Source organism: Lampris incognitus, chromosome 3, assembly GCF_029633865.1.
Source record: "Lampris incognitus isolate fLamInc1 chromosome 3, fLamInc1.hap2, whole genome shotgun sequence".
In the NCBI taxonomy this organism is placed as follows: Eukaryota; Metazoa; Chordata; class Actinopteri; order Lampriformes; family Lampridae; genus Lampris; species Lampris incognitus.
Window position 1 is genome coordinate 112035766 of NC_079213.1, and position 72089 is coordinate 112107854.

Consider the following 72089-nt stretch of genomic DNA (forward strand, 5'->3'; position numbering starts at 1 on the left):
CATCTCGCCGACTGCTGGCAGAAAGACAGACAGACAGACAACCGAGCCGATATGTTTCCTATGGTACATTTGGCACTAGTATTTGCCCTTGGTCCAGCAATAGGCAAATAAATGTCTTGTGTGTTCCCCTCCGAGCTGACAGGGTGGCTCATTTTCAGTTCCACGAGCCTCCGGCCGAGCGGGGTCGGGGGGTGGGGTGGGGTGGGGCGGGGCGGGGTGGATGAGAAGAGAATAACATTGGTGTGTTTGTTTGTTAGAAAACGAAATGTTAGCGTGTGCTGCTGTCTCTCAGAACCACCAAGTCCACCGTCCGCTGGAAACTCTTCAGCAGAGAGACGGCTGTCTCATGCTCCATGTGTAAAAAACTATGTCCGTTAGCCTGCAAGGCAAACACGCAGCACAGTCAACAGCATGTGTGTGTGTGTGTGTGCGTGCTTGTTCTCAAGCAGTGTGTGTGTGTGTGCGTGTGTGTGTGTGCTTGTGAGTAGGTGGTTGTTTCCATGGTTCCATGCATGCACGTGTATGTGTGGTTTGAGGAGGGATGGCGGAGACACTGGGAGCAGCCCTAGCTCAGAAACACATCACTGTTGGGGAAAAGAGAGAGACAAAGAAAAAGAGAGAGAGGAGTGAGAGAGGGAGGAATACACACAGGAGAAGGTCATGCTGTGGGAAACTTAGCAGGGAGGGAGAGAGAAGTCTTTATAAAAAAAGGAGTCATTCTGCTAAATTGCACATCTGTGGAGAGAGAGGGAGAGGGGGAGGAGAGGGGGAGGGAAACGAGAATTGGAAGGGCCGGGAACTAGATCTTTCAGATGATGAGGGGTGAGATGGTGCGAGCTGTGGCCTGGGTTACAAGCCGAGAGACACCTGTCTGACCTCGAGTCCATCCCACAGGTGGCAACGACGTGAGCGTTACCGCAAAGCTGAACTCTCAGAGGCACTACTGACACTTCTCCTCTGGCGGCGGCCTCACATTTACGGCGACACCTCTGCGGCGAGCGTTACTCGCTCGTTTCCCGGCTCCGTTCTAACAGGTATCTTGGCATCGCCTGCCTCTTAGCGATGAAGAGCCGCAGGAGTCATGGTCAGCTCCGCTCTAGCTTCTCCTTATTCTATGCGAGTTTAGGGTTCAAGTTCTGGCTGCCATCGGCTGCGAATTACAGTTTCCCGTACTCGGCACAAGTGTAAGCTGCATCGGGTGACACAAAACGGTATTCTCTATCTGCTTGGTGTGAGAGGATGTAGGCAGACGCCGCGGTGTTCAGGAAGTTAGAGGCCTAGGAAGAGTCTGCAGACACCTTCTAGTTTGGTTTTTTTGGGGGGAGGGGGGATTCCCCCCCCCCTTTTTCGCCCCAATTGTACTTGGCCAATTACCCCACTCTTCCCGAGCCGTCCCGGGTCGCTGCTCCGCCCCCTGCAGACGACCACATGCCTCCTTTGACAGTGAGGAGTTTCGCCAGGAGGACGTAGCATGTGGGAGGATCATGCTATTTCTCCCAGTTCTCCCTTCCCCCCTGAACAGGCACTCCGACCAACCAGAGGAGGCGCTAGTGCAGCGACCAGGACACACCCACATCCGGCTTCCCACCCGCAGACACGGCCAATTGTGTCTGTAGGGACGCCCGACCAAGCCGGAGGTAACACGGGGATTCAAACCAGGATCCCCATGTTGGTAGGCCACAGAATAGACCGCTATGCTACCCGGACGCCCCCTAGGTTCTAGTTTTAATTTCAGTTATAGTTCTGCTTTTGATTTCTAATTTACCTGCGCCTGGGGAGGGGTGGCAATGATATGGTATCATGTTAATAAGGATTCCATAGTAATTACTATTTACATTACATTGCACATTTTAAAGCTGAAACCTGTGACTTTTCTCTCTTAATCAATCATTTTATCCATCTGGATAAAATCATTATTCATAAAATCATTGATAAAATCATTATTTTATCAATCATTATTTTTATCCATCCGCAGCCCGTCTGTAACTTGTACCCTTACCGTTGTTGGAGACCCTCTCCGGTCTCTGGATACCGCTGCTGAACTGTTTTTTGGTCAGGGTCACACCAACTGTGTGCCCCTGCACCAGTTAGAAGACAGATCGAAACGTGAAGGCGATGTGGCGACGCTTCTGTTGGACAATCAGTATCACTGTGGCTACGATATAGTTTGATGAAGATTGTCATCCATTAGACTTGGGTCTGAGGATCCCACTTTTACAAGGGTGAGGACTATTTACTGGTGAGCTGATGGCACACAAGCCACAGTGGCTGCCACGCCTCGTTTGCAGCCCGAGTAATCAGTTGCAATAGGTCTATAGCTCTCTGCCTCCTGCATCGAGCTATACTGCGAGATTTATTTATTTATTTTACTACTTATTGATCCCTGTGGGGAAATTCTTCCTCTGCATTTAACCCGTCCTAGCTGTGTAGCTAGGAGCAGTGGGCAGCTGCCGTGCAGCGCCCGGGGACCAACTCCAGTTCTTCTTGCCATGCCTCGGTCAGGGGCACAGACAGGAGTATTAACCCTAACATGCATGTCTTTTTGATGCTGGGGGAAACCGGAGCACCTGGAGAAAACCCACGCAAACACGGGGAAAACATGCAAACTCCACATAGAAAGGACCTGGGATGATCTCCCAAGGTTGGACAACCCCGGGGTTCGAACCTCGGACCTTCTTGCTGTGAGGCGACAGCGCTAACCACTGCGCCACCGTGCCGGCCGCCGTTGTTCTGCTGTAACTGTGATTGTCTGTCCAGCAGAATTGCCACATCATCACATTTCAAATGGATAAAATAGTGAGGAAAAATCAGATTGCAGCTTTAAAGTTTCGTACTTAACTAAGGAGCTAAAAAGAATGCTGGGGCAAATAGAGAATAGCATTTTAGTATGGTCTTCGACAAGGAAGCTGATGTCTGGTCTATCCCCGACCAATGATAATGGAGAGGAAGGGGCATGCCACATCTTGACCAATAGAAACACACAGAGAGGCAGATCTAGGTGGGAGAAATAACAGAGGTCTTATGGCCTGCTCACAGATGTCCATCAAGATGACCTCAGGGTCAAGTTGGGTTTTGACCAATGGTGCATTTAATAGGTGATTTGCATCTTTCGTGCCCAGACCCCCATGTTTCAAATGTCCAGCTATAACTAGCTAATATCATTGGTTGTCATCATGGAGTGCTGACGGCAGCCACGGTCTATTTGTTTTCCTGCCAGATAACCTGCCCCTCTGGTGTTGTTTCAAATGGAAAATAGGATGGGGGAGAGGGGCATGGCTGCTTCTCACCAAAAGTCTTTGAGGATGAGCGAGTGAGTGTTACCTGCAGTATCTTGTCTCCAGGCAGCAGGGCGGAGGCGGCGGGCCCATCATGCTGTACCCTAGTAACAAAGATACCCTATAAGTCAAAATGATACACCGTTAGGACAACACAGGGACACGATGGTTTAGAATCTTTGCCTTTCTCATTCTCATAATACCCCACCCCCCACCCAAAATACTCTGCCAAATAAAGTTCTGAAATGCATTCTCATTCGTCTGGATTTAAATCTGGTGTGCAAGCACAATACACAGTAAAATTGTGGATAATATATTATACATCATTTGAATTGTAAATGTACAATGACTGGCATTAGCCCCCCCCCCTTTTTTTTTTTTGCCTGAATTGTACTTGGCCAATCACCCCACTCTTCCGAGCAATCCCGGTCTCTGCTCCACCCCCTCTGCCGATCCAGGAGGGCTGCAGACTACCACATGCCTCCTCCCATACATGTGGAGTCACCAGCCGCTTCTTTTCACCTGACAGTGAGGAGTTTCCCCAGGGGGACGTAGCGTGTAGGAGGATCATGCTATTCCCCCCAGTTCCCCCTCCCCCCTGAACAGGTGCCCCGACCGGCCAGAGGAGGCGCTGGTGCAGCGACCAGGACACATACCCACATCCGGCTTCCCACCCGCAGACACGGCCAATTGTGTCTGTAGGGACGCCCGACCAAGCCGGAGGTAACATGGGGATTCGAACAGGAGATCCCTGTGTTGGTCGGCAACGGAATAGACCGCCACGCCACCCAGACGCTGACTGGCATTAGTTACATGAAACAAATTAGGATTATTTAACAAGCATGCAACTGTAGGACCTTTTTGGCCTTCTCAGTGCTTGAGAATATATGTATATTACAGAAAATATGCAAAGTAACATTTTTGAAAATGCTACGGAAAGAGACACAGCACACATATGAAAATATCTTTCGGCATTTCCAAAGGTAGAAAATGTATCGGGGAGGAAGGGACAGGGCTAAGGACCACATAAAACGTATAGCAAAACGCAGCACAATTTATCCGACACTAACTAATGAGGAGAAGCCGGTACCCGGTAAGGAGGTCAGGCAGATAATATTTCCCACCAATTCATCCAAGGCAGAGATTGTAAATACACCAACATCTTTGCATTAAGCGCTGAAAGACGTTTGCTTCGTTGTGACAGAACAGCGGACAACGTGGCTGTACCAGCTGAACACGGCTCAGCAGTGTGCACGTGTTGAACGCTGGAACTCAGCAGCGACAGATGTGTACAGATGTGGCATATATGAGTGACGCCAGGTTACGACACGATGCAAATGGTGCTTTAGTAGTCACATACTACAGTTTACTCACACACACACACACACACACACACACACACACACACACACACACACACACACACACACACACACAGTATGTCCAGTGATTTTAAAGCTATCAGTCCAGCAGTCACTGTGTACAACACGGATGCAGTGACGGCATCCAGTGTTTGGAACTAAACTTGGTTTCACAAACAACAACAATTGCTGAATATGGGTCGACTCAACAACCTGTACAAAAAAAAAAAGAAAGCGTGTAGTTCTTGAGTTGTTTAGCCAATTCGGATGATGACATGGTAACATCATACCGTCAAACATCAAATAGTGAGAGGATGAACGCTCGTAAAAACATGTCCCAATCAAACACTTCCCAATCCGAACACTTCCAGAGTATGACGTTCATCATGACAGGGTTAGCGGCTAAAAAAGTGTGGGATGTTGGTAACAGTAGTTTATATCTATATCTATATATATATGTATAACAAAAACAACAGTAAACTCCCCATTTAAACTCCCAAACTGAGGTACCTTTTCGAAAACTGAGATTTTCCCATGAGCACCCGATATTCTGATATAGGTTAACTTTAGTGATTTAATTGGTTCCCGGGTTAATGACGTTTTCTACACGACAGACAACGTGGTGTATTATTCGCAGTAAAAAACAGCGAGGATGAGGGTGAATGGGGGGATACCAGCTGATCCCAGCGTCATTTGTTCCATCAGTTGTGTGCGTTTGTTTGTCAACATGTAAACACAAGAGGGTTCAGTAAAGCCTTCTCGGCCATCTGGTATGAATTTCGATTCATTCCAGTTGATAATCTAGCATCATCACAAATCTGACCCATATTTGTCTGGAGAACTATTTTTTTCCCTTCCAGATCCCCAAAAATGTAAGAACGTTTCATCTTTTTGGTCCTTAAATCAAGTCTCACAAATTTATATGTCCACGTGCTGCGACAGCGACCTGGGTCTGGCGATGCAGAAATTTCATTGATTTTAACTCCCTGAGTCCTATTGATTGGGTGAGAAGTGTACATTTGACCGAGAAGCTATCGAGGAGCGTCTCACCCTGGGCTATCCGTGGCCTGCCATGGAAATCAGTGAAACTATCTTTTCCTGTCTTCACCGTGGTTACGGTGTCGGGAATCCTCTGTGGTGTGGGTGACAAAACCCTCGCTCACCACCAGGGCCAGGCTGACTGACTTGACGCGGCACAGTGCTCAGCCCAGTGGGAGTACCAGCATGTAAAGGCTGCCACAGTGCTGATAAGCTGAGCTAGTTTATCCTGCAATCTTTACAATTATGAAACAAAAGACGGAAAAATAACACAAAATCCATTACCCTATTTTACAACTTGAGGTTGTGTAGTATAAAAAAAAAAAGAAAAAAAAAAAGAGCTCTCTTGGCATCCAGGTAGTGTAGCGGTCTATTCCATTGCCTACCAACACGGGGATCGCCTGTTCGAATCCCCGTGTTACCTTCGGCTTGGTCAGACATCCCTACAGACACAATTGGCCGTGTCTGCGGGAAGGGAGCTGGATGTGGGTATGTGTCCTGGTCACTGCACTAGCACCTCCTCTGGTCGGTCAGGGCGCCTGTTCAGGGTGGGAGGAGGAACTGGGGGGAATAGCATGATCCTCCCACATGCTACGTCCCCCTGGTGAAACTCCTCACTGTCAGGTGAAAACAAGCGGCTGGTGACTGCACATGTATGGGAGGAGGCATGTGGTAGTCTGCAGCCCTCCCCGGATCAGCGGAGGGGGTGGAGCAGCGACCGGGACGGCTCCGAGGAGTGGCTGGAAACAATTGGGGAGGGGGAAAAAAAAGGGGGGGGGACTCTTGCTGCAACTAATCTTTCATGTGCATAGTGTAAATTGCCAGCAATGCATTTTTCCCATGTCGTAAGATTTTATTTTTAAATTGTGAATGTGTAGTCAGGGTCTGACTGAAGGGCTAGGCTGCCAGTTCAATCATCCATGGACTCTTCATTGTCCAGAGTACAGATGAGCAGCCTCTTAAAAGATATCAGCAATGTTTTTTTCCATTTTTATTTCCACGTTACTATTGATCGGCACTAATAATCGATGGGTACCTATGAAGTTTCCTCATAAAAACGAGAAGGTGCTTCTCCTCCCCACACGGCTGATCTCAACACTGCCATACTTGCTAATGTGTTCTGTGCACTATGTTGTCAGTGCAGTTTATTATTGTGGGGGGAGGGGGGGGAGTTAAAGTAATACATTTGTAAGAAATATAGCAATAACTGTAGCTACATTATGGAGAACAAACTGGGCTGAAAATGATCAATCAAGCCACGACAGCACAAAATGAGCTGCATATGCGAGCAACAGGAGTAACTCGTCTTCATCACAGCTTGTTAACCTACAGCAGAACGAAGAAGACTCCACTGGGTATACTGAGGCAAGTTATTTTGATCTGGGGAAAATAAAAGAATAAAATCTAAACTGTGATCCATCGTCACATGGATTAACCTATTTGACTAGGGCTTTACGACAAATAGCCAATAGTGCAAAGACAACAGGCCTGAGGGAACGTTGTACGGTAAGAAATAGTATGAAATCATACTTCTGTGGTGACTTCCTGATATCTACACTGCTCCTCCTTTAGACCACCACGTAGACGAGGGAGGAGCTGCAAGAAACTGTGGTTCAGCAAGACAGTCTGTGTACGTCCATAATCCACAAGCGAAGGTGCTGAAATACTCGCCGAGCTGGGGCGTCGTGTCAGACAGGGAAACGTGGGGTACATTACCGTAGCAGGAATACCCTCTTGTCTGCTCTGAATAAGGATAATCCGGGGCAAATGAATAAAAAGGCAAGTTTTGGGCGAGACTCAAACACAAAGGGACGACCAAAGAAAATGAAACTCATCACACTCCCCACAGTAATTACATTCAAAGCTCGGCAACAAAGGCTTACTTTTTCTTCTTCTTTTGTTATATGAATCAAATGGTTCATTCATTAAACATGATTGTATTTAATTTCCTTTCAGGACAGTCATTCATCGTGACTCAAAACTGATCGTGGACTTTTTATGAACTGTATCATTAACCACTCAACTAAACTGTTCTGGGTTAGGTTGTGTTGTTGTGATCATTTTTTTGCAGACAACAAAATGAAAAGGGGAAATTCTCGGACAACCTGAGGTGCGGCACTTTTCGGCCTATTTCTAGACTAGCTAGAAGCACAAGCTAAATTCTTTTCTTGGACATTTTCCTGTCGGCTCAGACCGAGCCGCTCCCGTGACGGATATCCTAAAACCCTGTGACCAGCACCAGTCTGGCTGGAGGTGACGTGAGATGCACACCCACCAGAAAAAGGACGCCCGCCGTAACAGGGGGCTTTACATCTGCATGGATCGCGGCTTTAAAGGTCAAGTAAACCCATGGTAAAACCACGATTAGAAGACACATACTGATATAAATTAACGATTCACGCTAATAACTGAAATTAAAGAGGTCGTCGCCATCTCTGAAAGTCTGTGCTGAGGCAGAATTGACAATCTCACACGTGCAACCATTGAAGCTTTTTTAATCACACGAAAGTCTTGTAAGTGCTGTGAGCCTTCTGTATTCAGCACTGACACCAGTCAGAATATGGCGCCCCAGGTGGCAGAAAACCAGCAATTATAGAATGGCTCACTTTTTTCATAAATGGTCAAACACGCCTAAAACTTTTCTCAGGGGGTCTTAGTGTAACAAGTTACTAGTCCAGCATGTATTTACTTCACATTTATTATCCCTTTAAAGCCATGTAATGTCCATTCATTCATTCTCTCTCTATACCCATGTATTCCAAGTCAGGGTTGTAGGAGGCGGGAGTCTATCCCTGCAGCCATTGGGCAGACAGAATGGAAATAAAATGGACGGGTAACTTGGTATATTTTTTTTAAAATACCCATCTATCAAAAATTTGCTGAACTCATATGTGAAGTATTACTCTGGCTTGTTTTTCTTCTGCACATTGTAGGTTGAAAAACCATCAGGCTCGTACCAGACTGGGAAAACACGTTCATCACTTGATTTAACTTACTAATTTACCAGACACTTGAATAGGGTCCATGGTGTATAACTCAGGTTAAAGACACAAAATCTAACATATCTTTTGTTTTGTTGTGCTTTTTCAAATACCATGAAACCACGATCGCCGTTTTTCTCAAGTATATAGCAGAGTATGGCCTTCTTCAGACTCAGAGTTAACCAAGTTAACTGCTGCCCCACAGACAGACAGACTGACAGACAAACTCAGAGACACTGACAGACAGACACACAGACAGCAGGAAAACTGCGGTGGCTAGCAGCAGTTCCCATGGCAACTCAGAGGTAAAGCCAGGGAGGCAGCGATTGGCTGCTGGGTCGGGTCGTACCATGTCAGAGGGTTTGAAGGGGTTCCCCTGGCCACTGATGCCCCCGGAGATACTGAAACCAAGACCAGGGTTCTTCTCTATCCTCACACAAAGCTAGAGAAAGACAGGGAGTGAGAGTTACACAAGGAAAGAAAGAAAGAACAAAGCATCAAAACAACGAAAGAAACAAAAAGACAAAGAAAGAAAGACTTCTTTTTTTCAAATATGTGGTAACAATGTACACTGGAATGCATCATAAAAACTGAACACAGGACGAGGAGAACAGACAGACAGACAGAAACATAGATAACTAGACAGACAGACAGACACCTAGATAAGCAGACAGACAGATAGACATATAGATATAGATACCTGTTCCTGGAACCCATCCATGCTCTTTTGCCCTTTGGTCTGCAGGAGGCAACGAGCGCTCTGAGGCCGTGGATTGGTATGGGTTGTCATGCCAACCTGGTTGCTATGGACCATCCCCTGGTTGCTGTGGTACTGGGGGTTGGTGGCAGGGAGGGAGGGCTGGTGGGAGGTGTACTGGGGTTGGGTTCCAGAGGGAGAGAGGGACATGGGCACGCCGCTGCCGGGGTACGGCTGGCTGGGAGCGGGCAGCGCCAGCGGCAGGGCTGGACAGGAGAACAACCAAGGAATGCTTGCATGTCGTTATCCCAGTTTATTAAACGATGGGTAAATGACAGTCGGTTAATGGACCGTTCATGTCTGACGTGTGTCTGGCAGACTAAGCAGAGTCATCTGCTCTCGAGAACTGAAAAAATGTGAAGATGTTTGTATTTATCTAAAGTGGTCATATTAAAAGAAACAAGTAACTTTTTTATTTTTTTTACACATTCAAAGCATTATAGTGCAATATTTTAATGTAGGCTGTCTGATCCACATCTTGGACAATACTACACCACAGTCATCTACATCTCAGTTATCACTGATTCACTTCCAAAGTTGAAATGTTATTCAAACATACTATGAAGGATGATTAAGATGAGATAATATCAGATATTGAAAATAAAATAACACACACACACATGCGTGCACGTGTGTGTGCACACATGCACACACACCAATTACCTTGACTCAGGGCGCCTTGATATTGACCTGTCCCCCCAGAGGGAGAGACAGACAGGGCCATGCCTTGCTGGTATTGCCCCCCCTTATTCATCATTCCACTCTCATAGCCCTGCTGCCCAACCACACGGTGAGGGGCCGTGACCGAGGAGGAAGAGGACGTTACAATCATGGTGTTGTGTGACTGGTGAGAGGGATTGTGGGAGTGGCCACTCTGTGGGGGAAAATGTAAGGGGTAAAGAGAGAACATACATGTGAACATGGAGCCCAAGTATTCTTGTGTAATGTTTTTTTATTTACCAATTTTTTTCATCTGTTTTTACACAGGAAAAGTACAAAGCCAACGCTAAGTCTGTAATGCCAGGCCTGCACTGCAACATATTCCTGCAGTTTTGCCAAAAATCAGATATAGTGCATAACACTATATCACTAACACTGTCATTAGTCAGCGACACCGACACGTATGAACCTCTGAGACGCGATCCTACTAGTGGTTACAAGAGGAGAATAATAGAGTACCTACAGAAACTACAGAAAGGAGGAACCATTGATCGGATACAATACCACCGTCTCTACCCACAAGATAACATTCCATGCATATATGGACTCCCTAAGATCCATAAAGATGGAACCCCCCTCAGGCCCATCGTCAGCAGCATAAACTCAGTCACGTACAACATTGCCAAACATATTGCCAACATCTTGACCCCTTTAGTGGGCGAAACACCTCACCATATCCAAAACTCCATTGACTTCGTGGACAAGGTCTGAGGCGTAAAACTGGAACCGGATGAAACCATGGTATCCTACGACATGACCTCGTGATTCACCTGCATCCCAACCATGGAGGCTTTGGAAACTGTGAGGCAACGTTTGCTACGGGACGACGACACCCTCCACAATAGGACCAACCTCAGCCCAGACCAGATTTGCCAACTACTGGACCTTTGCCTGAACACTACATATTTCCAATTCAGGGGCCAGTTTTTAGACAGAAACACGGCTGTGCAATGGGCTCACCAGTATCGTCCATTGTGGCCAACTTATATATGGAAGAGGTAGAACACAGGGCCCTGAACTCCTTCAGAGGAACACCTCCGAGCCACTGCTTCAGATATGTGGACGACACATGGGTCAAAATCCAAACACAAGAGGTGCAAGCATTTACCAAACACATCAACTCAGTGGACAAGAACACGTTCACAAGGGAAGACGTAAAGAACAACAGTTTGCCCTTCTTGGACTGTGACGTCCACATTGGGGAAGACAGGAGCCTCCACATTGGGGTTTACAGGAAACCTACACACACAGACCAATATCTACTTTTCAACTTACACCACCAGCTGGATCACAAACTGGGCGTCATCAGAACTCTGCAACACAGAGCTGACAATGTGCCCAGCAGCACTCAGGCCCAAGGAGAAGAACACAAACACCTGAGGGGAGCTTTAAAAACCTGCGGCTACCCCAGTTGGACCTTTGTGAAAACTGCAACACGTTCCACAAAGACCAACCAGGTGAGCGATGAGGAGAAAAGGAACAGAAGGAATAACACAGTCATCCCGTATGTTTCTGGGGTCTCCGAGAAACTCAGGACAATTTTCAACAAACACCGCATCTCGGTATACTTCAAACCCAGCAACACACTCCGACAAAGACTGGTTCATCCCAAAGACCATGTACCACACACCCGGAAAAGCAATCTGGTGTATGCTGTACAATGCAATGAGGATTGCACTGACCTATACATAGGAGAAACCAAACAACCACTACACAAACAGATGGCCCAACACAGAAGGCCAAACTCCTCAGGACAAGACTCAGCAGTCTATCTACACCTAAAGGAGAAGACACACTCCTTCGAGGACAGCAACGTACACATTTTGGACAGAGAAGATAGATGGTTTGAAAGAGGGGTGAAGGAAGCCATCTATGCCAAACTGGAAAAACCATCCCTCAACAGAGGAGGAGGTCTGCGACACCACCTATCTCCCACTTACAATGCCGTCCTTTCATCTCTACCCAGGAGACTAGAGAAGCCTAGCCTCCAAGAACAACAGTCGCTCACTAACGGCTCCAACGACTCTCATGACCACTGAATAATGAAGTCGAAACTAACCCCCCCAATGACCGTCGCTGCTAAACAAATGCAAATCAATAGCTCCGATAATGACGGGCGCGGCCAAACATCGGTACATAAAAGAGCCACTCATATCTATGGCTCTGTTAGCGACGGGCGTTGGTAAACATCAGAACACAAAGAGCCATGCATATCAATAGCTCTGACAACGACTCCTAGAGGATCAATTCTGAGTTTCATCACCAGCCAGTCAGACTAGCTTGGTCTAGTCAGAAAGGCACAAACTGAGGAAGCCTCTTGGATGAGAGGTGAAACGTCTTCACGGATATATACCAAGTCCAGTTGCACTTGATTCAACTCCTTTGGATAACCATGACCCGGAGGAATGAGAACATTCACAGACAGTGCATAACACCCCTTCTCAGGTGAGGGTTCACTTCTCTACTCCCTCCGATGTCTCCAAGCTGATGGCGTGTAAGGCTGCAAAGGAATCTGCAACATCAAACCTTCAGAGAGGGATGCAACCATGCACACAATTTCCCACCGTCCATCCACTGCCGGCTAGAAGCTCATTTCTTTAAAAGAGGAGCCACTTCTCCCCATGACATGATACCCCCTTTCAAATGTCTGTTTCTTTGCATCATTACTGTGGATCTCTCCTAGTCTAAAATCGTCTATGGACCAGATTTATCTGACTGACTAAACCTCCTGTGAGGTATCTCTGTCATGTATTATGTCCGTTCCAGAATGACCTGTCAGCCAGAGCTCTTGGAAGGAGGCAAACCTCATCATTTCTTCTTACAAACACACGCACCCAAACCACAGCTTGGGTACCAATCATTGAATTAGATAAGCTCTATCTAATTCAAATGAATTACAATTAAAATTCAACCATTGCAAAACGGTTTTAAGAATGGGTCTGGACCTCAACAGTGACATTTTACTCCATGTTGAAAACACGTCCCCCAAAGGCAAGGATCAAGCAATGTAGGCTGAATAACAAACTTAATGCAACAAATTAAATGAGCCAGCAGTGAATGATATGTGTATGTCATGTGTGTACAATAGTGTGGTCTACCACACTGGTAAGAATTTCAGGTAGGCCGGATAGAAAATTAAATACCATCTGGTCCACAGATGGAGTGTTTGGATCAGGTGTGCTTCTTTGTGCAATTTTCCTTTGAGTGCTCTGCCACAAACTTGAGAAGGTTGAGCACGATCCACGAATGTCAAGGAACGGAGGCTAGTTGGTTTGTAGTATGATGGCAGGACAGACAGGATCAATGAGATAAACAGACGAACAGACAAGGGACTTACCTTCTTCATGATGTTGTCAGGAGGGACATCTCTCCTACCCAAAGAGTAAGGAGCCCACTGACTGCTTACTGGCATCCCCTCCAGGTCATTATCCAGCATGGTGCCCTGCTGAGAGGGGGTCTGACGGTCAGAGGAAAGGAGAGAAAGTAGCGAAACGGTGGAGGCAGTGATGGAGACACAGACAAGAAAAAGATGGAGACATAGAGCCCATCACATCGGAATGATCATTTATCATTCATAATGGACCAGAGAGCTCAGATTATCTATCAACCTTTGACAAGATGAGTAAAATCTCAGTTTCTACTCTAGCTACTGACAGTAATATAATCATACTTTAAATTCAAGTCTATATAGACTAACAGATAAAATTGTAGATATGGGGGGCTGGGGAAATAGCTTGTTGTTTTGACACAAACAAGCTACTTGGCAAAGACTGAAAAGCCACAGATCAAGACAAAACTCGTTTTGAAATTGAGATAATTTCAAAACATGCCACAACAACCAGCCTGTGTTGATTATGGTGAAAACTTCCAGAAACCTGCAGCTCAGCCTTCACATACAGCAGTACAGAAACACTGCGGTTACTGCTGCCACCCATATGATGTCAATAAACGGAGTGTGCTTTGCTTTGAGTAGGTGTGATATCTTTCCTGTGGTACAGATACCATGCCACAGACAGCTCTATTCGTCATCCAACAATGATATATACAGACAGACAAAACACACTTCACAATTGGAAGGACAACTTTGTACCTGTTGAGAAACTTTCATCTCTGCTATTATTATCAGCGTGGTAGGCTGTTCATATTTCACTTGGCAGGCAGGTGGTCTACGTCACGTTTCCTTTGACAAACAGCACCTCATGCCCAATTTAGAATAGAAAATGGGTCCTTTTCAGTCGCTCACTATGAAAGTGTTGTCAAAGCGTCCATAAATGTGTCAAAAGAAATCTCCTGACTAGCCCATCGTTTCACAGGATTGAAAGCTGCACATGTGTGGAAATGCAGCTTGGAAGCCCATAATTACAGTGAGATCAGTAGCTCCAGAGTAGCTGCAGCAGTGGTGACTGAAGTAATGTGATTGTATATTGTAGTTTTGGTTCCTTCTCAATTTGAAGCAGCCGTAGTTAGGGTGCGAGGTACTGTATATGGTGTTGCAAATGACCAATCCTTAGCTCCACCAATTTTTCCCGCTGCTCCACTCACAGCTGAGCTGAGTAACCACTGCCGGCAACCAGGAGATCGGCCCACTTTCCTGAGCAGCGTGGCAAATGGACTTGGCAACGAGGGCACAGTAAATCTAAGATGGTTAAAAAATGTGCCTAGGGAACATGTACAGGTGACACCCCCGTACCCTTATCAGATGAATACTATCATTTTTTGTTTACTCATTCATTTCCATAACAGAAAAAACATTTGATAAAATCTATGATGGAATAGGTGACGACTATCACAGCTATGGCTCATAATTTGTTGAAAAGTGAAGAATAATGCAAAGTTTGACTAATGTTTGCGGGAATTCGACTGGCCGGCTGCATCTTAAATACTTGTCTAGTGCTGGGAATAATGGCGCTCTGGTGCAGGCCTGTACTAGGTTTTGTACTGGTGCAGGCCAGATTATGAATGGCACCAGACACGGAGTAAGGTGCTTCTCCAAATGAACTTTTCAATATCAAATTAGCATTTGGCGGTAATTACATTTACACAGTAGTGCATTGGTGACGTTAATGTCTTCGGCCTTAACTGACAACTGATGGGGCTTTTCCTGTTTTGTTTTGTTTTTTGCCAGTGGAATCACTTAGCCTAAGTTTTTTTTTAAATTTGGCCACTGTAAATTAGATATTTATATCTTCTCACATCATGAAAGTATCCTTCAAGAGCATACTGAAATGCATCTAGCGGTCGGCTTTTTTAAGATGTTTTCTGACCTTCCGAAACTCTCAATTATAATTTGAAATAGCTAGCTAACTGGCGTGGGCATCAACAGATTGGAGAATTGCAAAATGACTGAGACAGCAACGGTGAAAAAGGGTGGGCAGAGTTTAGGATTAGTCAGTTATATGCAGTCAAAGGAAAACATAATCTACTTCGTGTGATGGATTAAGGTAGTAGCAGGCAAAGCAGTAATAGTTTTCTCTTCGGTCACTGCAGAAGTAATGGGTTTAGCACCATTAGTGGAATACTCACAGCATTAGAAGACGGAGGTGGAGGTAGTGGCAGCCAGTGGCCAGCAGGGGGCTCATGCTTAGTGTTATTGTAAAGGTTAAAGTTCAAAGTGCTGCTGCGCCCCTGGCCGTGACCCCCGCCCTGGCAGAGTATGCCCAGGGTGAGCGTGTTGTGCTTTAGGACACCACTCTGATTGGAGGAGACAACATCACATGACATGGGTGAATATGGGGGCGTGGCCTACACAGCGGGCTGCAGCGTTGCGACAACACACTGTGAGCTCCACAAACAAATAACACCAATAATAATAACAACAACAACCACAACAACAACAACAATTACAACAATGGTACAAAGTTGCTGAAAGCACAGGAAATGTTGGCAAGTGACTGATCAAATACACACAGAGAACATTGTGTCATACTGGTAAAAACAAATCTGATCAATTCAGTCTTACATTTGCTACGATGTTAGCATATTAGCTATAATATTAGTTAGGTAGTAACATGTATGCTCCCTTATAATCATGGATGACAGGTGTTTATAAGAACATGGTTTTGAAAATCGTTATAATTTAAGTTTAATGTAAGTTTAACAGAATGCATAATGTGCTTAAAACTGAGACATCCTCATTTGAGAACAGCATAATTGGATCTGTTAAAAGCCCTACTTTTATTCTAAGCTTTTGTGAGGTATTTAGTAAAGTTTCATTCATCAATGCAACATTATAATAAAACATTGTAAAAAAAAAAAGAAGCATAACTGCATTCAATCTTGAATTAAATCCAAGATTATGCACATTTTTAAAATTGAGTTAGAAACTTTTGAAGTAAATTTGTAACATTTATGTTACAAAGTTACTGTCAATGCCAGATTCTTATTTCAATAAAGTTTTTGTTTCAAAAATATTCATGGAATCTTGAAACATTGGGTACTCCTAAAAACAAGCCAGATCACCGCCTGTTGAGATTTGTTTGATCAAGTTCTCGAGGCAAGATGAAACGAAGGACCGATGATGTTGATATTATTCCTAAACATCTTGCCTTTTTTTTTTGTCTTGCAGACTCAACACAATCATAAAATACTTGCTAAAATAGAGTATTTTGCACCAGGTTTGGGGACACATGATTTCTCCTTGATATATTCACAGTAGTGAGTGTGTGCCAGGCTGACAGAGAGACAGGTGTGGGGTGGACATACATGCAGCCAGAAACACACCTAGTAAACCTTACAATACAGACTCACACAGATACAAACAGGAAGGGCTTACAAAGCTCTGATGATGTGAGTGGGTGTCTGCATTGAATTTTGCTTATAATTGCATGTCAGCTTGGATTGTTGGTTATGTTTCTGTAATTGTGTGTGTCGATATATACATACACATGTGTGCCAGCAGTTGAGTGCATTAACTTTATTTTGGAGCAGGTCATTGCATCCATGTGCATTTCCCATTTTAGCATGTCAGCATGACTGTAACTCACCCTGTCCAATCGTTTGGCCTCTATGTGCCTCAGCAGCTGCTGCCTCCAATCAGCTGGCATCTTGGAGGTGACGTCATCAGGTTTCTGTTGTACAACCGGTCTTATTTTAATGGTGTCATCAGTGGGTTTCTCGGGGCAGGTTGCTAGCGTGTAGTCAGGAGGCATCTTCTCCAGCAGGGCAGCCATGGTAGGACGGGCTGAGACTGGACGGGCCTTGGGACAATGATTTAATATTTTATAAGTACTCACAAGAAACTGAATGGTCCTTACTTTGATATCCCTGCCAAAATTTTATTTAAGCTTAATGTGCTTTTAAAGTCTTACACAGACGTTTGTTAGTAGCTCATTCCAAAGGGTCATACAGACCTCATTTTGAAATGATGGATACAAAAAAGATGACCTCATATGAGTTTTAATAGATTTCTCTGTGGGTGTATTGAGTGTATGAAGTCAGTGCATAGGATATGTACAGGCAGCTTTGACAGCTTACGATATAAAAAGCCTCGACAAAAGGAGAGACAGAAAGATGGGTGGACAGACGAATCGATGTCTACCTGAGATGCCCCATATGTCTCTGTACTATAGCTTCTAGCAGACAGGGGGCGACGCTGGGTCAGGCTCTTGGTCGGGTAACCAATCATGGGCTTCTTCTGTTCCTGGTAGGTGGGGTAATCGTCATCGTAACGGCCATTCCTCTTGTTGTGCAGCAGCTGGCTGTCAGCCATGTTGGTAAGGGCAGAAGAGTGGTCCATGAGGGTGGAATAGGCCAAGGATCGTCCATAGAGTGGGGGGTCAGCCTGATGCTTGAGGGAGGAGAAAGATGAAAAAAGAGAGGAAAGGTTTGGAGACCAGAACAGAAGGAACAAAGGAGAGTCATAGTCATAGACTATACAATTTATGTGATCAAATCCTAATGCAATGCAAAATCTACCCTTACACAGAATTTAAATTGTGCTATTGCTTAGAATGATAAATGGACATATTTGACCATGGTGACGTGAAATGAGTGGATTTCTATATCACATTACACTGTGGGTTGCCCCTGTGGGAATCAAACCTTTAACTTTGGACAGCATCAGTGCCCTGCTTAAGGTATAAGCTGCCATAACACCAAGCCCTTTATCAACTGTGCTTCAGTTACTACTGTAGATGAACTTACATGATATGGGCACATTTAAGGTGCATTCTATAAGTGGCAGCATTCGAATGAAATGCCTGCCTCCATCTCATTGCCAGTGGAGTAGTTCTGGCTTTGGATATAACAGATAATGGCTGACTTTTTGCAAACACATATTAGACAGCTACAGTTCATAGCTCTGATTGAGGGTTAGATTATTTTTCCCCCATTTTTACACCACATACAAGAAGAAAATATAAATAGGTGAGGAAAAACTCCACATATAGGACCCTCTCTCCCACCCCACCCCAAGCCCTTACCTGCTGTCTGTACTGCGTATCCTGCAGCGCCTCCTGCTGGGCTTCGTGGACTCTGCGGAACAGTGCCAGTTCCGTAGAGCTCACTAGCGAATCTGCTCTCCTCAGAAACCCTGGCCTGGAACGCTGCAATGGGATTGGCTGCTGTTGCTGTGAAGGTGGGCCTTCTTGACTGACAGGCGGCTGGGGGAAGGAAAACATCTCCAGTGGTGGATATCCACGGTAACGAGGGCTCACCAGGTCTTTGGGTAAAGTCTTCCCTGGTTGGTACTCCAAGGCTTTCCCTGATTGGTTGACATAGTCTGGCGTGTTCGGGAAAGGAGGTGGGGCTCGACGGTCCATGGTCACCTGATTGGTTCAAATGATATTCAGTTAATCCAATCAAATTAAAGAGGTCAGGCACCACTTATTAACATTTCTTTGTCTTGAACTTGATTAGTATATAGATGCGTGAAATCTATTCAAGAAACAATGTTTGAAAATCATAGAGATATGTGTTGGAGATGAAGTTTGCTTATGATTACTTCTAAAGCTATCTCTTGTGTTTTACTTGAGTTTACTTGAAATTTTCCTCTGAAAGTCCATGTTATCCATCAGTCTTGTACAATCAAGAACATATACTAAACATAAAATACTCATAAATTAAAGGGGTTACTTTCATTGAAGTGCGTAAATTGTGACCTACAAATTTGCTGCATGCAGTATACAAATACTATTTTCGTATACACTAAATAATACACTCTCCCGCATCCTTCTCTTAATCCATTTTTCATTTCATCCTTGTCATCTTCCGTCTTGTTTTTTCCTTCACTACCCTTCCTCCTCCCATTCTTTCAGTCCCTCTCTCTATCCAACTCTCCCTCTCTCATCTTTTTTTGATTGACCCCCCCCACACACACACACAAACACACACACACTCCATCTTTATACTGTGAGAGAATGAAGCTGTCAACCTGTGGATTATAGTTCTGGTCAAAGTGGTAGGCCTTTTGTGGCACAGCAGGTTTCTGATTCTGTCCTGGCTGGTTTTGGTTGCTGGTTGCATTCCCTGGGAAGCCCAGATCATCATCTAACATTGGCGCAGACTGGGACCGCGCCATACTAGTCTGTTCTATTGAACCAGGGAGCTCAGGGCGGTCCAAACTGGCTTGTTGCTCGATGGATGAACTGTAGCTGTCCATAGGAATGCTGAAATAGAGACCACCACAACAATGATCAGATTAAAAACAATAAACTCTACGTCATAATCCGGCTGAAAATGAATGGTAGCTGATAAGAAGATTAAGAACAATGAACTCTAGCTATCCATAGGAATCCACAGAAAGTTTAATCAGTTTATCTGGACACAACATTTATTGAGAAACGGTTCATCACTCATGTAAGTGACCTCTTCAGTCTCAACTGACTGCAGGTATCCCCACCTGCAGTCAGTGGCATAACAACCCAAACCAACGATCAGTTTCATGTGCAAATTACCATGACCATCAACTAGAGAAAATGGCCATGTGTACCATTCACAGAGGACTGGGGAATGGTTGCAATCACAGTGTTGTAAGATGGTGACAGATGTACTCTTAGCCCCCCCCCTCAGTTCAGGGATGGTTGTTCCCTCCTCACATAGGTGGTCTCTTTGACTCCCTGTTCAAATCAGCGTTCCTTCCTATCAAGGATGGTCACATCCTCATCCTTGAAAGAGTGGCCACTGGCCTGTAGATGGTGTAGACTGTGGAGTCCTGGTCCGACATGTTAGCTCTCCTGTGTTGTGCCATCCTCTTGGCCAGCGTCTTGTTTAGTTTCCCCGATGTACACGTCACGGCAATCCTCCTGGTACTTAACGGTGTACACTACATTGCTTTGTTTGTGCAAGGGGACCCGATCCTTGGGGTGGACCAATTTCTGGCGCAATGTGTTTTGGAGTTTGAAAGCAACTGAGACGCGGTGTTTGGAAAATATGCGTCTCTGTTCCAACACTCCCGCCACATACGGAATCACCTCTGGTTTACGCTTAGACAGCTGTTGTCCTTCTGCTCTCTTCGATCGGCTGGTGCACTGTTTGGGTGTCTTTGACAAACGCACAGTTAGGATAACCACACTTAACCAGGGCCTGTTTAATGTGGGACTTCTCCCCTTGATGTGCATCAAGACATATCCATAGGAACCCCTTATGGAAACGCAACAGCAAATTAGATTACAAATGATGCGTTCAATTGGCGTGCTGTTTGAGAATAATATAACAAATAAAAGGGGAAAAAAAAAACGACTATAGAATACATGATATAGACCAACCTGTAGACCTTGTAGGAGCCCATGTCAATTTCATCGATGCTTTGTGACTTTTTGAACTTGGATCTCATCTCTTTCATCATGGGGGACAGCCGCTCCGAGCTCTTATTCATCATCACAGTGACCTTGTTGCCTCCGCTGACACTCAGCCCTTCCTTTCGGGTCTGTTCGATCTGACTGTCATGATAACTCCAGTTGCCAGGTAAAGGTCCAGGCCCCTGTTCCAATCTAGGAGCAGGAAACAAGGTGGAGAAGTTAGGCAGCTTCATAATACCAGCTGTCAAAAACAAGGAGAGGTCAAGAAGCAAACACTAATGGCAGTGTTTCCATCAAAAATTAGCAGTTCATCGGGAGGCCTGTTTGATAAGGTACATTAGCATTGGTAATTTATACAAACAGGTGCACTTGTGCATACAGTGGCACTTAATTAATGTAAGTCAAGTACCGAAATAGTTTTGCATATTAGGGAATGTCAACTAAGTGGATTGTGAAAATAAGAAAAAGCGATGATGGATTACTCTACTACTGTAGTCAGTCAACAAGAAAACTAATATTTATCAAAGATGTTGACATTTGACACTTTGAAGGCAGCTATTTAATGGTAGACTGCTCTTCTTTGTGACCATCGTTTTCACAGATGGCAGATGCGCCATCTGTGTTTGACAGTAAGAACTGTGAACCTAAAAGAAGGCAGCTGAAGGTTAGAACTGTCAATGCCTCTATTCAGTTACCTTGACTCCAGCTCCTTCCGGTCAGGGTTGGGGCTGGAGGAGGGTGTCAGGTCCAGCTTTGAAGGGAAAGCAGTTCTGTCCTCAAATGGACTCGGGGTCCGAGTCCAGTTCTGCCAGGGGTTCTGAGAAGGGGTAGGAGCCTGGGATTGGGGGTCGTTGTCAGGGGTGGAGCGTTGGTTGCTGTGGAATGGGAGTGTCTGGGTGTCCAACTCCAGAGGAACTCCAACGATTCGCTCCTGTCTGAGGAGGGGGCGGCGCCCATGTGTCGACTGGCTGCGGGGTTTAGACCCAAGCGGTGGGTTTCCCTGTCCACCACCAGGGGCTGGGGTGTCCAGAGGAGATTCTTCAGCATCAAAACCTGTGTTGTCGTAGTGAGGGGCCTCAGACCAGTCGAAAGGCTCACTCAGAGGACGCCGGTCTCCACGCTGCTGCAGGGTTCCTGATGGAGGGGTTTCCCTCTGAGACAGCAGGGGCTTGGAGTCAATGGGCTTGGGGAAAGACTGGGCCAGTCTGCACAGGAACAGAACATGAGACACTTTCATTTCTCTAAAAGATTTTTCTCAATGGCGTCTACTTGTCTTATATTGAAATAAACAATACTGATCTTGATATAAAGTAGTCTGGTGTCAACAGGCCATAAGAACACCTTGTTCTGTCTTTTTCTCTCGGCAAGTGTGAAAATAAGCAAATATTCTTTTTTAATTTTTGCCACCACAAGCAGTCTTGACCCCGCCTTTTTGCAACTCATGGTTTTCAAATACTGTGTGTTTCCCAAGTATATAACTCAAAGCAACAAACTTGTGATGCTTAAAAATCTGCCCAACACCCCAGGCAGTTCCAAATGACAACTTGAAAGTCAAAAAATGACAAAATGGGCTTTTAAACTGCAGGGGCTTCTGCAGGCTTGGTAAGTCACAGGGACAGTCTAGACAGAAATGATGACACAAATTAGATTCAATGACTAATCTTAAGATTGTGTAAACATAATTCAGACATGCAGGAGTTTGAGTTAAATGGGCTCTGCCACAGTATTTAAATATTTCAACATTTCATGAAAGCATATAATATTTACATATCATTTATTTGTGACCGGACCAGTCAATTTTTGTTTTTTTGAATGTTTCAACATTTGAACCAATACTTTGTCCCAATATTTATACAGTATATTGCACTGATAGTTGGATGAATAATAAAAAGTTAAGTTATTTTCTGTTCAAAAAAAAAAGAGAAGAGTACAATGAACTTGTATGGGATGCTACAGAGAGAGTCTGCATATTGACAGGTAGCGAGAGAGTGCTACAAGAAAAACACATTAGCTGGATATACATGTATTATCATCTTGTAAAATCCCATTCAAACAACTTTTTATTTTTAAAACATTACTGTCTCCTCTGTTAGCACATTGTAAAATGGTAAAACCTAAATAATTTGTAATGCCAACAAGCTTAAGCTGAGACTGGTGACAAGGCTAATAGGTTAGTTGTACCCGGTAGCTCTTTGCAAGTAATCAACAGCTGAGGACTGCTTTTAAATAGGTAAGCATGTGACAGAAAGAGAGAGAGACAGAGAGAGAGAACGAGAGAGAGACAGACAGACAGACAGACAGAGAGACAGACAGAGAGACAAGAGTGGGGGAGATACTGTATGGCGGAGATACCTAAGTGATGTAGACAAAGATATAGAGGCAAAGAAAAGATAGAGACAAATAAATGAATGACAGAAGAAGAAAAAAGTTGAACATTTTTTTTAAAAAAAAAAATGATGCAGACAGGACAAGGGAGAAAGCCATGGATGGAGAGGATGGGCGAGCAAGAGAGAGACAGAAAGAGATAGAATAAGGGAAAAGGAATCCTGTAGAGGATTCTGCAGCATTCTAATGAGCCTCTCTGACCTTGACTGAATGTGCAGAGATGAAAAAGTCAGAAAGATGGAGCAATGGAGGGAGGGTGGAGAGGATGGATGATGTAGGCAAGATGGAGAGATAGTGTGGGGAGGGGGTGACAGAGAGAACGAGTGAGCGATGATGGATGATCGAAGAGAGATAGAGAGAGGGACAGAGATAAAACTGAATGAGATTTGGATTTGAGTGTGTATGTGTGTGTGCATGTGTGTGTGTGAATGCATATATGCATAGTCATAAATGTATGAGCATGAGTCTGTGTGTGTGTGTGTGTGTGTGTGTGTGTGTGTGTGTGTGTGTGTGTGTGTGTACCTGTTGGTCCAGTGTGTCTGCGGGGCCTGTTCTTTGCTGGGGGCTGGCAGGGCGGGTGTGTGTGAAAGTGTGTGAGAAAGTGCATGTGAGTGAGTATTAGCTGATGGATTGGAGGAGCCAGAGGAGCCTTGTGAAGGGGAGTAGTCAGAATATGTGGCTGAAGATCCGCTGTGATTTAAACAATGAAGCTTATCGACCTCCTCATCTGTAGACTCTGGAGGGATAAAGAGTGCGGTTAATTCAAAATGTCACATCTCCCCTCTCACACATCTCTCTCCTCTACTCGATGTGAAAACGCTCAAGAATTGACCTCTTTCTACCTGTTCATCACGCTTCTTATCCTCAGCGTAGCACTTCTGTATCAAACATGGAAACTCTGGGGATAGGAATATATGCCACATCTATTGTCCACTACAGGGGCTTCAGCCCCTTGCTGACATTTCAGCCCACTTCACAATTTGGCAGTCTTAAGTGTCAGTGATGTAGGAATTCAATCTTGAAAAGTCTCGGCAAAGACCAAAAATATTAACTGCAAAAAAGTTGAATATTTGTGGCATTTACATATACAGTACTGGTCAGTTTCCATACCTGTCAGGCTGCTAAGTACTGGTTTCTACGGTTCTGGCTTCTAAGAACTTCAATTCAACATGTCACAACTGGCATGCAACTGGGAAGATAAATTCAAGAGCATGTTTGCAAACAACAGTTCAATCCTTGCTCCATCTATCTAATATATACCACCACATCATGAATGTCATCAGTCGCCATTGTCGTCGTGCCATTCAGCCCATATTGTGTCTTCCAACCATGTGCTCAGTCCACTGCAATGACCAACGCATGGCCAGAATATGGAATTTAGGCCTGATAGAGTGGTTCCCAGAATAGAGGTAATATTAAAGGTGAATTGAGTTTAAGAGAAAAAGGGGCTTTAAGAGAAACAGTGGGAAATCAGTAGTCCATGTGCTGAGTAGAACACATCAGACTGGAATCTACTGGTTACAGAGGTCTTTAGTGTTCCTTCTCTCTTGCTTTAGTGTGCTGAAATTAATAGGCTCTCTACCATGACTAATTAATGGACAGTATTACAACAGCCCCCAAGCACTTTTCATCATAGCGCATTAACGTACTTTGTGGATGTGTGCACGTGTGTGTATCTCTTCGTCCCAACATGCTTTTCTGCTCACACTCATGCTAGTGTGTGTGTGTGTATGTGTGTGTGTATAACCCCTCTGTTAGGAGACTGTACTTGTATTGGACTCGGCATGTATACTTTATGTATACATATACGTATATGTATATGTTTTTACATATTGACTGTATTGCATGTGAGCAGTGGGTTACTGGTTTAAATCTGGGCTTGGAAAATTCTGGTTATTAATGTCTATTACTGTTGATTAGCAGTAAACACTGCAAAAATACTACGTGAATGAATGTGAAAGAAAGCAAACGTATGAATAAATAGCAGGTTGGTGCTAATAAAGAGCAAGCATGCACTTAAAGCTTCCTAGATAGATGATGGTTGAAAAGAAACGGCTATGACTTATGTTTGCTTTAACTTGTGTGGAAGTTAAACCCAAGTTTGAAAAATGTTGTGCGTGTATGTGGATGTGTTTGTGAGTGCCGCCTACCTTTCTTATCCTTGCCGAGTAGCACCACCTTTGGTTTATACATGGGTGGCTCCACAAGGGTTGGCCTCATGTCAGAGATACGTATGTCATTCGGAGAACCACCCATAGAGTCCTGAGGAGAGGGACACAGAGACATTCACGTCCGTCTGACATTTATCCTCAAAGAGCCAATTCACCTCCATCATATAGAAACAAGGAGAAAAAAATGTCCACGGACAGCTGAGGAGAGGCAGAGGTCAGGTCAAAACTTCATAGCACCATATTGAGGTGAACATGATAGTTCAGTGTCCGGGGTTTTTACTTACACAGAGTCAGATGAACTACTGGGTGCCTTATGTCTGTGTGTGTAGTTTGAAGGTACGTGGAACAGTTAGTTTGAGCTAGCTTAGCTAAACTGCTGGATTGTCTACAGCGATAATTACCAGCTCCTCTCAAAAACAGGGATATACACCTTCCCAAAAAGCACATCTTTTAATACTTTTTTACTCATTAATCTAGCATTAACCAAGACGACCAACGAAGTCTTCCATCGTCAGAAGACAATGCATATTTGTCTTCTACGGTGGAAGATGACGGACATGCGTATTATGGAAAAATAGTTAAAAACTGTACTCTAGGGCATCCAGGTGGCAGGGCGGTCTATTCCATTGCCTACTAACACGGGGATCCCGGCTCGAATTCCTGTGTTACCTCCGGCTTGGTCAGGTGTCCCTACAGACACAATTGGCCGTGTCTGCAGGGTGGGAAGCCAGATGTGGGAAGCCAGATGTAGGTATGTGTCCTGGTCACTGCACTAGCGCCTCCTCTGGTTGGAGGGGGAACTGGAGGGAACAGCGTGATCCTCCCACATGCTACATTCCCCTGGTGAAACTCCTCACTGTCAGGTGAAAAGAAGCAGCTGGCGACTCCACATGTATCAGAGGAGGCATGTGGTAGTCTGCAGCCCTCCCTGGATCGGCACAGGGGGTGGAGCAGCGACTGGGATGGCTTGGAAGAGCGGGGTAATTGGCCAAGTACAATTGGGGAGAAAGGGGGGGGATGCAAAAAAACCCAAACTGTACTCTAATTTAGGATTTTGTATGTACTTACAAAAAACGGTTAAAAAAATCGTTAACAGTAATTCTAAAATCCCTTCATCATGTAGTGTGTGTGGTGGAGTGAGCGTTCCTACCTCATTCCAGACGGGTAAAAACATGGCTGCACCCCAAACAGAAACACCACAGAGTGGGAGAGGGCAGAACTGCAGCGATGCAGATCTGTAGTTTTAAGTGTTTTAAATCTCCGGTGTTTTCTATGTCTTCACATAAATAAATCAGCTGTTGAGCCCCAGACTAGGATCACTGTCTGTGTCTCTGACCTGGAGGGCCTTGTCTGTGTCTCTGACCTGGAGGGCCTTGTCTGTGTCTCTGACCTGGAGAGCCTTGTCTGTGTCTCTGACCTGGAGGGCCTTGTCTGTGTCTCTGACCTGGAGGGCCTTGGCTGTGGCGCACATTTGCCACAGTGTGCTATGTCAGTGAAGGTAGATCTGATCATTTAAGTACAAGATGGTGTTTCTGCTCTCTGTGCTATATATATATATATATATATATATATATAGACAGCTGATGATTGCTTATGGCATGAAACAGGCTTGTACTGTCTCCAAGAGTTTACTTGACTCACTGGATTATATATATATATATATATGTGTGTGTGTGTGTGTGTCTGTATGCATTTGTATGTGTGAGTACCTCACACTTACCTCAGAGCTCTCCGTCAGCTCTTCTTTGTCCTTCCTCTTGGGAATGTCAATGCCGGAGTTATGGATTGATCCCTGATCCATCAGCTGGGTCTGAGAGAAGTCCTGCATCTCTCTGTCTGTCACCTGGAGTACACACAAACGCGAACATACAAACACACATGCGTGCACAAACACAAACAAACATGGACAAGCTCAAATCATCTATTGATGTACCCTTAATCTGATGGACATAAGCAATACAATGGCATGAAATGGAGAATCTCTGTAGCGGCTTTGTTGCAGGTTTTTTTCCTTTAAGTTATGCGTTGACATGCTGTATGTCTTTATGTTTGTGTGTGCACGTGTCTCCATGTGTACATCTGAATGTGTTCAGTGTTATTTTTAGTAGTTTCTGTACGTCTTACCTCTTTAGGAGGCAGCGGCCACGGTGGCTCATACGGTTCCTTGCTGAGATGTGTGTGCTCCATGTTGGTTCCCGCCGAGGTGGCAGTGCCCGTGCTTAGCTGATGCTGGTGCCCATGGCTGCCATGCACACTCTTACCCACAAGGCTTTGCACGGACTTCACCATATTCTTCAGGTCCTCAGGATAGGGTGTTGGGTAGCGCTTCAGGTTAATCTCCACCTACACACACACACGCGCGCACACACACACACACGCGCACACAAACACACACACACACACACACACACACACACACACACACACACACACACACACACACAGATATTGAGACACACAGCAGCAGACACACATAGTGAGTAAGACAGCACATGGTAGGAATACTGATTTAAGCCACACAAATGCATGCCTCACTTTGTAAATGTAAATGAAATTTTTACCAAGTCTTAGCTGGAGACAATCTGAACTTCTGACCCTGATCTACCAAATGGTTGTTTATAATTTGTTAGTTTTGTCTCAAATTTATCAAAAACACTTTTTTAATTGTTGGCTTTTTTCCTCTCTTTTTCTCCTCAATTGTACTTGGCCAATTACCCCACTCTTCCGAGCCGTCCCGGTCGCTGCTCCACCCCCTCTGACGATCCGGGGAGGGCTGCAGACTACCATGTCTCCTCCGATACATGTGGAGTCGCCAGCCGCTTCTTTTCACCTGACAGTGAGGAGTTTCGCCAGGAGGACGTAGCGCGTGGGAGGATCACGCTTTTCCCCCCAGTTCCCCCTCCCCCCTGAATAGGCACCCCGACCGACCAGAGGAGGTGCTAGTTCAGCAACCAGCACACATACCCACATCTGGCTTCCCACCCGCAGACACGGCCAATTGTGTCTGTAAGGACGGCCAAAAAAGCCGGAGGTAACACGGGGATTAGAACCGGCGATCCCCGTGCTGGTAGGCAATGCAATAGACTGCTACGCCACCCGGATGCCACAAAACCACTTCTTTACACTGTTGGTAGGCAGCCTCTAATAATGTCTCCATGTCTCTGCTGATAAAAAAAGTCTCCAGACTACAAAAAGCATTGAACAATACTCCATTTATATCTTTACCGCCCCATATTGTTTTAAATGCTTCTGACACACCGAGCTCAGGGAATATTGAGGGAGAGAGGAAGAAGAGGGCTGACCTTAACTTTCCCAGAGTTGTCCTCCTCTTCTTTCTTGTCCTCAAAGTCAAAGGCCACAGTCATCCTCTGCTGCCTCTGTTCCTCCCACAGAGTAGGATTAAAACTGTCACTGTCTGACTGGTAATCTGTATACACACACACACACACACACGATTATTCAAACAGACATTCAAACCAATAACTACGACTATGAAAATAGTCAAAGATGCAGATGTAACTGCATATAAAAGTTCAGTTAATAAACCAAGAGTGTGACACAGAGCATGCCGTAAGTCAAACACACAAGCTCACACACAAACAGAGGCGCTCTGATGTTTCTCAGACCTCCTTGTGTCCAAGCCATACATCTTTATATGAGAACAATCACGCACACACTCGCTAACACACAAACATGTATGAAGTTTGTACCCTCGTCATGTCGTGGTTGCTGGGGAAACATGTAGTTGGTCAGAACCCTTTGCTTGGTTTCAGGATGGGCCTCTGTCTGCAGAGGGATCAACGCCTTGGACTGAACACACAAACACACGCACACAAATCCACATACACACATGCACAGGTGAGTTACACAGATGTGTAAGAAACAGATTAAAACAGGGCTTTATGAGGGAGCAGCATGTTTAAGTGACTGTTCACTGAGCTCCATTATGACTTGAAGACTCTTTTTCCCAGGAAGCCTTTCTGCATACATGCCACAAATGGAGATTCTGCATTAGGCATTCAGATGGACATCTTGACAGTTTCGTGTATCCCTGTTGGGCGCTGGTGTGAGTTTTGAGTGGCGGTGGAGGAGAGGAGAGTACCTGATTGTCAGAGAGCCACAGAGCTGCCAGGTCCTTTAGCTTGGTAAAGGTAAACGGTAGATTCTTTAACCTGAGAAACAGATATGGGGGGGGGGTATTAAAGAGAAAGAAAGCTATAGAGAGAAACATTTCTTCCACCCACGTACAGAAACAGCCTGCAGAGCATGTTACCATGGCAACACACTTGCCCATTTCCATGGTAGCATCACGCCATCAGAACAGCGTTACAGGACTAAAAGGGTCACTGATGGAGTGCTTTTTTTTTTGTGCACATGTTTTTGTGTGTTTGCATGTGTATCCAATGTTAGAAGGGTGCTGTTGGCATTTTATCCCAATGTTCAACATCTTTTTATCCCAGTATAGATCAAAATATACACCGCACGCCAAGTTATAATCCCAGAGTTACATGCAAACAAATATGCTTAATATTGTCTATAACTAGAACATTTAAGATGGTAGCTAATCCATGAGTATTCAAATCATGATTGTTTATATACTTGCTCACTTTAAATGGGTTGCAGTTGGGGAAGGTTTTTCCCATGCATAGTCTTTTACATGTTTACCAGCAAAGACTGGAAGAAGTCGGCGGGTATGAAAGGTATCAGCATGCTTGAAAAAACAGTGAAGTTGTTGTAGGACAAACGGCAGGACAAGCTTGAAAAACTGTTACCACCAGATACCACGACGTCAACGGTTTAAGTCCAGGTTCAGTCATGTTTCTATGACTCGCATAAAACATCCCTGAGACATCACTGGCAACGCTGCTTCACTTTGACTGGATTTCTGGCTTTCTGAGCACTCGTATATGGCGCCAATGACCACATGACACAGAAATTACACTCTTCTGAACTGGAATTTGAAATTTACAAGATCAACGATTGACACTTGAGAGTAACATGTATGTTTTATTATGTACGATCTGACCATCACAAGAAAAAAAAAATCCCTGACAATTTCCCTTCTTGGTACCTGTTGTCACTCAGGTTAAGGACTCGTAGTTTGGTCATCTGTCCGATTTCATCAGGCAGGAACTCCAGTTTGTTAGAACGCAGTGACATCACTGTCACATTCCTACAGTTTCCAATCTGAAACACAAACACACACGCATAAGTCATGTCAAGTCAAGTCAATTTTGTTTGTATAGCCCAATATCACAAATTGCAAATTTGCCTCAGGGGGCTTTTCAGCAACACAACATCCTGTCCCTAGACCCTCACATCGGATAAGGAACAACTCCCTAAAAAAAAAAAAACCCTTCAACAGGGACAAAAAATAGGAAGAAATCTCAGGGAGAACAACAGAGGAGGGACCTCTCCCCCAAGATGGATCGAAAAGCTCTCTCTCTCTCTCTCTCTCTCTCTCTCTCTCTCTCTCTCTCTCTCTCTCTCTCTCTCTCTCACACACACAGAAACATGCATGTGTGTACACTACCGTTCAAAAGTTTGGGATCACATTGAAATGTCCATATTTTTGAAGGAAAAGCACTGTACTTTTCAATGAAGATAACTTTAAACTAGTCTTAACTTTAAAGAAATACACTCTATACATTGCTAATGTGGTAAATGACTATTCTAGCTGCAAATGTCTGGTTTTTGGTGCAATATCTACATAGGTGTATAGAGGCCCATTTCAAGCAACTATCACTCCAGTGTTCTAATGGTACAATGTGTTTGCTCATTGGCTCAGAAGGCTAATTGATGATTAGAAAACCCTTGTGCAATCATGTTCACACATCTGAAAACAGTTTAGCTCGTTACAGAAGCTACAAAACTGACCTTCCTTTGAGCAGATTGAGTTTCTGGAGCATCACATTTGTGGGGTCAATTAAACGCTCAAAATGGCCAGAAAAAGAGAACTTTCATCTGAAACTCGACAGTCTATTCTTGTTCTTAGAAATGAAGGCTATTCCATGCGAGAAATTGCTAAGAAATTGAAGATTTCCTACACCGGTGTGTACTACTCCCTTCAGAGGACAGCACAAACAGGCTCTAACCAGAGTAGAAAAAGAAGTGGGAGGCCGCGTTGCACAACTGAGCAAGAAGATAAGTACATTAGAGTCTCTAGTTTGAGAAACAGACGCCTCACAGGTCCCCAACTGGCATCTTCATTAAATAGTACCCGCAAAACACCAGTGTCAACATCTACAGTGAAGAGGCGGCTGCGGGATTCTGGGCTTCAGGGCAGAGTGGCAAAGAAAAAGCCATATCTGAGACTGACCAATAAAAGAAAAAGATTAAGATGGGCAAAAGAACACAGACATTGGACAGAGGAAGACTGGAAAAAAGTGTTGTGGACGGATGAATCCAAGTTTGAGGTGTTTGGATCACAAAGAAGAACGTTTGTGAGACGCAGAACAAATGAAAAGATGCTGGAAGAATGCCTGACGCCATCTGTTAAGCATGGTGGAGGTAATGTGATGGTCTGGGGTTGCTTTGGTGCTGGTAAGGTGGGAGATTTGTACAGGGTAAAAGGGATTCTGAATAAGGAAGGCTATCACTCCATTTTGCAACGCCATGCCATACCCAGTGGACAGCGCTTGATTGGAGCCAATTTCATCCTACAACAGGACAATGACCCTAAACACACCTCCAAATTGTGCAAGAACTATTTAGAGCAGAAGCAGGCAGCTGGTATTCTATCGGTAATGGAGTGGCCAGCGCAGTCACCAGATCTGAACCCCATTGAGCTGTTGTGGGAGCAGCTTGACCGTATGGTACGCAAGAAGTGCCCATCCAACCAATCCAACTTGTGGGAGCTGCTTCTGGAAGCGTGGGGTGCAATTTCTCCAGATTACCTCAACAAATTAACAGCTAGAATGCCAAAGGTCTGCAATGCTGTAATTGCTGCAAATGGAGGATTCTTTGACGAAAGCAAAGTTTGATGTAAAAAAAATCTTATTTCAAATACAAATCATTATTTCTAACCTTGTCAATGTCTTGACTCTATTTTCTATTCATTTCACAACATATGGTGGTGAATAAGTGTGACTTTTCATGGAAAACACAAAATTGTTTGGGTGATCCCAAACTTTTGAACGGTAGTGTATATACAAAATTAAACAGGCATGCACACACATATGTACATACAGCTGTACATACACAGACACAAACACACAGACACAGAAACACACCCACCCACATGTATGCTCACACACATAAATACACTTATCAGCCATAACATTATGACCACTCACAAGTGAACCGAATAACGTAGATCATCTCCAAACAAGGGCACATGTCAAGGTCCGGGTAGATTAGATGGTAAGTGAACAATCAGTCCTCATAGCCAATGTGTTGGATGCAGGAGAAATGGGCAGGAGTAAAGACCTGCGCAACTTTGACAAGGGCCAAATTGTGATGGCCACACGAGTGGGTCAGAGCATCTCTGAAACGGCAAGGCTTGTGGGGTGCTCACGGTCAGCAGTGGCGAGTACCTACCGACATTGGTCCTAGGAGGGACAAAACACAAACCGGCAACAGGGTCTGGTGCCCAAGGCTCATCGATGTGTGAGGGCAATGAAGGCTATTCCATCTGGTCTGACCCGAGAGAAGGTCTACTGTGGTACAAGTCACAGAAAATTTGAATGATGTTTATGGGAGGAATGTGTCACAACACAGTGCATCACACCCTGCTGTATATGGGGCTGCATAGCCGCAGACCGGTCAGAGTGCCCATGATGACCCCTGTCCACCATCGAAAGCACCTACAATGGGCACATGAGCACTGGAACTGGACCTCGGAGCAGTGGAAGAAGGTCACCTGGTCCGACGAGTCCCATTTTCTTTTGGATCACGTGGACGGCCGTGTACGTGTGCGCCATTTACCTGGGGAGGTGATGGCACCAGGATGCACTGTGGGGAAGATGACAAGCCAGTGGAGGGAGCGTGATGCTCTGGGGATTGTTCTGCAGGGAAACCCTGGGTCTGGCCATTCATGTGGACATCAATTTGACACGTGCCACCTATCAGAACATTGTTGCAGACCAGGTACACCCCTTCATGGCAATGGTATTCCCTGATGGCAATGGCCTCTTTCAGCTGGATAATACACCCTGCCACACACTGTTTGGGAATGGTTTAAGGAACATGATGAGGTGTTCAAAGTGCTGGCCTGGCCTCCAAATTCTCCAGCTCTCAATCCGATTGAACATCTGTGGGATGTGCTGAACTGACAAGTCCAATCCACAGCGGCTCCACCTTGCAACTTACAGGAGTTGAAGGATCCACTGCAAATGTTTTGGTGCCAGATACCACAGGACACCTTCAGGGGTCTTGTAGAGTCCATGCCTCAGCAGGTCGGTGCTGTTTTGGCAGCACATGGAGGACCAACAGCATATTAGGCATGTGGTCATAATATTTTGGTTTATCAGTGTACATTAATTGTCTAATAATGAAAAAGATCCCCAGGATATATATGTGTAGAACAGTGGTGAGTGAGTGTGCAAGCGCATATATATATCAACACAGATACAGGAAAAAAGTTTTAAAGCATTGCACAGCAGTACAGGCCTGTTTCGTGCATCACACACTCATCAGTTGCTAATATATATATATACACACACACACACACACACACACACACACATACATACGTGTGTGTGTGTGTCTTTGAATATGTTTTTGAGTCTGCGTGCATGTGTACTTTTAGGTGTTCAGGTGTATGTGTGTGTGCATAGGTAAGATCAACGTTGGGGTCGTCATATTGGGGTACCCCGTCATATTGGGGTAAATGCCTGTGTGCGTGTTCATCCCCCTACCTCCCGTGGTAGCTCTGTGAGGAAGTTCTCATCGGCAGCAAATGTCCTCAGGCTGTGCAGGTAGCCAATGGTGGGAGGCAATGACTCCAACTCATTACAGCTACAGTCCAGCTCCTCCAATAGGGACAGACTGAGACAGGCACACACACACACACACACACACACACACACACACACACACACACACACACACACACACACACACACACACACACACACACACACACAGGGAGAGACAGAGAGAGAGAGACGGAGAGAGAGCGAGAGACAGACAGAGAAAGTGGAGGAGAGTGTGACAATGAGAGAGACAGGGAAAAAATACATCTTTAAGCCCCTATATCTCAACTGTAACCTTGTAATGTTTCTAATTTCATAAAATGAAATAACTCATCATAAAACTGTGAGGTGGGGTGGGGTTGTCTGACTTAGGGGGAGTTATAGGTTGGGTGTTGGGGGTTAAGAGAAGGATAAGGCAGTTAAGGTAAGTCGTCACTGCACAGATTTTCACTGCTCATGGAGTCAACACTGGGATCAAAATCCTTTTTTTTTTTTTTAAGAAACACCACAGAAACAGGACAGAAAAGAAAAACGACACACACAAAGAAAATGTGTCATCCAGAAGCAGGCAACAAAAAACTCAGTTTGAGAGGCAGCCAAGTCAAAAACCGTTCTCTGAAATACTGGACCTCTGTCGACCCCCAACTTCCTCAACTACGCCCTTTCAACATCAGCAGAGCCAAGAGACGGACATTTTTTTTGGGAGAGGACTGGTGAAAAGTACGTCAGGACAAAAAAACAAAACATTTGCCACTTGTCATCAATCTGTAAACCTTATCAACATACTCCAACAGTGAGGACTAACCTCCGGTTTAATCACGCATCTTTAAATCCATGTTAATCTACTTTCACTTAACTGCCATGATTCAGCTGTCTGTACCATCAACAAACTGTAAAATAATGTATGGCTTTGTCATGTATAACAAGCACTGGAACAGAGAAGATATACTGTTGTATTTAATAGGTACCACAAAGTCCAGCAGATAGGATACGCGCCAGGAGATTCGAGTCTGAACTGTAGGAAGAGCCATGTTTAGTCAGTGCAGCGGTTTTCCTGTGTAATGTTAAGGGTCACAGCACACAGGGAATACTCTGAGATACTCTAGTTGAGCCATTTCTTTTCCAACAACGGTGACCAACAGTATTTTTTTTTAAAGCTAACATATTCTATAAGCCATGATACATGGACTAAGGTTAAAGGAATATACACAAAGACTCATAAAAGGCACAAACACTCAAATGAGAAACTAACCAATCAATAAATTAATCAATCAGTTGATGAAATAATCATTAAGATGTAGTTAGAAGAGAGGCAGACTGGATTCTCTTGCTAGACTCCTTTGCTTCCCTTGTAATCTACCGTTCTAGTTCTCCAGACTGAGGATTAGCGCCTCCGTAAGCCTCGGTTTTGCCGCTTCGATATTTGCCAACGTTGATCTTAATTACACAAATCTCTTGTTTTTGATCACTGAGTTCAAATTCACTGTTGTATGCGAGGCAGCCCGCCATAGGGCGCCCCCGACCCACCAAGATGGCCCTTCACTTGCGCAGCAACACGCTAACAGCAGGCTAATGCTAATCAGACGAGGATGCTACATTAATGTGCCACCACTGTTAACATTACACTAGTCTGCTATTATTATTCCCAGAAGGTTGCACCATCTGGGCCACCATACGGGAGAAAGGAGGAGTACAGAGGACATGAGGGGGAGGAGAGGAGAGAACAAAAGGAGAGCAGGATTTCTTAGAAATGTAAGAAAGGTCAAAGGTGACACTTCAGAGGTCAGATATCAATGTTGAGGCTGCCACGCTGTTTACCTACTAAAAGTGTGCAGGGATGCTTGTAAAGGGATGGATATGCCAAAAGGAAAAAAAATGAAAGCTGAATCACTTTTTTCTGCTTCATCAGAGAATCGTCATATTGGTTCTGGTTCTGAAGTTTTCTTACGACGACGTGTTAACATTGTTTGTGTTCCTAACTGAAACCATCCGTTCTCCTAATTTCACAAATATCTGATGGAAATAAAATCGCTTAGGATCTCTTTAGGGTTTCCAGCACTTACAGACGACTATTTCCTTGCCGTCTAATGAACATACACTTAGCCTGAGTGGAAAAAAACCAGCATCAGACAATCGGACCTACCCTTTTCATGAAATAACTTACATGCCAGGTGACTTTAGATGAGTTATGATGTCTTATCGACCGCCACGGAATCCACTTAAATCCAACCGAGACACTTTGTGTGTACGTCAACTTTAGAAGGGTGGTTCTACTGTTCTGTGCACTCAGTATAAATACAGACAAGGTACCTCATCTAAAGTTAAGCCTGTTGATATGCAGATAATGAATTTTGGGATCTTCCACCAATCAAATTAAAGTAACATCTACAAGGTTAATAGAAGTTAAGCAGCACAGTTAAAAACAAGGAGAAGTTTATCCAGGAGTACAGACACAGTTCTACTACTGACCCCTTGAAATAGAGGGAAAACTATTGGACCACATTTATCAATACTAAGTAAAATTTATACAGAAAAAGGAGTAAAAATGGTACCCACTACAGTACTATGTATAAAGCATGGTTTACTATTGCATCTATAGTACTTTTATAGTAGGATAAAACCAGGGACTTGTTCAGGAAGACAAAACGTTGCAGAGTGTTCAGATACAAATAATGAATGACAGCTGTCATCTGTTGTTGAATCTCGGCTGTAGAAAAGCCTCTTTGCACAGACGATGAGATGACTTTTAGTTTGATAGTGTCTGTGACTGTAATACATGTAGGCAGGGTTGGGAAGGCTACTTTCAGAACACAGATGACCAGCTCCACACTGTAATTGAAAGTGTAATCCAATGAATTACTCAAACTCTATCTCAAGATCACTTTTACTTTAAACCGTCTGCCACCAACTTTAAAAGGAAACTCGGTTATCTGGATTATTCACATTCAGTCTAAAATAATCTTATTTTAATGATCTTTAAAGATGACCCTTTTTCAAATCCAGTGAATTTCGATTTACGTACCAATATGTGAATAGTGTTCATTATTAAAAACATGACCAGCCCCGTATAGCCTAAATCTTGTGTACTTTTCCCTCTCACTTTGTCATGAAGACCATAAAACTCCCACTATGATTCAAGATTGAGGTGAGCTACAATTAGACTTATTGTAATTTATGTAATCCATTCAGTCCATTACTGTAATCCAGTTACAATGCCATCACCTCCCTCCCAACCTTCCAACAAGGGGCCTAGGTTTTCACAGCAATGTTTAATGTAATTTCAGATCACACAATTTAGTCTTTTTTTACCATTGTTGAACGTTTGTCTATCTCTGAACATGCCCCTGGATCCGGCAGGCTAACATTACTCACCCATGCTTGGCCTTCGCACTAATGCCATGGCAACGCAGCAAACACAACACACAGAACCCACCAATCAACAGCGAGCAAAACAACACAGGAAATGGTGATAAAAAACAAGGGAATATCAGCCCACCTGTGATTACTAAGAACCAATCAAAGATCGATGAAAATAAAAACCTGCCAGTGACCAGCTGGTGGTGTGTGAGCTGACGAGACCTGATCAGACTGAGGGCGGGACTAAAGTCAAGCCTCTGTGTAGCCTCTGTACAATGGCTCGAGTCAAATGTGATCAAATGTAACTCATAAAATTGTAGGCTGATAAAATTGTTTCCTCAGTATCCCCTTATCCATACCTATGATGTGTGTGTGTGTGTGTGTGTGTGTGTGTGTGCGTGTGTATCTCTTACCTCCCAATGGTGTTTGGCAGTGAGGTAAGCTGGTTGTCATCTACCTTCAGTGTTGTCAGCTTCTTCAGTATTCCTGCACACACACACCGCTTTAAGTCAAAGGACATTCACAATGGGTATTATTACTGATTGAATTTCTGATGTGGTCATTATGAGGCAAAGTCAGGTGACTCAGGAAGAGGAAACACTAAAATCTTCACATGTCTGTGGATTATAACATAGTTCACACCATTCCCTTCTCATTTTCAGAGGGAACTACATATACAACAATGGTACAGATGCACAGCGGGACTGTAGGTAATATGTACTTGTTACTCATTATCTTCACCAGACGGTAGCCTGGAGGGGATTATGTTTTTGGCTCTGTGTATGTGTGTGTGTGTGTGTGTGTGTGTGTGTGTGTGTGTGTGTGTGTGTGTGTGTGTGTGTGTGTGTGTGTGTGTGTCTGCCCGCAGCTAATCTTGCACACCACTGGGCCTGTCAGCTTTATAATTTTTGTGCACAGTTATGATCAAGTATGATCAAGGACCTCTCGTGGTTGCAGTGATTCAAAACCTTTGAAAAACCTGTTTTGTACCACAACTGAGTGCTAACTCCTCAGCTGGTTTTGTCGCAGCAGAGTACGTATTTTCCCTTCTCTCCGTAGGTAAAAAAAAAGGGTGGTATGTCGCCAAGTCCAAGCACCGGAGAAGGGGGGAGACGCCTGATGGGGATCTGCATGCTACTGAGTGCACTCTTCTAGTTTTTACAGAAGGCTGTGACCCAGTCTGCACTGGTCTCTCTTTTTTACTGTTGTGGCAACAAATACAGTTAGTTCAAACTGCATCTCTTTGTGTATAATTCGCACATTATTTTGTATCAATATGTATTTGTAATACAACCAGAAGAAAAGCTGACTAAACACTCTCACAATGCCCCTGTTTCACACTTGTACTCACATTCACACCTTGTAACTGCACTGCAACGCCACAAAAATCCCCGGTTAAACATTAAGCGGGTTCAGCTGGGGTTAAGATGTTAAGGTTTAATGCCTTGCTAACGGGCACAATTAAGAGGGTAAGGGAGCTTATTAGGGATGGTACATTAGCAACGCTCCAACTTCCATGACGGTGTGTGTGTGTTTGTGTGTGTGTATTGTACCTCTGGAGTCAGGGAGCTGTGTTTGTGTGTGACTGCATCTGTATTTATGTATGCATGCACTCACCCATATGTGTGTGTCGATGCTGGTGTGCGTCATGTGATTACCTATAGAGTCAGGGAGGTGCTGCAGCATGTTGGAAGACAGCAGCAGGTCTTCTAAGGCCTCACAGCCTGAAATGTCTGTGTCCAACGTCTCGATGCGGTTCTTAGCCAAGTCCAAGTACCGCAACTGACGAAGCTTCCCTATTGACTGGACAGTGAAGGGTGACAAAAAGACAAGAAGAGAAAGAGAGTGTGATGGGGGGGAAAAAAGATAAGAGAAAGCGAGAGACAAGTCAGAAAACGTACGTGGAGAGAATGGTTATTGTTGTAGCATCACTGGAGTTTTTTTCCAAAATAGAGACTTGACAGTATCTCCTCCATGTACATCAAGTGTTAGGACCAAACTGACCCACTGACAATGCAAAGTTTGGGTTTGCATGATATCAGCCATGTATTAGCAGGGCCACAAAGAAGCTTGGCTTTTCCTGCATAACACTGATACTGTGTTTGATTGTGCATGTGTGTGAGTCTGTGTGTGTGTGTGTGTGTGTGTGTGTGTGTGTGTGTGTGTGTGTGTGTGTACTCCTACCCCTGGTATGGACTGTAGTGAGTTGTTATCCAGCCACAGCTCCTTCAAGTTGTGAATTTGCTCCAACACCTCCGGCTAAGAGACAGACAGAAAGACAGACAGATAAAACGACACACTGACAGGACAAAACTTACATCATCATTGCATTACAATTAGTAATGGCCAACTTCTATGGCTATCAAACCAATAAACAGCTAAATGCCGATGAAGATGACATCATGCTGTAGGAACACACAGCCAGCCAACACATATAAATCCAAAAATAAACGTAACAACATAAAATATTTTCTGGTGGATCATTCAATATGTCTCAGTCCCACATTTCTTTTTAAGACAGTTCATTTGCAGAGATTTTATGAGTAGTAAGGCCTTGCTCCCACAAATGTAGTATTGTTCACTTGGGCTTTTAAACTATTAGCTCACAAACAATACAGTCTGAGTGAATAATGGCCTTAGTCATTCCATTCTTTCTCCCTCTGCCATGTTTTCCCCCTGTCCTCTTGCTACATATCTGATAAAAAAAAGAAATAGAAACGAAGTAGACAAGCTAGCCCAGCTGAAACCATCTTTATAGATGCTAATACCAAAGGCCAATACCCACTGCAGTTTTGATGCATTGTACATCAGAAATGTTCATGTATTACTCACGCCATTACACATAAAAATGCTCTTACTATATCATCTTATCTGAGTCAAAATTTCAGTTTCCTGAAACAAACGACAGCTATGCTGATCTATTTTTCCTCATCTGGATAGATTTCTTTATAGCCTACTACGTTTTCTGTCTTGTAGTAAGTTCTGTCTATCGCGATATGGAGGACATAAATGTGGCTCTATGTATTCATCGCCACAAAAACCTCTTGGATCACGTCCTGATCTGAATTAAATTCAGCGTAAGTGACTCGCTGCTCCAGTGGGTGTGCCACAGTCCTGGCTGACTGTACAACCATGAGCCCGACAGGACGCATGTGACGGAGCCGACGGACATCAGCCGTCAAGCCTTGACAGGAAGGCTGGGTGTAATGTACCAACTGTCTGTCTGTTGTTCTATCGGTCACCGTTTGTCTATCTATCCGTCTGTCTGTGTATTTATCTGTCCATCTGTCTGTGTATCTATCTGCCTATCTGTGTATCTAGCTGTGTGTGCATCTGTCTGCCAGTTTGTGCATCTGTCTTCCTCTCTGTGTATCTATCAGCCTGTGCATCTGTGTCTGTGTATCTGTTTATCTATATGCCTGTCTGTGTATCTATCTGTCTGTGCATCTATCTGCCTGTCTGTGTATCTGCCTGTCTGTGTATCTATTTGTCCATGTATCTGTCTGTCTGTCTAGGGATCAGTCTCACCAGTTCAGAGAATTCATTGCTACCTAGATCCAACCTCTCCAACTGGGACAGTCTGTGGATGGACCTGTGAAAAGAGCAGAGGACAGTAAAAGAAAGGAGAGGAGAAGAAGAAAGGACAGGAGGACAGAGAATGCAATTCACTGACAAATAACATAACATTTATTTTACATACAGTGATCACTTTGTGCCATGCTGAGTTTACGTGATGAATTGGCTCAGCATGTCTTCCCCTCATGTAAAGTGGGTGATGGCTATGGGACCAAAGGAAGGCCAAAGTGATCCTTTCATTACAGTAGTCAAACTGTGGGATGTGTGTCCCTGGTGTGACCCAAGAGACATGGAGATACATGTATTTGGCCCACAAGGCCTTACTCAGGGTCAGCCCTTGTTGACCGATACAAACTGGTCATGTTTGCAAACAGTCCATGTTTTTAAATCGTGGAGCCGTTGTCAAAAACGTGCTTTTTACTCAGTGTTTCAGAAAACAGATTACCTTGACTCTTTTGGAGACTACAGCTCCTGAGTTTTGGGTTTGGTGCATGTCCATGCCCAGCTGAGCCCATCCAGCAGCACCTGTTCTCCTGTTCTTCTATACCCGAGCACTGCTACCTTGCTCTTTCTTTGCATGTATCTTTTTGAGTTCAAACTTTTTTTTTTAACTTATTTTTTATTTTTTTTATTTTTTTCAAATGGACAACAGATGGACAATGGATTTGGGAGAGATCCTCCTCTGTTTCTCTCCCTGAGGTTTCTTCCTATTTTTTTCTCCCTGTTAAAGGTTTTTTTTTAGGGAGTTGTTCCTTATCAGATGCGAGGGTCTAAGGACAGGATGTTGTGTTGCTGTAAAGCCCCCTGAAGCAAATTTGTAATTTGTGATATTGGACTATACAAATAAAATTGACTTGACCCTTCTTTAATCCCAAGGGTGGTCCGCTGATAAGATCATTTTGTTTTGTTTTTATTTTATAGCATTTTTCGGCTTTTAAAATCACAATAGCCATATCGTGGTACAGAGTACTAAAGACGTTATATGTTCAAAACACAGGACCGAGCACTCTTTCCATAATAAAGCTGGACAGGGAAAATATAGGCAGAAGCTAAAAGCTCTGAAGATTATATTACTCAATCCTAAGAGCATGTTCAAGGATTTCGACATGTATACCCCTAAGAGACTTCACACTGAACACAAAAGTCACCGCTGGTCGTATCAGCAGCAGCAGCAGCAGCAGCAAACATCATTATTTGCACAATCATTATGATAAGTCTACAAAAAGGCACCAGTATTAAGTGTAAAGGCAGTCTGTCGAGACATAATCGGGACTCGGGGGATAAACTCATCCACATATCGTTCACATCGTGAGCAATGTTGAAAAAAGAAACGTTTAAAATGCTGTTAAGGCCAACATGGTCCACTTAAACCAGGTTTCATCAGTGTTCTTTAGCACTTGCCAGGGATAAATATAGTTTCCAGCCTGACACCTGGGATAGCAGACGCACACTCGGTAACATCATGGAGCATTTGTGTATTATTGAAGGCCTTGTGCTGCAGGAAGTGGAGCACATCAGCATCAACCCCCCCCCCCCCACACACACACACACACGGTGGATTGTCTTACTTTGGCATGGTTTTCAGGTGGTTCTCTCTTAGCTCCAGAATCCGTAGTTTAGAAAGTCTAACAGACAGACAGACGGGCAGAGTGTTAACACCTTGATAAAAACTTAGTTTGCCGTATTCATTTACCATTTTCTTGGACTGGAACTGTAATGACTACAGAGGACTAGACTTGCTAGCCCTTGGCTAACGGGTCAGACCCTTTAATTGACTGGTTAGTGCAGTCGCCTGTGGTTTGGGCTGTCCGGGTTCACATCCCAACTGCGATGGATTCCTGGCTGCTCCTGAACTCGCTACATTGGTGTCAGAGGTGGGACGGTGAGACCGTGAGGCCATCGGAAGCACGTGCGTCCAGAGCCGGCCTAACACGGTCCCTTTAGCGTCCCAAAAATATTATATAATGACCACAGTTGACTTGACTCGCTAGCCCTTGGCTAACGCGTTGGACCCTTTAGTTGATTGGTTAGCGCAGTTGTCCGTGGTCCGGGCTATCCAGGTTCGATTCCTGGCTGTGATGGATTCCCAGCAGCCCCTGAATGCGCTACATTGTCATCCGTGGTCGTTACACTACCCCCTCCTTCAGGAAGTGCGTCCCTGTGCTTCAGCATATCAGCTCCCTCATGCCTCTGGGTGCATGTGCTTCCAATGGCCTCACCATCCCACTTCTAACACCAGTGTAGTGAATCCAGGGGGCAGCCGGGAATCCGCTGCAGCCGGGAACTGAACCAGGGTAGCCCGCACCACGGGCGACTGCGCTAACCAGTCAACTCAAGGGTCCGACCCGTTAGCCAAGGGCTAGCGAGTCTAGTCAACTGTGGTCATTACATAATATTTTTGGGACTCTAAAGGGGATATGTTAGGCCGGCTCAAATAAAATGAAAACAGACATGAAAGCTGCAACCATGAGGATTTACATGCAATACAACTTCTTAATAAACTTTCTTTCACTGGTGTGTTTTACACAATAGAAAATCTATAAATATTTAAATCATGAACACTTTTGCAAATGCTCATTTTATTGGTTATTTCCTGGCAGGAGCCCCCCCCCCCCCAACCCCAACCCCGGCAAGGTCTTTATCACATAGCATCTTCAACATGGCAGCCAAATGCAGATGAACAACTCAGGTAGCGATGAGTCTGAAGAGAAAGTAGTACTGCAACTGTCAAGAAACCCAGCAGAATGTTTGCAGAAGACCTTTACTGACAGATAATAAAACATTAACAACTAAAACTCAGGTTCAAACATTATTTCTGTCCAGCAATGGGGATGCCACTGACTGTACAACACAAAACACTGAACAAAGAAGTGGGCAAACACTAATGCGGTTAGTGGTACAACCATAGGTGTCAGTAAACTTAACAAAAATGACTATCTTCTGGATCACGCTTTTGACATCCAGTTTAACTACAGTGAACTGGACATATCCATGACCAACAAGGTCTAATACAGACATCACAGTAATATGGCTGGCTGATCAACCACCAACACCGTGTGTTGGTTTAGTAGAACATGGTCACTTCATCAAGCACACCTCCACAAGTGTCTAGAGCCAACCATCATGTCACGTATTCTGCCTTGCGAATAGAACAGAATACATTTTATTTCTCATTTGTACATCATACAATGAAATTTACCCTCTGCATTTAACCCATCCCAGCTATGTAGCTAGGAGCAGTGGGCAGCCGCCGTGCAGCGCCCGGGGACCAACTCCAGCTCTTCTTTCCATTGCCTTGCTCAGGGGCACAGACAGGAGTATTAACCCTAACATGCCCATGAGATGTCTTTTTCATGGTGGGGGAAACCAGAGCACCCAGAGGAAGCCCACGAAGACACGGGGAGAACATGCCAACTCCACACAGAAAGGACCTGGGATGGCCTGGGGTTCGAACCCAGGACCTTCTTGCTGTGAAGCAACAGTGCTAACCACTGGGCCACCGTGCCGCCCGTCAGTTATCATTTGCATACAGGAGTTATCAGATCCCATACGGGATATTTTCAAAAAGCAAAGGTAACTCTTTCAAAAAGCCACACGCAGGATATAGTATAAAACCATATGACCCAGACGTTGTTTTCATTTGTAAACACGCCAGACGTGCAAATCTAACATGAGGGTCTTACCAACTGACTGCTGGTCCCCAGAGAAAACAGTTAATGTTTAATAAACTCCCTTAGAGGCCTACATACTAAAAATGTACAGGAAACGCACCAGAGGGAAATATTCAAGAAATGGACAAACGACTCGAGTCTGACACTGTTTGCACATCAGAAGAAGCCCATTTTAGTGGCAATAATATGAAACTGCAACGCCATTATAGCTGCAGATAAAGAGATTAAGACATTGGAAGGCATCCTTTATATTAATTTGTTAATTTTAGAAGGAACACCCTATCTCTCACACACACACACACACACACACACACACACACACACACACACACACACACACAGGAGTACACAGCCACACTTTTACACAGCGTTACCTGCCGAAGTTAGCTGGCAGGTACTCGAGGAAGGCATCGTTCAAGAAGAGCTGTGTCAGATTCAGAAGCTGTGTAAAACCATCTGGGAGTCTGGAGGAAGAGAAAGAGAGAGAGAGAGAGAGAGAGAGAGAGAGAGAGAGAGAGAGAGAGAGAGAGAGAAAGAGAGAGAGAGAGAGAGAGAGAGAGAGAGAGAGAGAGAGAGAGAGAGAGAGAGAGAGAGAGAGAGAGAGAGAGAGAGAGAGAGAGGAGAACCTTAAGTTCATTCGTGTCCTTGAAAAAACTCCTTAGAATTAAACACGGCAAAGTCAGGACAATGTTCCCATGACAACCACTTTAAGAGCTGCTCGCTGCTGTTGGCCTTGAGATGACTCATCATACAAATGTGCACGAAGAGCAGCACAGATTTTCTCTGTCTAGAACAATCATCTGCTGATCAGTATGATGTGGGATCACACACACACACACACACACACACACACACACACACACACACACACACACACACACACACACACACACACACACAGGCTCTGTCATCCAGACTGTCAGGTGTTGCGTGTCTTTGCTTTGCTTTGTGGGGGCTGTGTTCTGCTTGGTGGTGGGCTTGCTTCAGGTGTAAACAACCTTCCTTGTTGGTACTTCATATATGCACTTCTCATCATTTCAGTGAGACTGTATGGGGGGCTTGGCATTTTGAAACAGGTACACAAACAACTGCTAAAATGAACAGAATATGAAATGTGAACTTCGTGTGTCTCGATAGGTTGCTGCTCCACCATGAGACACAAACAGTTTAATGCACGCTCTGCATGGTTACTGACCTTACTGTCCAGAGCTCGATAAGATGGATATGAAACTGTTATGATGGTGGGATACTGATTGCTTTATTACTTTGGATAAAACGTCTGGGTTGACTTGCCTACCTTCCAATTTTTTTCTTATCCCTCATTAAAACAAGACTGACTGTTATTTTCTGATGGTCACTTGTTCATTTCATAAGCTTCAAGGCCAGCAATTCAAAATATTCCAGTAAAAATTCAACTGTCTATCCAATCACAGTGGGCTTTCACCAAGGCTTAAATGTCACCCTTCTAAAGGCTACGAATGTAGTCTTACTTGGCGATGGGATTGACACTGGCTTCAACCACAGAAAGACCTTTACAGCATTTTATATTATCTGGAAACTCCTGGATACCTGTTAGACAGACAGGGACAGAGAGAAACCGAGAAAGAAACAGAGAGAGAAAGAGAATTTTCCAGTGAACACTGCACAGGGGGTTTACTTGTTCTGAGATCTGACATTTTGTTAACTGTTTCAGCAGCATTGGTTTCTGTTAAAAAGTCATTGCACATAATAATAATGTGAATGTTAAGCTAAAACTGAGAGAGAAAGAGAGAGATGTCTGTCCAATGTCTTATATCATACCTCTATAATGTTTGATCCCCCGTCTTTACACAAAGCGTGTCAGTATATGTACTGGCCGACTACTACCAAGTCACCACGGCTGATTCCTGCCTATGTTTCATTGGCGGTCACTCGGGGTCGAGTATGACCGTCCTCCTTCTGGGTCCTCAGGTGGGCGTAGACCCTGATCCTGAAGCCGCATAATGGGAGAACGCCTGTGTGTGACAGCTTTTTATGTGGAGAGGCTGATACGCCTGCAGCCACCACACGGCCCTTGGCAGGGGGTGGCCAGAGTCCAATGGCATGGAGAACCAAGACGATTGGGGAGCACCCTCTGTTGCAGCCTTCATTCGCCTTCACTGCCATTGTGACCTGGAGACATCTTCCACCAGTTCCACTGTTGAGGTTTTTGTTGTATCACGCTTCGTGTGGAACCTCCCCCTTGACTTGTCCACCTTGGGTCACCCTACCAGGAGCCAAGCTCCGGACGGCATAGCTCTTAGGATCATTGGTACACACAAGCTTCTCCACCACGTCAAGGTGGTGATCCAGGAGAAGTGCCTATGTTTACAATGCACTCTGCAATACAAGTGACTATGACTCAGATTTCAACAGGGGGATGCAAACTGCAATTATCTGAGACAGTAACAGTCAAGTTTACTTGCAATGTCACAGTTTTCCTCTGTGGCCATTTTGCATGTGCCCCAATAAGCACAGGTTTATTTCAACACTGTGAAAGCCACAGGACTGATATGCTTAGCAGTTTAGTTTAGGTTGACCAGATCACAGCAGATGCAGCAACCGTTTCAAAAACTACAGCATGCAATAATAGCATGATATCTAATGGTACAGTGTAGTTTTAAATCTACTGGTGATGGCTAGCTATTTATTCGTCATTAGAATTAACATATGCTTTATGATGCTACAATGTGCATTAACAAAAGAGCAAAAGGCTGTAGTAAATTATACCAATATTGTCAAACCATTTCCCCTGATATCCATGTTTAACACTGATAACTCTGTTTAAGTCTTTATATTTCTGGCTAAGTTAATGGCATAATTTATACAATGAGCTCTATAATCCAGGGTATTCATTTCAGTCACAATGATTTTTTTTCAATTAATTCATGTATTTTTTCAACAAAGTCTTCCCTCATCCTATTCTGTTCCCCTCTTCTTGTGAAGTATTATTTTACTGATGACCATCTCTTTGGGTCTGCCAAAAGCTGGTTTATAATGCATTACTACCAGAAGCGGTGCACAGGAAATAAATATTTAATTACCTTTTATTTAAATCGGCTGTAGACAACTTTTCAACATTCCCCCCTAGCGTTTCCAGGTGTTTTTATTGTTTGTGCAGCTGCTGCAAAGACAATCGGATCGCTTTCCGTTTATTCGCAGCCTGGCTACTGTCCAAAACAAGAAACAACCATAAGAATTTCAATCTGAACTGGCAACCCTGAGCTCGATGCTTTGGTGAAGGTAGAGTAAAACATCCGGTAGTGTTAATAAGTAGGCAGATTGTGTTATTTACTGATCCAGTAGAAAAAATGCCCACTGAATGTCGGTTTGGAACCCCCTCAAGTCCTGGGTGTTGTATTGAACTCTGTTTCCCGATTAGATCTGTTCCCCTCTAGCCAGAGTTCAATACAACACTGGGATACTTGATTGACTTTAACCTAACCTCAACCTGCTTCCATGCAGGTTGTCTGGCCCGGGTGAAACAGATCTCGATGGGGAACAAAGTTTGACGCAACACCGGAGCTTGCTCCATCGAGTGAATGCCTGTCGGAGGTTCACTCTTTCTTTTTTTTTACCTCCTTCTATCTCACGACCTCTTCACCTTCTTTGCCTCCTCCATCAACGGGGTTCTTTCTCTCTTGCTGGGTAGAGTTTCCATTGTCCCTTCGGTTGTTCCAATGTCTGCCATTTCCACTACTGGGGATAGCTACCGGGGAAAACAAAAGCGCTCTCCTCTTCCTATTTTGGTTGCGCAATGGTTGATGCACTTCCTTTGTGCCGTAAATCGAGCCTTAATTTTCCCGGGAAATCACACCCAGTGGCAGACAGAACTGCACTGTGAAAGTGAGGCTTATGGGGAACCATTCTAAACCCCACTGGTGTCATTATTCTATAGCCATTACACTGTACAATCAACATTTAATTGATGATGAGAAGTTAAAGCAAAAAAGTTTTCTGCTGTCGCTTTAACTGCTTCTCCTTTAAGTTTGACAGTCTGGTGATGTTGGTAGTAAGGTTGGACAGGTTGCTCGACAGCTACCTGATGGTGAGGAGTGTATTTCAAGAGTAAAAGTACTTTCATACCATTTTTACTGATGTCCAGCTCTTTGAGGTTGACCAGACTGGCAATAGTGGTGGGCAGGTTTGACAGGTCATTATCAGGCATGCTCAGCTTCTTCAAGGCCTGGCAGTTGAACAGTTGCTATGGAAACACAATTAAAACCGGATATTATGGTCTGCTGCAAAATCACACTTACATTTAGTAAAAGAGCACAAAGGTACTGATAGAGAGAGAGGAGGGAGAGAGAGAGAGAGAGCGAGAGAGACAGAAGGACAGAGAAAAATATGGAAAGAGGGAATGAAAAAGAGTGAGGCATAGACGAGGAGAGCTGCGAGGCATGCGCCACTTAATGTTCTGGAAAAGCGCTGCCATTTTAGCTGCCTTGTTCTATGAATAATGCAGAATTAATCTCCCTCAGAATGCATAAGCAAACAAAAACAAAAACAAAACAAACAAACAAAGCAGCTAATGCAGAGGATATTGCTCTGCATCGAGCAAGGAGCAATCAGTTCGTGTTAGCTGAATGAGACATATTTTAACGGGAGATTCCACACTTAACCTTTCACAGCCTCTAATCGCTCTACTCAGCAAACTGGAGATAACATTGAAAACAAATGAATGTGGCTTTCCAATAGTTTTACTGGAATAAACACAGCTATGTTATCCACCTATCTGCTAGTCCCAGACCAGAAAAGAAACACTACAGAGGGAGACGGAAGCTGTTTTTATCATCCTATGGTCTGCTTTTGAGTTCCTGGTGCTAAACTCTTATGGAGTAATTTTCATCAACCTTTTCACCACTTGGTGCAGATAAGAAAAACTGAGTGGCAACATGAGCAAGGATACTGATCTTCTGCTTGAAGATGTGGGATCAACCTCTTTGTCAACAATCTTTGTACACGACACTGCATCCTTACTGACTCATGGCTGTTTTAGGGGCGCAGCTGATTATTTGCTCTGAGCGGAATCAATAAAGCATTATCATTTCATAATTTGTCACAATATTAGCATATAAGCAGGGTGTTTTGGATTCTATTCTATTCTGTTATATATGCGCATTTTTGTGTGTGTGTATTTGTGTATGTGTGTATGTGTGTGTCTAGTGGGACTGGAATAAATTGCATGGCCTGGCCTGTGGCTTTAGCTATCCAACATTACTCTTAAACACAATCAGTTATGTACCTTTGCACAAACACACATAAGAACACATACAGAGCAACACACACACTTGAAAACACACCATCATTTAGGCACTCACCGACTCTTAAAAAGCTCTCCAGTACACTTACATAAAGGCCAATCACTCTGGCACTGTCAATAGCTTTATAAAGTCTTGGCAGGGCAGGGCAGGGTGCACACACACACACACACAATCTTCTGGACAGTTAGGATGATTGGTGGGCTTGTTTTGCAGGTCTCATGTCTCCGTCAGTCATGCAGGCACGTGCACAGACAGGAGAAGGCTGCGATTTAGAAAACTCTGCTGGAGCATCTTCACTCATGTAATTTATGAAAAGCCATTCGTTTCCCTATAATTGTCACTCAAGCCGGGGGAGGATATCAATGAAATGAGGGAGTGGTCCAGCAAGCAGCACACACATCAACTCTTGCACTTGCGCCTCAAATCTACATTCCATTCCATTATCCAAACGTCTCATCCTGCTCTCAGGGTCACAGGGATGCTGGAGCCTACCCCAGCAGTCATTGGGCAGCAGGCGGGGAGACACCCTGGACAGCTCACCAGTCTATCACAGCAAATCTACATTCTTTAATTGTAATTTTCTTTTTATCATCTTTTTTTTTTTGAGAATATTTCTCTGTAATGGCTTTAATTGGCTGTGGTCTCACTGAACTAGTCTCCACATCTTTCTGGTTAGATGGCTTACACTGAACGTGTAATAAATCAGACAGTTTTGTTGGTGGAAAACTCTGGGCTCACTGGATCACGTCCCCGTGTTACCTCCGGCTTGGTCAGGCGTCCCTACAGACGCAATTGGCTGTGTATGCAGTTGGGAAGCCGGATGTGAGCATGTGTCCTGGTCGCTGCACTGGTGCCTCCTCTGGTCGGTCGGGGCGCCTGTTCGAGGGGGAGGGGGAACTGGAGGGGGAATAGTGTGATCCTCTCACACACTACGTCCTCCTGGTGAAACTCCTCACTGTCAGGTGAAAAGAAACGGCTGGCGACTTCACATGTATCGGAGGAGGCGTGTGGTAATTTGCACCCCTCCCCAGATCGGCAGAGGGGGTGGAGCAGTTACCGGGATGGCTCGGAAGAGTTGGGTAATTGGACGGATACAATTGGGGAGAAAAAGGGGGGAAAAACTTTTGTTGGTAGATTTCTGTTTTTATGAACTGTACTGTTTGTTCCAGTTGCAGCTCCAGTAAACAAACGTACCACCTCCGTATCTAGCTCCATGTTTCACCAACATTCAGTTGTCAGACCACCTTGACCACTGTATCTAAATATAGTTTGCAAACAGTGGATATTCTGAGTCATAGATTAATATTGAGTGTGTTATATTTAACACAATGGATTAAATTTAGAAATTTAAGGGATAAAGTCAGTAAATGGTTGTCTGAGACATGTTTTTAAATTATCATTAAAAAGTCAGGTATTACAGCTGGCATGGAAAATGACAGTCGGTGGGTTCAGATTTTTTAAGTTAATAAACAGTGGTTAGGAATTACATTTATGAAATAGGGGTTAATGAGAAACATTAGGGGGATTGGAAATGAAATGAAATGACTGAGTTTCTATAGCACTTTTCCAGGCCGAGGACATAAAGTGCTTTGCATTAAAGCTGATTGGGACCTGAAGCTGACAGGAAGATAGAGGTTGCTGTAGAAAAGAGTTCCTTAGGAGTCTTAGCTAACAACAGAGAGGACTGAATTTTACCTTGGGTAGTTCCTCTATCTGGTTGGCATCGAGATAGAGCTCCTCCAGAGTCCTCTCAAAGCTGAAGATCTCCTTGGGGACCTGCTGTAGGCTGCAGTGGGAATAGTCCAACACCGATATCACCTCCTCCTCGCCTCGGAAACAACGACACGGCACCAGCCGGCCAATCAGCTTCCGCTTCGTGGTCATCTCCAGACACTGCACTGGAGGGAGGGAAAGGGGACAGAGAGCGTTGAAGTTCATATTCAATTAAAAAGTGTTAACTTGTCATGAGTAACATGCAGTGTGTGTAATTCATAAATATCATCGGACTCGATCAGGAATCAGGAACACTTTTGTCATTTCCCTCCCCTGCCCACAGCTGCGCAACACAAAGACAAAAACACATATCCAAAAATTACAAGAACTCATATATCAAACTACAAAATAAATAAATAAATAAAAATAAACATCACTGTCCAAAAGAACAAAGGTTAGCATGGGCTAGCAGTTAGCTATACGGGCTAGCAGTTAGGCTAAGCCAGTGTTTCTCAACCGGGGGTCCGCGGACCCCTAGTGGTCCGTGGTTTAATTGCAAGGGGTCAGTGAAAATAAAATATCTTTAAAAAAAAGATCCTATGACATTTATAGAAATAGGATTATTTTACTCAAATGTGACTGAGACCTTTATCTACCTAAACCATAAAGGGTAACAGGACTTTTTTTTCTAATTACATCTGTTTCACAAGTGTCATTTATTGTATTTTAATAAGAGATCTCGCTCCAGTTTGCATTGTTAAAAGTTACTGAATACATATTCTGTTGTTACATATATCTGAAAGTTACTGAATACATATTCTGTGTTGTTACATATATCTGAAAGTTACTGAATACATATTCTGTGTTGTTACATATATCTGAAAGTTACTGAATACATATTCTGTTTTGTTACATATATCTGAAAGTTACTGAATACATATTCTGTTTTGTTACATATATCTGAAAGTTACTGAATACATATTCTGTTTTGTTACATATATCTGAAAGTTACTGAATACATATTCTGTGTTGTTACATATATCTGAAAGTTACTGAATACATATTCTGTTTTGTTACATATATCTGAAAGTTACTGAATACATATTCTGTGTTGTTACATATATCTGAAAGTTACTGAATACATATTCTGTGTTGTTACATATATCTGAAAGTTACTGAATACATATTCTGTTTTGTTACATATATCTGAAAGTTACTGAATACATATTCTGTTTTGTTACATATATCTGAAAGTTACTGAATACATATTCTGTGTTGTTACATATATCTGAAAGTTACTGAATACATATTCTGTTTTGTTACATATATCTGAATGTTACTGCATACATATTCTGTTTTGTTACATATATCTGAAAGTTACTGAATACATATTCTGTTTTGTTACATATATCTGAAAGTTACTGCATAAGAATTCTGTTTTGTTACATATATCTGAAAGTTACTGCATAAGAATTCTGTTTTGTTAACTATATCTAAGTTACAACTGAAAGCTCTTATTTTTGCCCCAAAGAGTGAATAAATGCTATAATGCAATTTAAAATGCAGTTTCTACTGTTTCTATCAAATTGCAACCCCCCTCCCCCAAGATCAGGTGGAGGGGTCCTCAGGTAGGTAGAAAAAAAACGCAGGGGGTCCAGGACCCCAAAAAGGTTGAGAACCACTGGGCTAAGCTAGCAGTTAGCTTAGCCTGCCCCGCTAATATCACGTATTGTGGCTTTCCAACCACAGTGCGTCCAAGCTTTGACTGCCTGCCTTCAAAGTAGCTATAAGTTCTTTCAATTCACAACACTTCTTATAATATTCGGTCAAACTCTTTCTGCGTCCCAGCAGCTATCGGGTAAGCAGATGCACCGAGAGGAAAAAACTCCCGTCCTCTGTTGCTGCCCCAGCCGCCGAAAACAGACAAACTTTTCTCTGTACCGCCTCCCTTTCAGCCAATCAGGAGAGGGCTCTGCAAGCCGGCGTCTCCATTGGTCCCTACTCGCTGTTGTGACAGCCCTCTCTTTACAGTTCTGTCCTATCGGCTTCTCTCTAGAGCTCGTCAGCCGGCCGTCTTCCGGGAGTGCCACGTGGTTATAAATATCTTCTTCACCTTTGATTAGTGTGTGTGGACTCCCATTTAATGAGCCAGGCAGGAAACGCTGTTAATCAGTCCGCGAGGCTCTCAAACGGAAATGAGGGGGCGGACTGTCTGGCGAACTTCCGCCCAGGAACCCTGACCCCCCCCCCCCCCCGCTTTAAGGTTCCGGCCCTGATGGCGTGAGTGGCCTTGTTGGGGTAAATCAGAATCAGGGACCTTTATTATGAACCCCATGGATCAACCGACGGCAAAACAATAAAACGGTATGAAAGCAGGCCATAAACAGCCGTCAGTCGACACAAACATCAATATAAACGTCTTAATATAAAAGACTCTCGAGGCTGACAGGGTTCTCAGACCCGCACTAACGCCTGACATGGTAGCTGATCCCAATTAAGAGCATATGTTCTCTCTCTTCTCCTGTCTTTTCAGGGTGAGTTACCTAACCCCGTTCGGTGGTGAGCCATGATCTTGCTCGGAGGGACACGGGTGGTGAGGCAGACACTTGCTGACACAGGTTAAGTCATGGTCCTCTCGTGGGGGGGTTGTTCTCTCAAAGGCACCATACTTACCACCAGCGGCTGCACATCCTCAGGTTGTGCGTACAGGAACCGAAGACCGGGACTCGCTAGTGTTGCAGCCCCTAGGTGCGGAGATGTTCTTCTCGTTTTTTCCTTCTTACGTCAGCTTGTTATGCCACGTTATCTGCTGTCAAAGATGTTCTACGTTCGTCGCCTGTATGTACTATCATATAATCGATGTGGTGAATATTTATGTTCCTGTCTATTCAGTTTTGTGTACCCATTATGTGTTGTTTGATGGCTAGTTAATGTTATGCGGCTGGGCCATTTCATCCTTCGTGCAGCTCTGGAAACAGTTTGCCCTGCCTTGGTCCTATTCTTCCCTATCGAAGAGATTATTCAGTCCAAAACGAGTCGAGAATACCGCAATTCTTCAAAAGGATGCAAATCAAGAGTCTGATACCGCTCATCGAGGTAGGAGGGGACTGTTGGGACAAAGCAAAACAACCATCTCCATTTGCCATTTAGAGGAAGGTGAACGCACATCAAAGGTACAGATCAATGTTAACTTCCCCACGGGCAAGTGTAGGCTAACCCCGAGGGCAGCTGGGTAAATAGTCATCTAGCATTTACCAGCGGTTAGAACAGGCCAGTGCTCAACTCACTCACTCTCACTCTCACTCTCTCTCTCTCTCTCTCTCTCTCTCTCTCTCTCTCTCTGTCTCTCACACACACACACACACACACACACACACACACACACACACACAGCCTTCAAACAATGAATCAGACCCATATAACTAGTGCATTGAAATTCTGTGACATCACCCCATCACTCACAATTCCAAGAGTTAGGAATTAAGATGCCAGTAGCTGAATGGCATAACGAGGCGAACCGTGGGTATTAAAATCCTCAAGTGAGGAATTATCATTCAGCTTTATCATTTCAAACTCAAAGCCATACTATAGTAATTCTAGTAAAAAAAAGAAAAAAACGAAGGAGCTTTTAATGCCAGCGAATTTAAATAGAACAAAGAACGAATCTACTTTCGTCTAACTGCTGCTTCAGTTTGCCATTTGATGTTGTCAAACTAAGCCAAGCTTGATAACAAGCGGCGGAGGCTGGAAAGGAGAGCAGAAGAGAAAGAACACAGAGGGGGACTGGGGGGCAAGCAAGAGGAAAAGAAGTCAATACAGGACAATGAAAAGAGGGTAAAGGGAAATGAAATGCTGGCAGGAGAGTAGTTTAGAGAAGGATGGGTAGAAATAAATAAAAATAAATCCCACCATCAGTGATCTGCAAAGTAACTTTAATCGGCTAACCTGAGATCGCTTACTCATGCCTGCCTCTGTGCAGTAAGGGGAGCGCTCCCGCTATTTTCTCCACTTGTGATAAAGCATTCAGTGGAGAAACACCACGCCGAGTCACCGTCTTTCTCTTGCCCCTCTTCGGGGGTACAACACTAATGTACAGGGGTACAACACTACAACCATGCGGCACGTAGTGCAGAGAGAGTATGCAGGTGTTCCTGCCGACAAGTCACGCCACCAGGTGAACTCGCCGACTGGCGAAACCTGCAGACGACCGTGGCGCGTGATGCCCACGAACTGGGCAGTGGATGTGACTGCAGCGGACATTCACATCTCTGTAAACCTCCGGCAAAACAGAATGTAGTCAGGGAGCCGACGTCCTTCTTTGCTGTCAACCCATCCCATGTGACATGAAGACTTTACACCAACAAAGCAGAAATCTGTAAACTTTAAATTGTCTATTGTCAAACTTTGGATGAAGGCAACTTAGCTGTACTTCTTACATGGATAATGCAGGGTGCTCATAATACGTATTGTAAACTTTAGCCCTGTATATTTTGAAGGTTCTTCCTCTTTTTTTTAAAACTTCTGGTTGCTGTGTTCTCTCAGAGGTGGCCCACGACAGCTAAATGAGGAACAAAACTCTGTTCTTCAGGCTGACATCTGCACCCCGGCCCTTCCCAGAGTCCCACAGAACGACAGCCAATAGCTGGGAAAGTAGGAAGGGAGTCAGAGACAGCAGGTACCAGGAAGGGGGTTTGGTTGGATGTGCAGGGCTCTAGCTGCTGCTATGGAAACAACATTATGGAGCAGACTGACTCTGCAGAGGGTAATGACACCCACCCCCCCCCACACACACACACAAGCCCAAAGCAAGAATAGTTGCCTTTCCTTTTTTCCATTTCACCAAGTTTTCATAAGATTTCTCTTCCTCTTCCTGTTTTTTTGCTCCACTCCTCTCCTTCCTATCCTCTCCTTCTCCTACCCTCGTGTCAAAGAACGTTAGCTGTTCATTCAAGCTCAGCATATATGTGACTGTGTGTGTGTGTGTGTATTTTCCAGCAGCTCTGGAGGGTGAATTCTCCAAGGTCCCCTAGCAGCCATCCTTCACGTGCAGCCTCAGCATCTCCATAGGAACCGTTGCCATAGAAACCGTCTCCCTGGAGCTGAGTGTATTTTTACTTCAAGATTTTCTCTCACTCCCGCTCTCTTTTCTCTTTAAATTTCTCTCTCTCTCTCTCTCTCTAAGCCATAAGACAGAACACACTGCGCTCAGTGGGCAACTGTTCCACGTTTGGTAATACCTTACATTGAAAACACCATAAAACACATTCATTACGCATGACCGAGACCTCCGTAACAGCTGTAGAGTGTCTCTTTTCTCTCCAACTCTCCATCTTGGCCTGAAATAGCTCACTCTCATTTTATTTTAATTAGGATTTAATGATACAATTTTGTTGGGCTCAACCCTGGCCTTAGTGTTTGATGACACACATACATATATACATGTACATGCAAGCCCATCTATCCAGAAACAAACAAAATACAACACACACACACACACATGCACGCACACACACACACACAGCACAGCACAGCACACAAAGTAAATCTAAATCTGCATCAATTTACACATAATGACTAATGGATGCTGTGTTAAATACACTGTCAAGCAAATCTGAGCAGAAAGAGAGAGAGAGAGAGAGAGAGAGAGAGAGAGAGAGAGAGAGAGAGAGAGAGAGAGAGAGAGAGAGAGAGAGAGAGAGAGAGAGAGAGAGAGGGAGAGAGAGAGAGAGAGAGAGAGAGAGAGAGAGAGAGAGAGAGAGAGAGGGAGAGAGAACATACGTGTGTGTGTGTGTGTGTGTGTGGTGCGTTGTGGGCGGTACTTAGCTAACTAACAGCCAAGCACAGCTCGTTCTATCTTTAATCTTTACCCATATAACTACTCACTGTAGCAAACTGTGCACACATGGCATCCCTGCTCATTCTCATAAGGCTATTATTGCCTGAGATGTGTGTGGTCATGCGTGCACGTGTGTGTGTGTGTGCATGCACACAAGCTAGTGCACATCCTCAACAAGCTGGATTAAGGCCAAGACAGGTCTCCACAACCACCATCATGAAGTTTGCCGTATGTAGATTAACATACCATCCTTACACTTTCATAGAAAGTGCTACAACATGAATGCCCAGGCTTAAACCTTAACATGTAGAAAGCTCAGGTCCTCCACAAACCACCACCTGGTCAGCCTCCACTCCACCGGCCACTGACAACCAAACATGCCTTCCCTTATCTCAGTGGTTCACCGTCTTCCAAAGCAGACAGTTGAGTTGTGCAAGTGCAGCCTTTGCTGGGCCAAGAAGGAGAGTCTCTGAAGAAGGTCAGCTCCAAATGAACACTAAACTCTTTTGTCTCGAGCGGTTTTCCTGTCCACCCTTCTATATGGAGCTTAGACCTGCACCATCTACTGCAGGTTCCCCAAAGCATTGGATAAATACCATCAGAGCTGTCTACACAAACCTTTTGGCTCCGCTGCGGAGACAAGTACACCAAGGGAAGTGTACTAGAAGAGGCAAACAGATAGTATCATCAGCTTCGTGATGGAGCACCAACTTGGTTGGACCGGGGGGGGGGTGTCCTTCAAACATCATACTCACGCCTCCAAAAACAGATCCTGTACTCAGTTGAAGGAGGTTTTTTTTTCTTCCATTGGACAATAAAAAAATTATGACGAGAACATCAGAGGAGCCCATTAGAAGATCCATGTCAAAACCTCCAACCTGAAGGAACTTGCACTGGACAGACCCAGCTGGAGAGCCATCGTCAACTACGCTGCCACAGATCTCCACCATGTTGCAGAAAACAAGTGGCAACTTCAGAGGCAAAGACTGAACATCAAGAAGACCAAACCGCTCCCCACAAAAAAAGCCATACATACATGTCCACACTACTAACCACACTTCTAATTCCCGTATTTCAGACTGGCTTCTTCAGCCACCTGGACACCCACAAATAGCATAATTGTCTCCTGTTTAGCTGTCTAAATCTACACTACACAACTTTAAAAACCCAAAATCGCTTTACCACTCCCACTACACAGCAATCTGTTGAAATCTGTCTTCTTTTCACGGGGGAGACTAGTGGACCCGGTAGCCAGACCAGACACAGACAAGGAACAAGGCAAGTAGGGAAGAGGGATTTATTGAGGTAAGCGGTCCAGGCAGGTGGACGAGAGGTGACGGCATAGAGGCGGATAGCAGAGCCGGCCATGCTGGGCCGGTGGACGAAGGAGCGAGTGTGGCTGGACTGCACTGAGCTCAGGATCGGCAGGGAGCAGGCAAGGCAACCAGGCAGTCAGGCAAGCAGGACAGGTGAGGCAGCCAGGCAGATAGGTGAGCTGGAAGGCAGACAGGTAGACAGGCAGGTGAACCAGAGAGTGGCAAAACTATGCACATGGAAGGAAAGAGTGGCAAGTATTCAAGACAACAGCACAGAAAGATGACTGTGAAAGACTGCAGAACAAGCACATGGCACTAACAGGGTAGCTCCAACAACGATCTGGCGAGGAGCGGTTGAAGAGACAGGGTTTCTTATGCTGCAGGGGTTGATGAGCTGTTGGAAAGCAGGTGTATGGCTGAGCCGGTGAGGTAATATAGGTCAAGAGAGAGAGAGAGACAGAGAGAGAGAAAGGGAAAAAGACTGGCTGCAAACTAGGTGGAAGTGAGTGAAGGGCGTGACACTTCTTGCTGAAGTAGTGGTGCGCACACCACACAATCGATCGCAGACGAGGTTCGCAAAAAAAAGGGTTGCCAAAATGGAGTCTGATGTGGAAGAGCCGCCATTGGCACCATGCGCCACCAAGGGGTGGGCAGAGGGGGGCCACAGCCACCCTGATACAATCACTACCCCCCCCCCACATACACACACCCCTCATGAGTCGCATATGCACAATATGCTTCTGAGTATGCATATTAAGGTATTTTACATTAAGTACTATTCATTTAAATCAATAATGCATATCTTTCATAACAGCTCAAGTGAAAGAAAATAATAGCCAGTTTCTTGCTTCTTGTTTACCATATGCTGACGACAGGTCAGATTTTTTGAGTGATGGTGCATTTTGCAAATGCCAGATTGTGAGCAGCTCCTCCTCTTTCACTCAGTGTACATCCTGAGCCATTGCACAGAGGAACAGAAGCCTCCTTCCCTCTCGCTAGCTGCTTTTCATATAGGTTACGATACAACAGAAGTCGTTTGCTTAAGTTTGTCAGAAAAAGGCGTCGTGAGGAGCAGGAGAAAGCAAAGCCAGTTCAAGTTCAGCCATCATTCTCATCCCTGACACTTACTCCTGCATTAGTTTCTCCTCAACAAGTGCCAGCTATTAACGGCATGTACGTAATTTCAGTGTTCAATACCGAGCCCTGTTGTCTCCTGCTGTAACCATCAAAAGTAAGCTAATTTACAATTTCGGACTGTATTAGCCTATCGCCTACTTCAATATTATTGTTCACTGGGTGTAGTTTTTGTTGGGTGTCCAACTGGATTTTATGCTGATGTTGCTGTGTCTGCTTTGTGTGTGTGTGAGTGTGTGTGTGCGTGCGTGTGCATGTGTGTGTGTGTGTTTTATGCCAATGGAGGTCCAGACCCCACCCACTATGCCTGTCTTCACTACAGAACACCAACCACTCTCAGTTGCTCCATCTTTCACATACCGGGGCAGCATCCTGTCTGAGGGCTGCAACACTGATCATTAAACCCATAACAGAATCAAACAAGTGTCTGTAGCCTTCGGCAAACTCCGACGTAAGGTCTTCCAAAACAAACACCTCCACCTGCACCTGCACACCAAAACTGCTGTTTGCAAAGCCGTCTGCATCACAACTCTCCTATACAGCTGTGAAGGAGGTTTCACATATACAGCCGCCACCTAAGGTTGCTGGAGCGGTTCCACATAAGGTGTCTGCAGCGACTCATGGGGATCACGTGGTGTGGAGCGGTTCCACATAAGGTGTCTGCGGCGACTCGTGGGGATCACGTGGTGTGGAGCGGTTCCACATAAGGTGTCTGCAGCGACTCATGGGGATCACGTGGCGTGGCCGTGTTCCTCATGCTGAGATTCTTGCTAGAACAAACAGCAATGGTCACTGAACATCGACTGCGCTGGCTTGGCCATGTCACCAGGATGCCTCAAGAACGCCTGCCACGTCAAGTCCTGCATGGACGGCTTCATCTGGGCCGCCGGTCTGCAGGTGGTCAGAAGAAGCGATACAAAGACCAGCTAAAAACATCGCTGAAGAAGTGTCGTATCGACCCCTTGAGACTGGAGCAAGCTGCCATCAACCGTCCCAACTGGCGAGAGATCTGCCACAGAGGTACAGAACAGCTGGAAATGGAGAGGAATGTGGAAAACAACAGGAAAGACTGAGGAGACACACAACCATGCCTGCCCCCACTGACTCACACTTCATATGCTCAACGTGCAACACAACTTGTGGATCAAGAATTGGACTCTACCGTCATCAAAGAACACACCGTTAACGAGGAGGGACGTCATCAACGGACGCGATGGACTACCAGCAAGCAAGCGTGTGTGTGTGTGTGTACATGTTTAGCTATCCTTGTGCGGACCAAATGTCCACACAAGGATAGCAAAACCTGACAGGACAGTGCAGGACTTGTGCAGACCTTTCAGAGGTCTGCACAAGGAAAAGGGTCTATTTTAGGGTTAGGAGTTGGTTTTAGGGTTACGGTTAGAATTAGGGTTAGGGTAAGGGTAAGGGTAAGGGTTAGGGTCAGGGTAAAGGTTAGGGTAAGGTTAAGGATAGGGTAGGGGTTAGGTTAAGGTTAGGGTAAAGGTTAGGGTAAGGGTTAGGGTAAGGTTAAGGATAGGGTAAGGGTTAGGGTAAGGTTAAGGATAGGGTAAGGGTTAGGTTAAGTTTAGGGTAAGGGTTAGGTTAAGGTTAGGGTAAGGGTTAGGGTTAGGCATGTAGTTTGCATGGGTAACGTTAGGGTTAAGGGTTACGAAATGAATGTAGTCAATGAGGGGTCCGCACAAGGATAGTGAAACACGACTGTGTGTGTGTGTGTGTGTGTGTGTGTGTGTGTGTGTGTGTGTGTGTGTGTGTGTGTGTGTGTGTGTGTGTGGTTTATGTGGCCGCCGTGCCAGGCTATGTGATGCTGTTAATGTTTGTCTTGGTGCCTGTAACACTACCTCTGATGATGTATAAGGCTTGTCCGATTAAACTATGGTGCATTCAGGCAAGTATGATTGTAATGGCCTATTTTGGTTAGCATATGGGTTTCAGAACATATTAAGCTTGGTTGTTCTTGGACGGGCTAGGCCCACCTGATTTTCTTCTGTGCCCACCCTCACTGTGATTTCTGAATATGCTACAGCTATATAGTATACTACAACAGCATAATAGAATTCCTGAAATTCAGTTATGGCTTTTGGTTTTGGTGGCACTTCATCAAAGACGATCGCTTTTCCAACTTTCTTCACAACTATATTTAACCTCTCATTGTCCCAATCCATAGTCCCAGCACGCTTTAAGACCACCTCTATCATTCCTGTCCCCAAGAAAGCAACACCCACATGTCTGAATGACTATCAATCTATAGCACTCACCCCCATTGCCATGAAGTGCTTTTAGAGACTAGTTCTGGCTCACATCAAAAACACTACCCCCCCCCCCACTCGACCCACATCAGTTCACCTACCATCTCAAACAATCTACGGAGGACACCATTGCCATTGCCCTGCACTTTGCTCAGACCCACCTTGAACTTAACAGCACATACATGTGGATGCTGTTCATAGATTACAGCTCTGCCTTCAACACTATCATCCCCGCCAAACTAACCATCAAACTCCTCTCCCTTGGCCTCAACCCCTCCCTCTGTAACTGGACCCTGGACTTTCTGACCAACAGACCTCAGCCTGTTAGGTTAGGTGACCACACCTCCTCCATCCAGACCCTCGGCACAGGTGCCCCTCAAGGCTGTGTTCTGAGTCCCCTCCTTTTCTCCTTCTTTAACCACGGCTGACTGCCAACTCACCCTTCAAATGTTATAGTTAAGTTTGCAGACGACAACAATCTTGTCCTCAATTTGCAGAAGACGAAGGAGCTGATTGTGGACTTCAGGAGGTCTAGAAGCTGCAGCCACTCCCCCATACACATCAATGGAGTGGAAGTGGAGCGTGTCTCCAGCTTTAAATTCCTTGGAGTCCACATCAGCGAGGGCTTCTCCTGAACATCAAACACCCAGGCCCTTGTGATAAAGGTCCAACAACGCCTGCATTTCCTGAGGAGGCTGAGGAGCACCCGTCTACCCCCCAAAATTCTCACCAGCATCTACCACTGCACCATAGAGAGCATCCTGACCATCTGCACCTCAGTGTGGTACGGCAACTGCACCTCAGTAGACCAGAAAGCTCTGCAGCGGGTCGTCAAGGCGGCCCAGCATATCACCGGTACCCAGCTCCCAGCCATAAAAGACATTTATCACAAATGCTGCCTTCGAAGGGGTCTCGGTATCAGCAGAGATCCCACCCACCCCAAACATGGACAGTTCTCCCACCTGCGCTCTGGGGGGCGCTACAGGAGCCTCAGAGCCTGCACTACCAGGCTGAAAAACAGCTTCTTTCCACAAGCTATTACCCACCTGAACCTGGCTACCCACTGAATGTCTGTAAATATGTTTACTTGTGCTCTTTTTTTTACTTTATCTTTATCTTTTAGTCTTCATCTGTATCTATCTCATACTGTGTTTGTCTGTCTGTCTTGCACTATTTGGCGAAGCTGCAGCCCTCACTTCGTTTTTACACGTGTGCCTGCACATCGTTTTTAATGACAATAAATTGAACTGAATTGAATTAAACACTGAAATAGCCTGGGGATACTGTCCGAGTCCTTATTCGGTCCTGGAGTGGTCTTATCAACACAGCATGCAATGTTTACTATCAACCAGAGATGGAGTCATACTTTTTGGATGCAAATTATTTCCTTTTTTTTTCCTATTTTTATTATTTAGGAGAGGGCTTGTTACCGAGTGGTGTTCTTTGTCCCATAAGTTGACATGCATATATTTCCAAGTTAATACATCTGCACCTTCACAGTATTTTCTGGAGCAAGTGAGCAATCAAGAAATACACGCCGAGATCCGACTTACTGAGGGTGTGCGTGTCTTCTGGCTTTCTGTGCCATGGTTTGCATGCACATGGCTAGTCCAGCCTGCCTTCCACATTGGCTCCAGGTGGGCCTTCTGTAAAATCCACTGACCCTGACATTACTGACACTAAAAATAACAACTGTCTTCAACAACAACACCCCGCAGTGACCCTGCAGGACAGCTGACACTCATCTGCACACAAAGCATTGACATCACAGTCACACACAGACGCACATACACACAACCACACAAAAACTTTAAGTAACTGGAGGGTTTTTTCAAGCTATTGCTCAGTACAGAGATTGGATCTCCAGCATTTTCCTGTTGGGTCAGCACATGTCAAGCATGTTAATATGTTTAAATGGGTCGTGGTCCTGAATTCATATTGAAGTGGATTATCTATTTAACTAACATATATGTTGCCTGCTCTGTATTTTCTATTTCTAACCTGTTTTCTCCATGTCCTATCTTCTTCTTCTTCTTTTAATTTTGCCCCTTTTTCTCCCCAATTGTATCCGGCCAATTACCCCACTCTTCCAAGCCATTCCCGTCATTGCTCCAGCCCCTCTGCCAATCCAGGGACGGCTGCAGACTACCACATGTCTCTTCCAATACATGTGGCGTCGCCAGGCGCTTCTTTTCACCTGACAGTGAGGAGTTTCACCAGGGGGACGTAGCGCATGGGAGGATCATGCTATTCCCCTCAAACCCCCCCCCCCCCCAACAGGCGGCCCCGACCGACCGGAGGAGGCGCTAGTGCAGCGACCAGGACACATACCCACATCTGGCTTCCACCCACAGACACGGCGAATCGTGTCTGTAGGGATGCCCGACCAAGCCAGAGGTAACACGAGGAGTCGAACCGGCGATCCCCATGTTAGTAGACAACGGAGTAGACCGCTATGCTACCTGGACACCCCTCCATGTCCCATCTTGTGTTGCCGCAGCCATCCAATTTCCTGGCGCGAATCATCAAAGTATGTTCAAATCCATTTCTAAGCTGGGATATTGAACACACAGCTAAACACATCAAGTACATTTTGTACATCCAGAGGTGACGATGGGGGGGGGGGTGCTGTACATCCAGAGGTGAAGATGGGGAGGTTGTGTGCTGTCCATCCAGAGGTGAAGATGAGGGGGGGGGTTGTGTGCTATACATCCAGAGGTGAAGATGGGGGGCTTATGTGCTGTCTATCCAGAGGTGAAGACAGGGGGGTTGTGTGCTGTACATCCAGAGGTGAAGACGGGGGGTGGGGGTTGTGTGCTGTACATCCAGAGGTGAAAATGGGGGGGGGGTTGTGTGCTGTACATCCAGAGGTGAAGACGGGGGGGGGGGTTGTGTGCTGTACATCCAGAGATGAAGATGGGGGGGGGGTTGTGTGCTGTACATCCAGAGATGAAGATGGGAGGAGTTGTGTGCTGTACATCCAGAGATGAAGATGGGAGCGTTGTGTGCTGTACATCCGGAGGTGAAAATGGGGGGGGGGGTGCTGTACATCCAGAAGTGAAGATGGGGGGAGTTGTGTGCTGTACATCCAGAGGTGAGGATGGGAGGAGTTGTGTGCTGTACATCCAGAGGTGAGGATGGGAGGAGTTGTGTGCTGTACATCCAGAGGTGAAGATGGGGGGGAGTTGTGTGCTGTTTGGTGATGACTCAGTTGGTGACAGGACAACTACAAGCAAAAGTGACCCCTAAAGAACATCGCAAGTTATGCAGTTATTTATGTGCAAGTTGAAACTGTAAGGTACCATCAGCAGGTCTACATCACAGCTCAGTTCTGCTCAGAGGTCATGGTCAAGATCTCCTCTATTTCTTTATCCTGCATCTCTAATACCTCTTTCTTGCTCCTCTTTTTCACCATCTAACCCTTATGTCTAAGTATGCCTGTCTCTGACTTTCTCTCTCTCTCCCCCTCTCTCTCTCCCCCTCTCTCTCTCTCTCTCTCTCGTTTCCAGGCCAGTGTTTTATTTTTTCTTCTCCGTTCTTCCAGGAGTGCACTCAATGGCCCAGTTCTGCCTCAGACTCCCCAGCACATCTCTCTCTCTGTCTTCCGACTATCTGTTTTTCTTTCACTCTCTCTAATCTCTCATTTTCCCCCTCTCCATCGCTCCATCCCTCCACTCTTTCTCTCTGCCTCGCTTTGAACTTGATTTTTCCCCCGTTCTCCATCTGCTCCCTCACCGAGACGTGAAGGAGGCCATCTTCCATCTCGCGAGATATTTCTTCTATAGACTCGTCTGTGCGGGCGTCTCACTCCAAATCCGTTTACAAGCTCCAGAGACTGACTTGTTGGGAAAATGCACTCATCTTGCGTTTGAGAGCTCGAATAGTCCCGCGGAGTGTGTTTTCCGGCCCATATCATAGTCACTGAAAAGGCAAAGGCTTAGAGTTACGACTTGGCTTGCCCTGTTACAAACAGGACTGGCGTCTCCACATGGACCTCCTCGTCACACAGGTGCACGTGTATCCCAACGCGTCTTTATTTCATCGGAGAGTTCCGGCTGCAGGTTCCACAATTACATGTTCCCGGGCCGAGGGGCCTGCTCGGCTGACTGTCACCTAGAAGAACATTTCAGGTAGAACGGTCCACACCGTGGACTCAACTGGAGACTCCAAACGTTCTGCTGTGGGGAACCTGGATTCACCTACTCTCATAACTCCTTCACGTGTTAGCAGAAAAACGACTGAGCATCACAGGAAAGCCACTTTATTCTGCCATTACAGATCACAATGAGTTAGTTCTCTGCATTTAACTCATCTACTGTATCGGGGCAGCGGGCAGCTGCAGCACCCGGGGACCAACTCCGGTTCTTCTTCCCATTGCCTTGCTCAAGGGCACAGACAGGAGTATTAACCCTAACGTGTCTTGTTGATGGTGGGAGGAAACCGGAGCACCCGGAGGAAACCCACGCAGACACGGGGAGAACATGCGAACTCCACACAGAAAGGACCTGGGGCGGCCCGGGGTTCGAACCCAGGACCTTCTTGCTGTGAGGCAACAGTGCTAACCACTGGGCCACCGTGCTGCCCATTATCTGAATTATCCGGATTTGTCCTGAAGAGCATTCAACTGGTCCTTTACTAGACTAAGTGTGCTTACATACAACAGTAAAGTTGTCAGGCTGTCGTGAGTGAGGTTGAATATCTCAGTCTTATTCTGTAATTAGAAGTGAATAAAGAAGTTTCGAATAAGTGTCAGCATTTAAAAAGCTAGCCTGACAGATCAGCCGATAGATAGATAGACAGATGTCACGGTATCTCCATAGAGGAATAACTATGGCTCCCCACAGCCCATCTATCCTGTTTATTAACCTGAACGCTCTTTGCAAACATCCGAAATGTGATAAATCCTCGCTTTCCTGTTGATTCCGAGGAAGGAGAGAGCTGTTTGAAACGCAGGGGATTCAACGGGACCGTTTCACATTCTTGGCTAAGCACCTCAACAACACAGCGGCTACTCTCGTGTGTGTGTTTCTGCGCATTGGTGGGTATGTGCGTGAACCAATGTGGATCTGTGAGTGAGTGTGTGTGTACCAGTATGTGTGTGTGTGTTGAATTTTAGGTCACCTTGCCATGCTGGTTCCCCAGCAGCTAGTCCACCGCTCAGAGGCAGAAGGAAGGGACAAAAAAAGAGAAGAAGAGATTTGATGTACACACATACACACACACACACACACACACACACACACACACACACACACACACACACACACACACACACACACACACACACCAATATGCAGAAACTCACACATTACAGCAGCCGTTGGAGATGACAAGATAACGCTTGGTCGGTGTGAACATGTTTACCTATATCTCACACTCTCACACTGCAGACCTTGAAGCGACACACCTTTTCTGAACGCTGCCATCTACAGGGCGGTAGTAAACACACATCCGTGATCTGCAATGTTCAAGATAAATGCCACCTCATGTATGCTTCAGTCCAAATCTCCTTACAGTACAACCAGGTCTTGCATTTTTCCAGTGGCTGGCCTTTCTGTGGAGTGGAGTGGAGTGGAGCCCCCCCCCCCCTCCCGGCAGTGATGCAAACGCTCCAGAGATGACCAGGATGAAGAGACGCCCTGCACAGTCGTGGCTTCCATTACTTTGTCATCTATCTCACTAATGAGTTGAGAAAAAAAGCAGAAACACACACACGCACGCAGCATGCACCTGCACGCACACACACACACACACACACACACACACACACGCAAACAAGTAGTTTCACAGAGTACCGATTGTACAGAACAGTTCACCTTCACCTGGAAAATTCTCCCTCCACACACTGTGAGACCTGCTGCTATCTGGAGCAACCTCTCTATCTTACTGTCACCTAAAACACCCAGCTCCCCCCCCCCTCCTCTCTCTCTCTCTCTCTCATCCTGGCCCTGAGTCCATTTCTGTTTTAGGGGCAGCTGATAGCTGTGCATGACTGTCTGGTTTCCTGCTCATACACTCACTGCCTTTGTCACCTGTGACTCCATCACTCCTCTACCTCCCTCTCTCTCTCCTTCCCTTCCCTCTCTCTCTCTTACACTCTCTCCATCCATGCCTTTTTTCCCAAATATCTTTCAGTGAAACGCACACCTAGAACATGAAACTTCACCTAACTCCAGCTGTAGGACATCTTGCATGTGAGGGACTTTTGGAGTCCAAAGGGACTTCAATAAACCACCAGGTGGGATTCAGTGACTCTTTTTAGTAAGGAAAACTCCAACATGGCATGCTGTCCATGTCAGGGATTAAACCCGTGACGTCCAAGACACAAATACTTGGAAGCCCGGCTGCCCAGAGGTTTGCAGGGTTGAATCTCTTTAATAGAGTTTAATTACAGCAACCGTTTGCGTAAAAAGCCTCAAGTAAAAAAAATTTCATGAAGCTTTTCTTAACTGGCCATGGAAATTATGCAGTGACTAGTTGCCATGGTAACCAGGGATTCAGTTGCGGTGATAAGCCTGAAATTACCGTAAAACACTAATTAAAAACCCTTGGCTAAGAGCACCATTTGAGAAGCTTTACGTAACGCTCCCCGGGGTAAGGAAAATCGAAGGCCTAAGTGAGACATGGGAAGGAAATGCCTTTCGAATCAAGAGTGTTTAATTTTGTATGTCTTCGTTGTATGTGAGCTGTATACGCTATAGCTATATAGCATAGCTGTATATGTGAGCTATGTCACGACACTGTGGTTCTGGAGCCGAGTCTTCAGGTCCTCTCCACACGTTGTGCATGCAAGCAGGCCGGTGGCTGACAACCAATGACAGATCTTCCATGTAAATGGGCAATAAAGTACAATCTTATCGTACGGAGATCATATTGTTTATGAGAATAACATTTTACAGTGGTTGCATTTGTTAAACTGACTATATTTGGTTTTGTTTTTTTTACAGATGCGATTCCAGATGTCTGGACATCACTGCCGTGTGAGGACTGGTGAAGTGGAGTTACAAGTAGGTCTTTCTTAGACAAATAAGGGTTGAAAAAGGGGGGAGAACAGGGCATCTGGGTACCGTAGCGGTCTATTCCGTTGCCTACCAACACAGGGATCGCCAGTTCAAATCCCCGTGTTACCTCCGGCTTGGTCAGGCATCCCTACAGACACAGTTGGCCGTGTCTGCAGGTGGGAAGCAAGATGCAGGTATGTGTCCTGGTTCCTCTGGTCGGTCGGGGTGCCTGTTCGGGGGGGAGGAGGAACTGGGGGGACTAGCGTGATCCTCCCACGTGCTACGCCCCCCTGGTGAAACTCCTCACTGTCAGGTGAAAAGAAGCAGCTGGTGACTCCACATGTATGGGAGGAGGCATGTGGTAGTCTGCAGCCCTCCCCGGATCAGCAGAGGGGGTGGAGCAGAGACCGGGACGGCTCGGAAGAGTGGGGTAATTGACCAAGTACAATTAGGGGGAAAAAGCAGGGGGGGGGGGAGAAAAAGGGGGCGAACAAAGGACGCGGAGGGCCCCATACCTGTGTTTGCCTTAGGCCCCAAAATGACTAAATCTGCCCCTGCTGGGACTTAAAAGATATGGGATGAAATGCGCCGCCTAGATCGCCCCATTACACGAAGCATCTGGACCCCATTCACAAGTGGTATTATTATGTGAACTTTGTCTGAATATCACGTTTATCTTATTTGGATGAGAGAAAAAATGCACAGTAACGCAAGGTGTTAACACGCGGAGCTTGCATTGGGATACGAATGGGCTCGGGCCTAGCCGACCACCTCGGGAGGCAGTCTGGCTCCCATTACGATCCTATCTCAGCCAGAATCAACAGAACAGAATCGGGGTCAGCCAGGTCCGGACAACGTGCTCCTCCTGGTTAAAGAGGACCGCCCAGTGGGTGGAAACGTCCCTCCTTGGCTGGAAGTTAAACCTATTGCGGCTCATTCTGAAGGTCGCCCCGTACACTCGGACTCAGCAGACCGCCATGTGGACCGCCATGTGAACCACTCACACCACGGCAAGCCAGTCACTGGCGGGAACACTCACAGCCGCTGCAAACACAATCGCAGCGACAGCTCTTGTCATTTCTGTTGCCTCCTTGTCGCTAAAAATGACCCTTTCAGTGGTGATTTTGGTAGTGTTTTGTTTGACTATTGTTTTTGTCGACAACAGACAGGTACTAGAGGAATACTGCAGTGCGCACAAAAAATCAAATCTGATTTATAGCTTGGACACAGGTCTGGGTGATAATTCAAAATGATCATTTCTCCTCTTTAAATGGTATTGCATCAGTATAACATTCAGATATGTCATGTCCAGATACAAAATGGAGTTGTCTAAATCAACAATAACGACAATCAATTACCAAAAATGTCCCACAAACGGAGGCCCAACATATTTGAGGGAGGATTGTGTGAAAATTAGTTTTGGTTGATATTATACTTTACACGGTCAAACAGCTCAATGTGGTGAACCTCAGTTAGCTTGCTAAACATGCTATTTCTGCATCCACAAGCAGATATCATGACGCTGTAGTGACAGCATGCGAAATTCAACATGACTAGCATGACAGTATTTTCCATATTGGCCAGCGCCACGCGGACATGATGCATGCAGTACGCAAACCGGGGGTAAACGCAGCAGGCGTGACTGGTTTGTCCATTGTCAGATAACGTGTCCATATACAGGTCACAGGTTAATACCAGGTGTGTCCTGCTGCTACCAGCCTGCCTTTGCCCTCACAGCCACACCCTCACGTGTGGCGTCTGGACTGCCCTCATCACATCTTGTGGCTTGCTACATCCGGTTTGGTTTTTTAAGCAAGATGAATACTTTATTAAAGGAATTCACTTGTTTTTAGCCGTCACTGACAGCTAAAAAACCAGTTCAGTATGGCTGAACTGCTGCACCACCCCTGAGAACCACAGCAGTCATGACGCGGGTGAAACTGAGTCCCAGTTGAGACCCAGAAGGATCTGCGATCAGATTACATCCTCCAGCAGGTGTGATGAAGGACAGCGTACGGCCCTATTCTCAGACCCTCGATCCAGATAAAGATAAGCTCCGCAGAAAACCTTATCGGGACAAAATAGGATAAGCATCCCGGAGGAGCATCCCGGAGGAGGACTCCCTCCGCCAGGGTGGATAGGCGTGCAGTAGGTGCTGAGTGGGCAGAGCTGAGGCTCTTTTTCAGTGACTCAGTGTGTGTTGAGGCAGGGGCGGCCTCTTGCTGAGCACCGTAACAAACACGCCCCACCGCGAACCTCAACTCCGTCCACGTCAGAGCAGTCAGAGGGACGAGGCGACGCCACGAGAACACACTGACACGCCGCTCACCGTCACACAAACGAGCCTCGCTGAAACGTGTTTATCATTCAAACAGCAGGGGAACGGCAGAGTCCCCCCCCCCCCCGCTGAAAACATTCCAGCGGCTGAGTTTACTGAGCGACCGTGTGACAAACACAATGTCGTCGTGTGCAGGCAGAAAAGCAAAACTTTAAATCACAGCGGCGTCATGACACCGAGCTTGTCATGAAACGGCTCAGAGTCTAGAGAGAGCGGCGGTGGAGCTCTGGCAAGCTGGATGATCCTGCCTGCCTTGACC

The 72089-nt window shown here is 45.2% G+C and overlaps 1 protein-coding gene across 1 annotated transcript; it reads right to left on the reverse strand.

Moving 5' to 3' along the window:
• Positions 1-268: 268 nt before the first annotated feature.
• On the reverse strand, positions 269-58724 carry lrrc7 (leucine rich repeat containing 7). Its single transcript, XM_056276929.1, has 34 exons — positions 58653-58724; positions 56515-56659; positions 51921-52123; positions 49048-49165; positions 46434-46512; positions 45318-45407; positions 42841-42897; positions 41225-41288; positions 39881-39955; positions 39355-39499; positions 38110-38182; positions 37712-37729; positions 34283-34412; positions 30496-30611; positions 29527-29596; positions 29135-29234; positions 28727-28851; positions 27549-27767; positions 27145-27267; positions 25404-25515; positions 23776-23989; positions 21564-22073; positions 20836-21060; positions 19503-19737; positions 18553-18897; positions 17652-17912; positions 17116-17328; positions 15656-15823; positions 13470-13589; positions 10067-10286; positions 9356-9618; positions 9005-9097; positions 3322-3396; positions 269-379 (listed from the first exon to the last, which is right to left on the reverse strand). Exons 1-34 carry the CDS (start codon positions 58722-58724, stop codon positions 269-271), a joined length of 5187 nt encoding a protein of 1728 aa, XP_056132904.1.
• Positions 58725-72089: the final 13365 nt, after the last annotated feature.

What these genes read in the sequence shown, in the direction of transcription:
- lrrc7 (XM_056276929.1), bottom strand. Translation starts at nt 58,724, where the DNA reads ATGGTGGAGATCTGTGGCAGCGTAGTTGACGATGGCTCTCCAGCTGGG. An exon ending in AGTGTCAATCCCATCGCCAA is followed by an intron (nt 45,408 to 46,433) that starts GTAAGACTACAT and finishes CTCTTCCTCCAG; the next exon opens with ACTCCCAGATGGTTTTACAC. An exon ending in CAGACACACTGGACCAACAG is followed by an intron (nt 22,074 to 23,775) that starts GTACACACACAC and finishes GTTCCTGTGCAG; the next exon opens with ACTGGCCCAGTCTTTCCCCA.